At 40.0% G+C, this 70,478-nt stretch overlaps 1 protein-coding gene across 1 annotated transcript; it reads left to right on the top strand.

Annotated features, from left to right (window-relative positions):
* The first annotated feature begins 17,800 nt into the window (after positions 1 to 17,800).
* Positions 17,801 to 37,149, top strand: LOC136875656 (death-associated protein 1). The gene is made up of 3 exons (XM_067149204.2): positions 17,801 to 17,963; positions 18,059 to 18,182; positions 36,136 to 37,149. Exons 1-3 carry the CDS (start codon positions 17,918 to 17,920, stop codon positions 36,293 to 36,295), a joined length of 330 nt encoding a protein of 109 aa, XP_067005305.1. The 5' UTR covers positions 17,801 to 17,917; the 3' UTR covers positions 36,296 to 37,149.
* Positions 37,150 to 70,478: the final 33,329 nt, after the last annotated feature.

Here is a 70,478-nt window from a genome sequence, read left to right as displayed (position 1 = left end):
TAACTATTAACTACTTTATCACTAGGATAATACTGAACTCTTGGAACAGCCGACCAGTCTCTAGCGCGTTAAACAATGTGCCCTATGTGAATGCCTGGTGTAAAAATGGGGAAAAACCGAAAATAATCTTCAGTGTTGTCGATGGTGTAATTTGAACCTGGGGTCTCTCGAATGAAAGCCGACAGCTATGCTACGCGAATTGCACAGCAAACTGGCTCGTTCCATTGAATATTTTATCAGACTGCGAACTGTATTGAGGGGTACATAAGAAGTGACGTCTGTCAGAGAATATTCTTGTGTGTTGTAAATAGTGCTTTCTTTAGAACGAAGAGAAGATATATTTGTAGCAAAACATCTGCCGAATGATTAAAATTTATTAGCATACAATCTTTTTCCTCTACCAACCAATTATGGGCATAGAAAATAAGATAAATATGGTATTAATAATAATAATATTATTTGCTTTACGTCTCACTAACTACTTTTTCGGTCTTCGGAGACGCCGAGGTGCCGAAAATCTACCGACACGAGGCTGTCGTATTTCAGCACCTTCAAATACCACCGGACTGAGCCAGGATCGAACCTGCCAAGTTGGGGTTAGAAGGCCAGCGCCTTAACCGTCTGAGCCACTCAGCCCGGCAAATATGTTATTAAGGCCATGGGACATGACAGGGCTGTGATAGACGAGTGGCTTTGGCACTGGATGCTCATAACGCCGGCAGCAGTTCGATTCCCGACCAATGCATGTTGGTGTTTCTGAAATGAAATATCACATCCGTGTGGTTTGGATTCCACGCTAACCTGCAGTCCCGAGGTTATGTCATTTAAAATTACAAGCCAGTATTTTGAGGGGCATCATGCACCACCAACTTAATTTTTTCCTCCTTCCTCTTAGATCCATTCATCTATACATTTCCCCGAACTCCAGGTTAGAAATAAGATTATATCACACGGAAGTATTCCTTTTATCAATTATATTTAGATAAATATGTAATTTACTACATAACTTACGGTACATAACAATACCATGGTAACCTTAGGTCGCTCATGCCAAATGATCTTTTTATAAGTATTGCATAAATATATTCGAAGTTAACAGTATAAATCTGGTAATTGCGTCTTATTGGATTATAACAAGAAATAGTAATGTACATGTGAGTTCATCATGGCGCCCAATACCAGCAATGTTATATGCAGTTCTATGAAAGTGTCGCTCATTGAAAACAAAAATTATGTACGGGAAGTGTGGTGAATCGTTCCATTTAAATTGTGCGCATATTTCAAATGCTGTTTTAAGGCAGCGATGGCAAATCCAGGGGAAATCTTGTGGCATTGTAAACAAAGCAAAAACAACCCTAATTCTGGTAAATCCACTCCATAATATTTTCATGAGAATAAAGTCAAAGCGGACAATACAAGCCTATGTGAAGATGTGAAGAACATGCAGCAAATCCTGAAAGATGCTTGCAGCTCACTAGGGTTTCAGTCCAGAAAATTTGATGAACTGCTACAGCAAAACAGTGAACTTAGAAAGTTCATAGACCATTTAACCAGTGAAGTGAACAATAGCAAGGCTGAAAATAGTGCTCTCAAAGATCAAAACAATAATTAGAAGGAGCAAGCCAATGATCCTTAACAGTATTCTAAGAATTATAATTTAGAAATCGCTGGCATTCTAAGTACGAGAATGTGTTTGATATAGTAATACAAGTTGCAAGTGCAGTTGGACTGGAAATTCAACCCGACCGTGACATCGAATATTTCCACCGACTCCCAACGGTTACAGATAAGGACAGAAGGAAGAAGAGTTCTCTCATAACTGCGAAAATCTATTCGCGTAAAACAGAAAACATGATCATGGACAAAAAAAGAAAGCATGGGAAACTTCTCCGTGCAGATAATAAAGTCAGTGGAGACACGACTGTATACTTAAATGAACATCTAACAAAACATTCCACGAACTACAAATTCGCTTGGACCAAGAACTGGAAGATCTTCATGAGTAAAATTGACGATAGCCCCATACAGCAATGTTACAAAGGATTGCAAGAGGCTTGCGGTGAAAGTGCATTACCTTACTGTGCTGTAGCACGGTGGGTCAAGGCCTTCAAATACGGACGACAAAATGTGACGGACATGCCGCGGCCTGGTCATCCTGCAGTAAGTGATGACGATGTGCAGAACCTGAACGCGTTAGTGCTGGCGGATCACCGCAATTCGCGAATTGACCAGCGATACAGGGCGGCACCTTCGACTGAGCTGCATGTCCTGAAAAGGCGGCTGGGAATGCGGAAAATCGCCTCCAAATGGGTTCCACATGATTTTACCGAACATAAAAATGGCTGCGATATGATGCCGCTCGTACGCACTTGGAGCGCTATGAACGCGAAGGTGAGACCTTCTTACGGCGGATAATCACTGTTGACGAGACCTGGGCCAGAGCTTACATGAACCGCAGCTGAAACGCCAATCAGACGTGTGGCGTCATCACGGGTCACCGCGAAAAGTAACGGTTCGGCCCACCGGAACCAATGTGAAGGCCATGCTGATCATTGCCTACGACTGGGATGCTGTTATCTTAAAAGAATATCGTCCCCTATGACGCACCGTTAATGCGGAGGTTTACTGTGCATTTTTGCGAACGAACCTAATAGCTGCTCTAAGAATAAAACGAGGGCACTTCCTGAATAACCCACCCATCACTCTGCATGTCAATGCAAGGCCGCATGCAACAGGAGCTGTGAGTGAGTTGTTCAATCGCTGGCGCTGAGAAGTGCTTTACCACCCTCCTTATTCTCCAGATCTCAGCCCCTGTGACTACGATTTCATCCCTAAAATGAAAGCACCACTTCGAGGTGTCCGCTTCCGCGCAGTGGATGACATTCTCCAGGTCACCGACCGCTCCGTCCGCAATCTCCAGAGATCAGGCGCTCTCAGTGGCATCCAACGGCTTCGCTGGAAACGAGTGCTACACAACACTGGTAATTACTTCGAAGGCCTGTAAAACACCTAACGTTGTAGGTATGCTATGTATCTAAATAAAAAATTAGTTGTCACTATTAAAAATTAACCCAAGTATATTGAAGTTCAATCTCGAAGTTTGCAGCAAGCAATTACAAATAGTAACACTAGACAATAGGTTATGGATATGAAACCAGATCATGAGTTGGGCCTTACCTCACAAGATAATACCACTAGAAATATCAATACAGGCATTGCAAACACCCTCCAAGACTTGAACAAATTGATCAACTATACTGCAGGGATGAGAATAATGCACCTGAATATATGTGGCATGATAGCAAATTTTGAAAGCCTGCTAGTTATGTTAAATCAACTGGAAAATAAACCAGACATTATAATACTACCTGAAACCCAATTCATTAGGGATATACTGTCCCCTTCAAATTTGGCTTCCAATGAACATTTTATTGTATGTGGAAATGGGATGTTATAATTCTTTCATTTAGGGAGATATATTACAAATTTATGCCAACACAGTCGTGTCTTCTTACAGGGAACCGGTTTTTACAGGCAGGGAACACAGTATTGATTTTTCAATCGACAAGCCAGCTGAGTCATGTGACCTACTGGGAAATTTTCAAGGCCGCTGAAATTGGCAGCGCCTGTGGAATATTCTGGAGACACTAATATCTAGAATTATGAGAACATATCAGGTGGAAGTACGATGTCCAATTACGAGACGACATAGAGACACACCCACCCGGTGCAAATGCTTAAATACCTGTGTTTTGGGAAAAAACGCTCTCTTATCTCTTATCTTTCATCTTCTGGTAGTCGTCGAATGAAGCAGATTTTCGAGAACGAAGTTACGTACTGTTCTTAGATATTTCCACGTGGTTGTGTGTGAGAATACAGTCCAAATTTTTTGTGTCAGTTTCAGCTCTTATCCAATCAAGAGAGAAGAGGACCTCTACGTGTTCGATAATCTTCGCCAGGATGTTTCACCTATCGTCCGAAGGAGCTATCTACAGCATTATGGATATCGGCTTTCCTGTCAACATGAAGAACTAAGATGTAGGCATTATCTAACACGGGGGAGATAGCGACTGGGAGCAGATTGCCATGTAAGCAGATCACCATGTGAGCAGATTCAGTCACCGACGGAGAGATCCACTTTCATCAGAAATTTAAGTACCATTTTTAAAGTCTTTTCTGTTCATCTTTGTAGAAATAATACTTACTTATTCATTAAAGGTAGTATTTCTATTAGATTAGAAAATTTTGACAATATTTCCATTCTTCTTTCTATGAGTAATGGTAGTGTTGTTACGTTGTGAGTGTATGATTTGTTGGACTCTATTAATGTAGTCAGACAGTGTGTGTCTTATAATATGATTCTGAATGTCCCTCCGACAGCTAAGAGTGCGACTTAAAAATCATAGACCTCACCGATAAAGATGACTGGTTTTGAGAATATTTTCAAATGTTTGAACTCGTGTGGGACAAAATTACGTCGCATTTAACATGTTGAATTTCCGAGTAAATTTCATCTTACGTTTCATTGGATTTTATGTGAGTTAGTGTCATCAGATTCAGTGTCGAATTCAGATTTTTGGTGAAATTGATATCCTGCAATAATAATAATAATAATAATAATAATAATAATAATAATAATAATAATAATAATAATAATAATAATAATAATAATAATAATAATAATAATAATAATAACAATAATAATAATAATAATAATAATAATAATAATAATAATAATAATAATAATAATAATAATAATAATAATAATAATGTTGTTTGAGACATCAGTCCATAGACTGGTTTGATGCAGCTCTCCATGCCACCCTATCCTGTGCTAACCTTTTCATTTCTACGTAACTATTGCATCCTACGTCTGCTCTAATCTGCTTGTCATATTCATACCTTGGCCTACCCCTATCGTTCTTAACCCCTACACTTCCTTCAAAAACCAACTGAACAAGTCCTGGGTATCTTAAGATGTGTCCTATCATTCTAACTCTTCTTCTCGTCAAATTTAGCCAAATTGATCTCCTCTCACCAATTCGATTCAGTATCTCTTCATTCGTGATTCGATCTATCCATCTCACCTTCAGCATTCTTCTGTAACACCACATTTCAAAAGCTTCTATTCTCTTTCTCTCTGAGCTAGTTATCGTCCATGTTTCACTTCCATACAACGCCACGCTCCACAAGAAAGTCTTAAAAAACATCATTCTAATTCCTATATCCATGTTTGAAGTGAGCAATTTTTTTTAAGAAAACTCTTCCTTACTTGTGCTAGTCTGCATTTTATGTCCTCCTTACTTCTGCCATCGTTAGTTATTTTACTACCCAAGTAACAATATTCATCTACTTCCTTTAAAACTTCATTTCCTAATCTAATATTTCCCGCATCACCTGCCTTCGTTCGACTGCGCTCCATTACATTTGTTTTGGACTTATTTATTTTCATCTTGTACTCCTTACCCAAGACTTCATCCATACCATTCAGCAACTTCTCGAGATCTTCTGCAGTCTCAGATAAAATAACAATATCATCGGCAAATCTCAAGGTTTTGATTTCTTCTCCTTGGACTGTGATTCCCTTTCCAAATTTTTCTTTTATTTCCCTTACTGCCTGTTCTATGTAAACATTGAAAAGGAGAGGGGAAAAACTGCAGCCTTGCCTCACTCCTTTCTGGATTGCTGCTTCTTTTTCAAAGCCCTCGATTCTTATCACTGCAGACTGATTTTTATACAGATTGTAGATAATTTTTCGTTCTCGGTATCTGATCCCCATCATCTGCAGAATCATAAATAGCTTGGTCCAATCAACATTATCGAATGCCTTTTCTAGATCTACGAATGCCATGTACGTGGGCTTGTCCTTCTTGATTCGATCCTCTAAGATCAGACGTAAAGTCAGGATTGCTTCACGTGTTCCTACATTTCTTCTGAAGCCAAATTGATCTTTTTCCAACTCAGCTTCAACTTCTTTTTCCATTCTTCTGTAAATAATACGTGTTAAAATTTTGCAGGCATGAGATACTAAACTAATAGTGCGGTAGTTTTCACACCTGTCAGCACCGGCTTTCTTGGGAATAGGTATAGCAACATTCTTCTGAAAATCGGATGGGACTTCTCCTGTCTCATACATCTTGCACACTAAATGAAATAACCTTGCCATGCTGGTTTCTCCTAAGGCAGTCAGTAATTCAGAGGGAATGTCATCATTTCCAGGTGCCTTGTTCCTATTTAGGTCACTCACAGCTCTGTCAAACTCTGACCTCAAAATTGGGTCTCCCATTTCATCAGCATCAACAGCCTCTTCATGTTCCAGAACCAAATTATCTACATCCTTACCTTGATACAACTGTTGGATATGCTCCTGCCATCTTTCTGCTTTGTCTTCTTTCCCTAGAAGTGGTTTTCCATCTGAGCTCTTAATATTCATACACCTAGATTTCCTTTCTCCAAAGGTTTCCTTGATTTTCATGTATGCAGCATCTACCTTTCCCAGGACCATACAGCCTTCGACATCCTTGCACTTCTCCTTCAGCCATTCTTCCTTAGCTATCTTGCACTTTCTATCCACTTGATTCTTTAATCGCCTGTATTCTTTTCTGCCCTCTTCATTTCTAGCATTCTTGTATTTTCGTCGTTCATCAATCAGGTCTATTATCTCCTGAGTTATCCACTGATTCTTAGTTGATCTTTTCTTCCTTCCTAACATTTCTTCAGCAGCCCTACTGACTTCATTTTTCATGACTCTCCACTCTTCCTCTATAGTGTTTCCTTCAGCCTTTTCATTTAGTCCTTGTGCAACATGTTCCTTGAAACAATGCCTCACACTCTTTTCTTTCAACTTGTCTAGATCCCATCTTTTTGCATTCTTTCCTTTCTTCAATTTCTTCAACTTCAGATGGCATTTCATGACCAACAAGTTGTGGTCAGAGTCCACGTCTGCTCCTGGGAAAGTTTTGCAATCCAACACCTGGTTTCTGAATCTCTGCCTAATCATAATGATGTCTATTTGATACCTTCCAGTGTCTCCAGGTCTCGTCCACGTATACAGCCGTCGTTTGTGGTGTTTGAACCAAGTATTGGCAAGGACTAAATTATGATCAGTGCAGAATTCAACCAGCCGACTTCCTCTTTCGTTCCTTTGTCTCAATCCAAATTCTCCTACTGTACTACCTTCTCTTCCTTGGCCTACCACTGCATTCCAGTCTCCCATCACAATTAGATTCTCGGCACCTTTTACTTATTATATAAAATCTTCTATCTCCTCATATATTCTTTCGATTTCTTCATCATCCGCTGAACTAGTAGGCATATAGACCTGCACTATTGTGGTGGGCATTGGTTTGGTGTCTATCTTGACGACAATAATTCTTTCACTATGCTGGTCGTAGTAGCTTACCCGCTGCCCTATTTTCTTATTCATTATTAAACCAACTCCTGCGTTTCCTCTGTTTGATTTTGTGTTGATAATTCGGTAGTCGCCTGACCAAAAATCTTGTTCTTCCTGCCAACGTACTTCACTTATGCCAACTACATCTAACTTTAGCCTATCCATCTCCCTTTTCAGATTCTCTAACCTACCACAACGATTCAAACTTCTAACATTCCACGCTCCGACTCGCAGAATGTCAGTATCCATCTTCCTGATGATCGCCCCCTCTCGTGTAGTCCCCACCCGGAGACCCGAATGGGGGACTAGTTTACCTCCGGAATATTTTACCCGGGAGGAATCCATCGTCAGTACATCATTCATACAGAGAGAGCTGCATGTCCTCGGGAGTTAGTTACGGCTGTAGTTTCCCGTTGCTTTCAGCCGTGTAGCAGTACCAACACAGCTAAGCCATGTTGAGTATTATTACAAGGCCGTATCAGTCAATCATCTAGACTGCCGCCCTTGCAACTACCGAAAGGCTGCTACCCCCCTTTCGATGAACCATTCGTTAGTCTGGTCTCTCAACAGATACCCATCCGATATGGTTGCACCTGCGGCTCGGCTTTCTGCATCATTGGGTCACGCAAGCCTCCCAACCACGGCAAGGTCACATGGTTCGCAGAATTTCATAGTCAAATTCCAGAATCCGATTTTAATATATGTAAATAATAATCGTGTATCATTTAATAATAATAATAATAATAATAATAATAATAATAATAATAATAATAATAATAATAATAATAATAATAATAATAATAATAATAATAATAATAATAAACAATACAATTTGTAGATCGGGTTAAACTAAAAGTGAATGATCATGAGTTATAAATGTTACTTTTTATTATTGTGTAATGTTTAATGTGTGCTCTATTAAATGGAATATGAGCCTGGAATACGGCAGAATCCTGAGGGATTAATTATATAAGTAGTTTACTTGAGAAGTATGTGTCTGGTGAACCATGTTTCCTGCAAATTTTGGAGCACGAGTTAAATGATGTGAGTAAGATTTAAAAGTAATAATAATTTTTTCGTGACTCATGAACCACAGGTTCTATGGTGCTAATGTTTAACCCATACTTATGTGCGTGTTGTAGTCGACAATTCTTCTGAATATAGAACCGCTGATATTCTTTATGTTCAACGTTGTGAAAACTCTGTTATTTCTGAATAAGTGATTACCCATACTTAATCACATTTCTGTGAGGGTCGTGAGTGATATTTACCCGATACCGTCATCTTAGAATTCCAATGAGTAAGATAATAAAAATCAGAATTTCATAGTCAAATTCCAGAATCCGATTTTAATATACACTGACTGACAGAGCAAATGCAACACCAAGAAGGAGTGGTCAGAACTTTATGCCAATTGCAGGGTAGACTGACGTCACTGAGGTATGCTCATGATGTGAAATGCGCCGCTGTGCTGCGCACGTAGCGAACGATAAATGGGACACGGCGTTGGCGAATGGCCCACTTCGTACCGTGATTTCTCAGCCGACAGTCATTGTAGAACGTGTTGTCGTGTGCCACAGGACACGTGTATAGCTAAGAATGCCAGGCCGCCGTCAACGGAGGCATTTCCAGCAGACAGACGACTTTACGAGGGGTATGGTGATCGGGCTGAGAAGGGTAGGTTGGTCGCTTTGTCAAATCGCAGCCGATACCCATAGGGATGTGTCCACGGTGCAGCGCCTGTGGCGAAGATGGTTGGCGCAGGGACATGTGGCACGTGCGAGGGGTCCAGGCGCAGCCCGAGTGACGTCAGCACGCGAGGATCGGCGCATCCGCCGCCAAGCGGTGGCAGCCCCGCACGCCACGTCAACCGCCATTCTTCAGCATGTGCAAGACACCCTGGCTGTTCCAATATCGACCAGAACAATTTCCCGTCGATTGGTTGAAGGAGGCCTGCACTCCCGGCGGCCGCTCAGAAGACTACCATTGACTCCACAGCATAGACGTGCGCGCCTGGCATGGTGCCGGGCTAGAGCGACTTGGATGAGGGAATGGCGGAACGTCGTGTTCTCCGATGAGTCACGCTTCTGTTCTGTCAGTGATAGTCACCGCAGACGAGTGTGGCGTCGGCGTGGAGAAAGGTCAAATCCGGCAGTAACTGTGGAGCGCCCTACCGCTAGACAACGCGGCATCATGGTTTGGGGCGCTATTGCGTATGATTCCACGTCACCTCTAGTGCGTATTCAAGGCACGTTAAATGCCCACCGCTACGTGCAGCATGTGCTGCGGCCGGTGGCACTCCCGTACCTTCAGGGGCTGCCCAATGCTCTGTTTTAGCAGGATAATGCCCGCCCACACACTGCTCGCATCTCCCAACAGGCTCTACGAGGTGTACAGATGCTTCCGTGGCCAGGGTACTCTCCGGATCTCTCACCAATCGAACAAGTGTGGGATCTCATTGGACGCCGTTTGCAAACTCTGTCCCAGCCTCGTACGGACGACCAACTGTGGCAAATGGTCGACAGAGAATGGAGAACCATCCCTCAGGACACCATCCGCGCTCTTATTGACTCTGTACCTCGTCGTGTTTCTGCGTGCATCGCCGCTCGCTGTGGTCCTACATCCTACTGAGTCGATGCCGTGCGCATTGTGTAACCTGCATATCGGTTTGAAATAAACATCAATTATTCATCCGTACCGTCTCTGTTTTTCCCCCCAACTTTCATCCCTTTCGAACCACTCATCCTTGGTGTTGCATTGTCACTGTCAGTCAGTGTATGTAAATAATAATCGTGTATCATTTGTGTGATTGTGGAGTGAGTGTAGTAGTTAATTACAATTTTTCTGTGATATAATGAAATGTGGTTCTTACGTGGCCACGTGTTCACCATGTTGGGCCCATGTTATTTTCAGCGTTGTTTGTGATGATTTATTTTGAGATGGTTGAAACATTTAGTAAGTTTTATTTAAAATTTACGTAAAAGTAACATTCAGGTACCAGCCAAAATGAATAAGTGCGTAATATTTCAACCGTATGGGCAAGATACCCAAAATTTGTATTGTTAATTTCATTTTTGAGGCGTCAGATAACGTGAATTGATTAATATCGCATATTATTCAGAGCAGTGTTGAAGGAGTTTCGTGGAAATAACAATTCTTGTGAATGTATTTTAATGGTGATAAAGTCTTGAATAGACATGCTTCAGTTAATTTACATAATAAAATATTTCAAAAGCACAGTTCAGTGGAACTCGCGTTAGATAAACGTAATAATGTTAATGGAATTTATTCACGAGATTGACGACAATGTTATAATATTTCTGATAGTATTTGTGAAAGTTAATGACGCCCCTATTAATTAATTTCTTCATAAAATGAAAACTTTCTTTCTGTGAAAGTGGGCGCTATCGTGATAGCATAAGATAGTATACAACAGCTTAGAACACTCTAGGATGGCCTAGGATAATTTACGAGGCATGGAAAGCTTATTGGTATTTAATTTTCTTGAAATTTGTTTATAATCCTACCATTATTAAGAGGAGGTTCTCCCAGCATAATTTTATTCCTTTATTCAAGCCAGATGTGGGCTAATGTATACTTACTGTATATTTCAGTTAAATTCAAGCTTCGATATGAGTGGAGAATGAAGGTGTAACAAATCAGGCAAATTGTGAAGAAGGATTTTGAACAAAATTCATCAAGATTTATTTGCTAATTTCGTTAAATTTGTTTTTCTGGGTGCTAGTTTTAATAAATGTCAAACCTGTTTTTTTAATGTTTTTGATTGTCGTCAACCTTTGTATCTTACTTGCCCTTTAAAAACAAGCAAGGCCCGACAGCGAACTGTCCACGATTAGGACTTTTGCTCTCCGGCTGAGCCGACGGGGAATAAAGGGGGTAATACCCTTCTCTATTTTAGGATATAATGAGTATTTCATACCCTCCAAAAATTCTACACATGACAGCTTAAAGATATACACACATGTAACCCTCATTCAAAATGCTGCAATATCTACTGTGAAAACCCTGAAAGCTGCATATGGTAGCCTACTCAACTTAAAATATAATAAAGAAAGTTACTGGATACTTGATATGTACAGATCACCCTCCGCAAGCCCAAATAAATTCACAGAAGAACTAGGAAATACACTTCAGCAGCTACCTGCAGTCACACATTATATAATAATAGGAGATATTAACATTGCCATTTTAAGCCCAACTGGTCCGTACGCTCAAAAAACTAAAAATGAATGGGCTACATAAACACCGTAAGTGATAATTGTTTCATTTCATACGTCAATTCTGCAACCAGAATAACACCAAAATCTAGACCATGTATGGATCACATGCATGTTAAATCCCATAGAAATAACAATTTTGACTCATATGTTCTACATGACAGTATCACAGATCACAGTGCTTTCTCATATAAAACATACCCACTAATATCATATGCCAAAAATGGAAGGAGAAACACTGAACAATGACAGAATAAATGTTGAAGCTTTAAATAAAGCCTTAGAAAAGGAAACTTGGGAATTCGTCCTGAATACACATGATATCCACAAAGTGGCCGGTAGTTTTATTGGGATTTTAACTCAATATATCTCTGAACACTCTACTAACACAAGATATGTAAGATCATAATTCAGATAGATAACACCATGGATCACAACTGAAATCCTAACGTCCATTAGAATAAGGGAGAAATTACACCAGACTAATGTGAAACAAAAGGTGAGGTCCTCAAATAATGACGAGATCTTAAACAAACACTATTAATAAACATAAAACATACCGAAACTGGATAAACAGGCTCATTAAAGGAGCAACAGATAAGTACTATTCTAACAAAATTATGTCAAGCTCAAACAATTATAAAATCTTATGGAAAAGCACAAACGATATAACATGTAAGAAAGAGAACATAAATTCAGATATAGATAGCATAAAACTTACAGACTCACAATAAACAACATAACCGACTATCACTGCAGACAAATCTGTGGTTTATTTCAGTGGTATAGGTTTAGAACTTGCTGACAAAATAATAAGTACCAACAAAGAACCTAATGAAACATACTCATATGACATTCATACAATACCACAACCACAATCTATCCTTTTACTCTTATAACAGAAACAGAAATAATGAGTTATATAGCTGCACTAGAATATAACTTAGGCAATGGCTATTACAACATCTCTAGTAAAACACTTAAAACAATTAGTTCACATATTCTACAGCCTTTGCAATACATTTTTAATCTATCACTAATTAAAGGACAATTTCCAGACCCATTCAAAATTGCTATCATAGTCCCAATCCATACATCTGGTGATTAGAGAGAGTTAAACAATTATCGCCCAATTTCTCTCACAACCCACCTTTCAAAATTACTAGAGAAATGCATTAAAACCAGATTATTTCATTACCTGAATAGGTCAAACACATTGTCGCCAAATCAATTTGGTTTTAGACCAAATAATTAGCGCTCAATATGCACTATTCTCCTTAACTGATTATTTGTATAAAATCATTGATTGCTCCAAAAGGAGTATTTCTATATTTTTGCATTTAACAGAGGTATTTGATACCGTAAACCACAATATACTCCTTAGGAAACTTGAAAAAGTAGGCATTCGTGGAATTCCTCTAAATCTAATTAAAAACTTTCTTTCTAACAGAATAAAAAAGGTAAGGATCAAGGGTACCGTAAGCAAAAGTGTTCAAGTAAAAAAATCGGAGTACCCCAAGGGACAGTGTTAGGACCAATTATTTTTCTGTTATATGTCAATGATCTGTGTGAATCAAACTGTAATGCAAAAATTAACTCATATGTTGATGACACAGTAGTCACAGTTACGGGTGAAACTTGGGAGAACACCTTCAACAGAGCTCAAGAATCCCTATTCATAGTTCAGAAATGGCTAAACAACCACCTATTTAATTAAATGAAAATAAAATAACATTTCTCTTCTTCTCGCATAATAAAACAACGCAGCCCTCAGATAACCTAACACGAAGACTCCACACACTAATTTGCAACAATAATGAAAACTGCAACTGTTGAACTTTACAGAAATCAATAAATGTTCCACACCTAGGGATTATTACAGACAGTTGTCTGAAATGGAATTTTCATGCATCAAATTAGATCATTAAAATTCAGAAGCTTATTTATATATTTACAGGATTAGAAATCTTATTTCAACAGAAGTCTTGAAATCTGTATACTTTGCCTGGTTCAATCGCAACTGCAATATGGAATTAACAGTTGGGGTGGAATACTTGATTCACACTTGGCTCAGGTAAATACATGCCAAAACTACATACTGGAAATCATGTACAAAAAGCCACTGATGTTTCCAACATATGAACTGCTCCAGCAAAACATACGGCAGCTATTTGTGCAGTCAGTGACCCTATACATGCATAAAAATTTAAAGCTGTTCTGCAAAGAATACAAGTCACTAATTTGCACTACGCTGCAAGACAGAACTGGAATAAGTATTCTACGCCGGAAAACTTTACTTGGACAAATAAATCTAAGTTGTTTAGGGCCATGGATATACAATGGAGTGGCAACTAGAATACTCTGCAAAAATACTATTCACATGGCTCATTAACAATTATTACAAAGTAAATCAACTTAAAAATATCCATTATAATATTTAAATCAACTAGCACACTATTCCTCTCTATTAAAAAAACAACACTCTCCTTAACACATGCCTCTCATTTCCAGCTCCCTGCTTATTACACCAAATGCAGGAAAACAGTTCATAAAATTAGTATAATATCACAAATATGCTAATGGAGTAAATGCTATTCACTAGATGCCATGATGTACATAATCTAGATATTGTATTCATGAACCCCACATACAAGTTTACCTGATGTGGGATTCACACTGTATCTTTTACTACCTGTGTATGTACATGCATTGTATTGTCCGTGAATACAAAGGTTCAACATGTAAAAACTTCATCTGGATACAATCAATCAATGAATACATTACTGACTGACTGAATCAATCAATCAATCAATCAATGATCTGCATTTAGCTCTGTCGCCCAAGTGGCAGATTCCCTATCAGTTGTTTAACTAGCCATTTCTTATACGTTTTCAAAGAACTTGGACATTTATAGATCATTTCCCTTGATAAAGTATTCCAATCCCTTAATCCTCGTACTTCTTCTTCTTCTTCTTCTTTTATGACCACATAGGATCACTTTAGTCAGTCCGTCGTTCAGGTCTCTTTGAAGGGATTGTTCGGGCTTTGCGGTCCTCCCAGTACTTCTTCAGACGCTCCGATCTTCGTGCCCTTTCCTCAGTTGAAAATGTGCGTGTTGTTGGTTTGTTTTGTGTAAGGGTAAAGCGGAGGTTTGTATTCTTGAGTTTTGTATTCAATTTTATCTTATTTTTGGTGTCTTCTGTTGTAAGGCCTATTTCCTTCAGATCCTCTCTTACTTCTCTGATCCATTTACATCCTGTTGTGGTATTTTTTGAGACGAGATTGTGTTGTACTAGTTGTTTCAGAAGTCTCGAGTCCTGCATCCTCATGATATGTCCAAAGAATCCCAGTCTCCTCTTACGCATAGTATCTGTAATGGGTTCTAGCTCTTTGTACACGACTTTGTTAGGTATTAACCGCCACTGTCCATCTTTCTGATATTTTTTGTTGATACAGGTTCTTCCAATCCTCCTTTCAATTTTCTGAAGTCTGTCAGTCTTTGATTGTTTATTCAGGTAAAAGAGTGTTTCTGCTGCATATGTAGCTTCCGGTTTTATAACTGTGTTGTAGTGTTTTATTTTTGTATTTATTGATAGACATTTCTTTTTGTAGATATCCCATGTTAATTTTTGTGCTTTAGCTAATCTATTTGTTCTTACTTGGATTGAGATTTTTTCATTTAAGTCATGTGTTATTACTTCTCCAAGATATTTAAACTGAGTTACTATTTTGATTTTATTACCATTTATGGTGACTTCTTTTAGCTGTGTTCCCCAATTTGTCCTCTTGAATGCCAACTTTATCTTCATACTATGATATATCCTACTTTTAAACGCTCCACTCAAGCTAGTACGTCTACTAATGCCCCTCTACGCCATCTCCCCACTGACAGCTCGGAACATACCACTTAGTCGGGTATCTCGTCTCATTACCCCCAAGTCTTCCCAGCCCAAAATTTGCAACATTTTCGTAACACCAACCCTTTGTCGAAAGTCACTCAGAACAAATCGTGCTGCTTTACTTTGGATTTTTTCCAGTTCCCGTGTCAGGTAGTCCTGTTGTGGGTCCCATACACTGGGATCGTACTCTAATTATTTGGGTCTTAGCAGAGGCTTAAACGCCCTCTCCTTTACATTCTTATGACACCCCCTAAATACCCTCATAACCATGTGAACAAGTATGTAACCTTTCTTAGTCATCTCGTTGATATGATTACCCCATAGGAGGTCATTTTTTTATGTTAACACCTAGGTGCTTACAGTGATCCCCGTAAGGTACTATCACCTCATCAACATAATAATTAAATTTGAGAGGACTCACAACCTGACTTCACCTCGTTTACCATCATATCGTCCAGTAGCGGCGACTGGGAATTAGAAGTGCGCGGTGGGGGGAGGGAGAAAAAGTTATAGACAACAAAATGTACCGGTGGTCTGGGGAATATAGTGCAGGGTAGACATCACAATTGAAAGAAAATATCTACAAAATGATAAGTTTTGGTGCTCTCCGAGCGGATTTCGACAGTGAAGTAAAGGCTAACAGTTTAGCATCTTAACTGTGATAACAATAGTTTTGTGACATTTTGATTCAACTCTATAGGCCTACAATAAAACTTTTACCGAAGGAACAATCACAAATGTGCGCATCTAAGGTTCTGTGCCATCAGATAGTGGTCACGCTTCTACACCCTGCTGTGCGAGTCTCCACTACTTGCTGTGGCGCTGAAAAATCCGTTAGCTGCGTCGAATGGCATTTTTAATTAATTAATTAATTAATGTATTCAGGATCAGCAACAGTATAAAGCCGAATTACAAATATCCGAGCTATGTAAAATATATTTTAAACCAAAAGGAAAGATTTATAAATATTTACAAAGTGCATGAATATACACAGTAAAAGCTGTACAATTCTATATACCGTAACACATTTTTACATAAACGACATAAACAAAGGAAAATACATTTAAATACAAGACCAGAAACAGGAAAGAACAAGTAGAAAATTAAGTTATATGTGAAATATCATGACAGAAAGAAGGAAACGATACGAAGATGTCTAGGTTCTGCGTAATCCTACCAATTGTTTATTTTGGGTTCGATTCCTACTTTCGCCATCCTCGAAGTGGTTTTAACTGTGATTTCAGTACTTTATTCATGCCATTTATATATTATTATTTATATTATATATATAAGAAAATGTGAAGTTCCAATAGTATACTGCTTTCTTGGAGCCTCCACCTAATCATATACTGGAATTCTCTTAGTTCTATTTTTTAGAAATTTAGCCAAACTTTCAATCACTCTTTTGGCTAGTCCAATAGCCCACATTTTCCCACTTCTCCCCCAGGCAAATGCCGGGAAGATACTTAATTTAAGACACGACTGCTTTCTTCCCTCTTCCCCTTCTATCCGTTCCAATCTTCTCATTCCCTCACAAGGTCCCTGTTCAGCACAGCAGGTGAGACTGCCCACTTGTATATCCCAACCCAAACTCTCACGCTCCAGGACACTGCCCTTGAGGCGGTAGAGGTGGGATCCCTCGCTGAGTCCGAGGGGAAAAACCAACCCTGGAGTTTAAATGGATTAATAAAGAAGAGTTTTTTTATATTTAAAGAAATAATTATGTAACAGACACCAGGGTTTACTTACCATTACTTTTTAATGATTCCTTGTTTTAGGTGGCTAAAATGGAACAAAATGTAATTTTTCTCCACAAAACGCCCCCCTTTATCACCATTTCTGATATCGTCGTCCCCCCTGTTGTTGCTCACAGTCCTGCAAGTCATTTACTACTGATCCACAAATAACCTTAACTGTGATTTCAGTACTTTATTCATGCCATTTATATATTATTATTTATATTATATATATAAGAAAATGTGAAGTTCCAATAGTATACTGCTTTCTTGGAGCCTCCACCTAATCATATACTGGAATTCTCTTAGTTCTATTTTTTAGAAATTTAGCCAAACTTTCAATCACTCTTTTGGCTAGTCCAATAGCCCACATTTTCGTCAGTAATCTCTAATCATATTAAATATTATTGCACGTTAAGGAAATAATCTTAGTCCTTCGTGTTTTCAGCACTTGAAAGAGCGTTACTTTTTCTACTGGCCTTGACGGAACGGGTTAGATAAAGCGTAGCACCATTCGAAATGATCTTGGATGCCGTGAGGCGCATGCCACCTCGGCATGAGCTGTTGCCTGTTGCCACCCGTCGTGGCAAACATCGTTTGTTGACGTGTGTTCTGTAACGTATTTCGTCCTTTGTTACTAGCTGCTCGACAATGTCTTCTGAAGAAACTGGATTAAAGGCCGGCCATCCACCGGCTGGTAAGTAGTTGTATGATCTTTAAATGTGTTTACTTATTTTTTTTGTTTTGATGAGACTGGATCAAGTACGTACAACGCACATGTAAATATTACAGTGAAAGCTGGTGGCATGCGGATTACCCAGCATAAAGGTCTACATGAGAAAGAACCCAAATCTCCGAAAGATGCCAAGGAGACTGGGGAATTAGATGCGTCGTCTACTCTTAAAGTATCTACCAGGTGAGTTACTGTCAATTCACACAATTTGTTTATAGACAACCCAGGGCCGTGCGCTTGATAAGTTATAGGGTACAGGTATTACGAACGTGGTAATTATGTTTAAATAAATGGGAAATGCTAAAGAGAAACTGTTTATACCGTTCGTAGGGGTAACGTTATTGTATTTTTCATATAGAGACGTTGGGCTTGCTTTGACAAGTAGACTGAAACGTGGAGAACAGACGTCAGCCTAGCTCACAGTACCGTACATCTCTGGAGAATCGATTAATGTTAAAGAGTTGCTATAAATGAGACATTGGTACAAAATAGCCTACTTGTTAATCATACATACCATCGTTGCTTCGGAACGACCAAGAACTGGGTGCATCCGTGAATTTCTTCGTTATCCAAGGCCAGAAAATGGATGATAGCTTCAAAATGATCAATAACTGTGTGCGTCTTTGAAATACTTTGTTATCCAAGGCAAGAAAATGGGTGATATTACCAAATTTAGCATCTTTTCTTCCTGAAGATAGTCTCCATTTGGGGTATACAACTTAATTATTTAGATTTATGATAAGATTAACAGCTCCAAAACTTCAAGAACTTGTACACTATTCTTCCGGAATGGATGTGGTAAAATCTTGTGAAAACCATTCTTAATGCAGGTTGCTGTCTGTGCCAGGACTGTAACCCCCTGAGGGTAGGTGTGGGAGGTACAATGTAACTACATTGTCCCCTAAAAACTCATATGCTGTAGACCAATGATTTGACATGAAACAGAAGGGCTCTTCACTATGAACCCCTTACACGTTAGACCAATGGATTTTGTCACTATCCAGGATGTGCACAGACCAGTAATTTACATACCTTGAAATGGGTAGTTGGTTATGTGAACGAATTGTATCCATGCAATTTCATTATAATTTTTGTCCTGAATGGGAGACAGTAATTGCTTATAAGCAAATTAAGAGTGAAATTAGCAGTAAATTAATAAATACCATTATTACTAGAGATAGACGCGTAACTACAGCGACTATTTCACTGTTGACACGTCTCTCTTCTGTGGCATTCCTCTTCATCATACTGCCTTTTATTTCCTTCCTGAGGTCCTGGGCTAGCATCGATGAATGTAAGTGCTGTCTCTGTGAATTCTGAAAGCTTTTGTCCATCATGACTAGTGTGGGCATTTCTTGAGACGGGAAGATGGAGGTGAAAACAATATCGTAAATAACAAAAAAATGAGTTTGTTGACAGAAAAATAGCATGATCCCTGGACCAATATTATATTAAATAATGAGTTATGAGTAAAAGTCAACAACTCGCCCCATCAAGCAAAGCAAAGAAGTTAGGTGAGCAAAGACTTCACACACAGAAGTATTACATGAACAAATGACATACTGAAGCAGTAATGTAGTAGAATTCATAGTCGTAATGTAGCAAAGAATGTATGGATATAATCATATTTATTAATTTTCTGCTAATTTTACTTTTAAATTTGCTTATAAGCAATTATTGTCTTCCATTTAGGACAAAAATTAGAATGAAATTGGATGGATACGATTCATTCACGTACCCTGTGTAGTCAACATTTGGTAACTGTGTGGAAGTAACCTGAGTGACTAGGAAGAAGGGTAGGCATGACTGGTCTTGATTGAAGAGAAATTATGTACCTTTGCCTGGCTTTCAACCATAGGGGGAAAAGCTTCTATTGAGCCTTAATGAAAGATACATTACAGATACAAGATGGCTTAGACGATGTCACAGTGCACTACATAAGGTTGCCAACTTAGGAACTTAAGTCTGGCTAGTGACAAGACCACCGTCTCTACAAGACCACCGTCTCTACAAGACTAGGATAGTGACAAGACCGTTGGTGTAGATTGGTTAGGTGGCTAGTGACAAGACCATTGGGCTGGTGGCAAGCAAAGTGGCCAACAGGCCTCTGACATCTCCTTGGAGTCTTACAAAAATATGACAGAAAGTGACAGTCTCAATAAGTAAGGTTACGGGTGCACGTCATGACAATTTGAAGAGAATATTCCCATTCCCTAGTTCCAGATCACTTGAAACTGGGGAGAGAGTAATAGTTCATTGTAATCCAAATTGTATTTTGATACATGCATGATTCTTATTATTTATTATCCTCAAAGTATTGAAAGATGCATTCTGACAGTTCTTAAAGGACCGAGCTCGATAGCTGCAGTCGCTTAAGTGCATCCAGTATTCGGGAGATAGTTGGTTCGAACCCCACTGTCGGCAGCCCTGAAGGTGGTTTTCCGTGGTTTCCCATTTTCACACCAGGCAAATGCTGGGGCTGTACCTTAATTAAGGCCACGGCCGCTTCCTTCCCACTCCTAGCACCTTCCTGTCCCATCGTCGCCATAAGACCTGTCTGTGTCGATGCGACGTAAAACAACTTGTAAAATAAAAAGTTCTTAAAGGGAGGTTCGTTTACTACCTGCATGGTTGGGGAGAAGGGAGTAAGGGGCACATCTGCCATGGAAACGTAGATGGTCCCTCACTGATTGCCATGGAGATAAGCCTGTTGGCTGGCTCATGTTAATTGGAGTTGCCAAACCTCACACTTCTGAGTTGTGTAGAACAGAGCACAGTGGTCTGAACAAAGGAACAAGTGAGCCACAAGCAAGGGGAAGGAGAAAGGAATGCAGGAATGTTGCAACACCATGCAATGCTCCTCCTTCCAGCCCAGTCTGTCAAAACGCTTCTTTTAATATTACGGGTATAGTTTATCTAGTACTACATTAAACATTATAATTAAGCCTAGTAACTATTTACACCCAATCTCTAAATTTGTCATTTTAAATTTTTATTTATTTATTTTTGTCATAGATGCTAACAGTGTTAGTCTAGGGCAGGGTGTATTGTACCCTTTGTAAATTGAATTAATGCTTACACTCTCCTTTTATTCCTTTTACCATGTATTTTGTACTCTACCAAAAAAACTGCTGTCTTACCTGGTGCGTTCTCTTTTTTATTTTTGCCTTGAAAATATTACCCAGGTATTTGATCCTAAGCGAGTCTGTTCTACATACTGGTCAGGGGATGTGGCAAGAACCAAACAGAGATATGCGCAGGAACTAAAGGCCACAGGGGGGCCAGGATTGTTGATGGGCATTCACATGCTTAATATGTAGCAATCATGTTAACAAGGGTCGAGCCAGGGTGTGGGTGGGGGGTAGTGCGGACAGGCGGGGAAGCAAGTACCTTACCCTCTGTGCGTGTTTGGTTCATGCTAGATCTCCTGTTCTGTGTTTTCAACACGTGTGCATCTTCCATTATTTCTCCGCCTAACAAACAATTCTCTTAATTTTTCTCTCTTAGGCTCTAATTTTTATACATACCCATTAGCCACCACACCATATCTCTTCTCTATTCATTTCTTTATTGACAATTTTTAAAAATAATTTTGCAGTACTCCCATAATTTTCTTTCAGTCCTACCTTCTGAATAATAACATGTTTCTGAATATCTTTTGTTCTAATGCCATATAATCCCAAATACCACCCGCCACTGAATAAGACCCGCACCCTAAAGCTGAGAGGGCAAAATATGGGAAAAAATCAAATAACTTGCATACCTATTTGATTTTCTTCAAATATACCACAAATATAAATTCAAACAGCTTAGATGATGAATGAATTAGAAAACATCTGTATATTTTTAGACCAATATTATAACAAAAATCTAAACCTCAGTGATATAATTGAAGTGAAAAACCCATTATATGGAATATTACCAAAATTATTGCAATCACTAAATTTAAAACAAAACAGCATTCTGAATAATCTTAAATTATCATCTTCCAGGACCCCTACTGTTTTAAGAAACACAACTCCTACCCTGTCCGCCCCATAAACCCACCGCAACCAATAACACATACTTAACGCCCTGCCTATCCCCCCCCACTCCACCACACCCACTCTCCTAATCTCTCATTGATATAACACCAGAAGTGCAAGTGTCAGTCACTTCAAAGCTACCATAGCAACTGATTAACACTACAACAGTCGAAAAGATAAATGAAATTACATACAACATTTTTCTTTGAACTCACTTTTCCTTCAATTTCATTCCTTAATTCTTTTTTTGCTAGGGGCTTTACGTCGCACCGACACAGATAGGTCTTATGACGACGATGGGATAGGAAAGGCCTAGGAGTTGGAAGGAAGCGGCCGTGGCCTTAAGGTACAGCCCCAGCATTTGCCTGGTGTGAAAATGGGAAACCACGGAAAACCATCTTCAGGGCTGCCGATAGTGGGATTCGAACCTACCATCTCCCGGATGCAAGCTCACAGCCGCGCGCCTCTACGCGCACGGCCAACTCGCCCGGTCCTTAATTCTTAACTCTCGTCTTGTTACAGACATTAAACCACATTTCCCTTTCGACTCTGTAGATCAGGGCCTCTCAGGGTGCATGCACTGTGCACGGTGCAAAGGACGACTTTGCTTGGTTGACCAGGGTGCAGACCCCACTCCTTGATTTGGAGTAATAGTGATGTCTCTCTCTTTTCCTATGCCTGTATCGCTCGCTTTCCCTGTCCCCCTCTTCCTCACTTGCTTCGTAGTGCTCCAGATCTGAGCCGAGTAGCCCAGAGACGAAGCGTTGGTCCGAGCGGAGCCGTTGCACAGTGCACGGAGCGCTTGCGCCTTGATTTGCACGCGTGAGATTTTGGGCATTCGAGAGGCCCTGCTCTATGTAATAAGCCGCAGTCGCACCTTCTAGCTAATATAAATACAGCTACTTACCATCGAGCACTCTTCCTCACTCCTTCAACGTGCTTTAAGAAGACTGCAGACTTATCACAAGAGATTAACAACAAACTAGCATTTTAAATTTTATTTTCAACCCCACTTGGAGTGCTCAAAAGTACTTTTTTTTGTCATTATTCTAAATATTAAACTGTTTAAGCTCTAAATTTATTTCTTACGCCTTTTAACAGTTCATTTCAACACAGAATTAACTGTGTTCGTATAGAACACTATAATTACGGCTACTTACTATTAAGGCTTTTTCCTCACTCCTACAATGTAATTTAAGAAGCCAGCAGACTTATCACAAAAGATTAACAACAAACTAGCAACTTTAAAAATTATTTAATCTCCATTTGGAGTAATCAATAACACTTTTCTTCATTATTATTCTAAAGATTAAGCTCCAAGCTTATTTCTTACGCCCTCAACCAGGTTCAATTCAACACAGCAGTAATTGTGTTCTTATAGAACAATTAATATGCAATTTGTTACCACATTTTTAGACAAGGACATTCATAAAAATATATAAATTAGGACTGTTTGTAAAGTTTTATAAAGACTTTATTATAAGAATATTTTAATTACTGTCGCTAATTTTTACGCAAGTATCTACATCCTCCTCCTCACATTTATAATTTGTAATTTTTCTTAAAAAAGCTACAATTAAGAGCAATCAGGATCCTGATTTATTATCTTTCAGGTTTGAGATTAAGGCTGAAGATGCCCTTAAAGAAAGGGCAAAACATGTCCCTATAATTTACTAAATAGATTTTTATTAAAATTACTCTTTATGTATTGAATAGGTGGAATTTAATAAACATTAATTTTTCTTTGACTTTAATGTACAATTCAATATGGACCAAAATACAAGAATTATAACATATAACGTGTAAGTGTTATGTTTCGAGCTGTCAGTGGAGAGATGGCGTGGAATGACATCAGTAGACGAATAAGTTTTAGTGGTGTTTTTAAAAGTAGGAAAGATCACAATATGAAGATAAAGCTGGAATTCAAGAGGACAAATTGGGGCAAATATTTGTTTATAGGAAGGGGAGTTAGGGATTCGAGTAACTTACGAAGGGAGATGTTCAATAAATTTCCAATTTCTTTGAAATTATTCAATAAAAGGTTAGGAAAACAACAGATAGGGAATCTGCCACCTGGGCAACTGCTGCGGGTCAGTATATCTCCAAAAATATTATCACATAGGACGTTTTGTCCTGGCAACAAAGATATATTTCTGTGACAATATTGAATGCTAGTGTTATTTATCACATGCTGAATCCTAGCAAGAAGAGAAGTTTCTCAAGCTTCAGGGGTGACATTGCAGAACTACTTTTGGAACAGGTTGTTCTGCCTGATTACTAGACCAGGGGTAGGTCAAGTGCTGCAAGCACACGCCTAAGATTGCAAGCTAAACATTAGGGGCATTTTCCTGTGAAGATAGAACCCGCTGCAAACAAGAAGAGCCTATCCAGAAGGTGCAAGGTTCGCTATGACAGTCATGCCAGAAAAATCTCGAGGAATAAATAGGGGTGAATCCCGCTATGAATGTGATAAGTGCAAGGTGGCGTTGCATATTGATGACTGGTTTAAGCTCTACCACGCTGTGTTGAACTATTGTCATGCGTAATTCTATACATTGTTGAGATATTTTGTTACGAGTGTAATGATAGTTTTCAATGAAAATTTAATTGCAATGCATGGCCAGTTTCTTCTCTGAAAAATTGCATCTGAATGGGTTGTCATGTTCTCATTTCCTTCATGTTCCAAAATATTGTTATAAAAAGTATGAACAATATGGGTAATTTGGACCCCAGCTTTAGCCCAATATTTGAGTATATCTCTTCCATTGCTAAGTCTTCATTTGACAATTATATAATGGGGATAATTCCACCTAATCAATACTACTTATTACAAGTACAATGTATTTACATTGAAAATTATATAATTGGGAGATTCATCAATATGGACATGAAAATAATAAACTATAAAGTCTTCTTTTAGTTTAGTCATGCATCTAACCTCTGAATGCTGTTCTTTTATGCCATTAATAAGTTTGACACCCTTATTTTAGCTATCTTTGCAATGACTGCCCTTCTGCGTACAGAATCAGAATTTTCCTGTACATCTATAGCTGTAATATACAATTTACCACCATTTCCCTTTAGTTAAAATAGTCACCCATTCGGATTTCCGGGTCGGGACTACACAAGAGGGGGCAATCATCAGAAAGATGGATACTGACATTCTGCGAGTCAGAATGTGGAATGTTTCAAGTTTGAATCATTGTGGTAGGTTAGAGAATCTGAAAAGGGAGATGGATAGACTAAAGTTAGATGTAGTTAGTATAAGTGAAGTACGTTGGCAGGATGAGCGGGATTTTTGGTCACGTGACTACAGAATTATCAACACAAAATCAGAGTAAATTATGGAATAGGTTTAATAATAAGAAAATAGGGCAGCGAGTAAAACTATGGCCATCATAGTGAAAGGACTATTGTTGTCAAGATAGACACCAAACCAATGCACACCACAATAGTGCAGGTCTATATGCATACTAGTTCAGCATATAAAGAAATCAAAAGAATATATGAAGAGATAGAGAAGATTTAATACAATATGTAAAATGTGACAAGAGTCTAATGGTGATGGGAGACTGGAATGCAGTGGTAGGCCAAGGAAAAGAAGGCAATACAGTAGGAAAATTCAGATTGGGACAAAGGAATGAAAGAGGAAGTTGGCTCGCTGAATTGTGCACCGATCATAATTTAGTCCTTGCTAATACTTAGCTCAAACCCCACAAACGATGGCTGTATATGTGGACAAAACCTGGAGACACAGGAAGTTATCAAATAGACTTCGTTATGATTAGGCAAGGATTCAAAAACCAGGTGCTGGATTGCAAAACTTTGCCAGGAGCAGATGTAGACTCTGACCACAACTGACTTGCTGGTCATGAAATGCCATCTGAAGGTGGAGGAATGGAAGGACGTGGGATCTAAACAAATTGAAAGAAAAGAGTGTGAGGAATGCTTTCAAGGAACATGTTGCACAAGGACTAAATGAAAAGGCTGAAGGAAACACAATAGAGGAAGAACGGACAGTCGTGAAGAACGAGGTCACTAGGGTTGCTGAAGAAATGTTAGTTTAGTAATGTTTTATTTTACCTGACAAGATTAAGGTCTTTAGGCCTCCTCTTCCATCTAACCAGGAACTGAAATATACATATATTACATTGTATTACTTACAATAACTAGATCTAATACAAATTAAATTAATAATAATACAAGGATGGTGAGGAAAAAAGGAAAGATCAACTAAGAATCAGCTCAGGAGATACTAGAACTGATTGATGTACAACAAAAGTACAAAAATGCAAAAAATAGAAGAGGGCAGAAAGGAATACAGGTGATTAAAGAATGAAGTGGATAGGAAGTGCAGGACAGCTAAGGAATAATGGCTGAAGAAGAAGTGCAAGGATGTTGGAGGTTGTATGGTCCTAGAAAAGGTAGATGCTGCATACAGGAAAATCAAGGAAACTTTTGGGGAAAGAAAAACCAGGTGTATGAATATTAAGAACTTGGATGGAAAACCACTTGTAGGGAAAGAAGAAAAGGCAGAAAGATGGCAGAACATATCCAACAATTGTATCAAGGTAAAGATGTAGAAGATATGGTTCTGAAACAAGAAGAGGCTGCTGATGAAATAGGGGATCCAATTTTGATGGTCAGAATTTGATAGAGCTGTGAGAGACCTAAATAGGAACAAGGCACCTGGAATTGAATTACTGACTGCCTTCAGAGAAACCAGCATGGTGAGGTTATTCCATTTAGTGCGTAAGATGTATGAACAGGAGACGTGCCATCTGATTTTTTGGCAGAATGTTGTTATGCCAATTCCCAAGAAAGGCAGTGCTGACAAGTGTGAAAACTACCGCACCATTAGTTTGGTATCTCACGCCTGCAAAATTATAACATGTATTATTTATAGAAGAATGGAAAGCCAAGTTGAAACTGAGTTGGGAGAAGATCACTTTGCCTTCAGAAGAAATGTAGGAACACGTGAAGCAATCCTGACTTTACGTCTGATCTTAGAGGATCAAATTAAGGAGGACAGGTGCACATACATGGCATTCATAGATCTTGAAAAGGCATTTGATAATGTTGATTGGACCAAGCTATTTGGGATTCTGAAGGTGATCGGGATCAAGTACCGAGAACGAAGAATATCTACAATCTGTATAAAAATCAGTCTGCAGTGATAATTTACTTTGAAAAAGAAGCAGCAATCCAGAAAGGAGTGAGGCAAGGTTGCAGTTTGTTGCCTCTCCTTTTCATTGTTTGTATAGAACAGTCGGTAAAATAAATCAAAGAGGAATTTGGGAAGGAAATCACAATCCAAGGAGAGGAAATCAAAACGCAGAGATTTGCTGATGATATTGTTATTTTATCTGAGACTGCAGACGAGCTGGAGAAATTGCTGAATGTTATGGACAGAGTCTTGGGTAAGGAGTACAAGATGAAAATAAATAAGTCCAAAACAAAAGTATTGGAGTGCAGTCGAACAAAGTCAGGTGATGCAGGAAATATTAGATTAGGAAATGCAGTATTAAAGGAAGTAGATTGGGTAGTAAAATAACTAACGATGGCAAAGTAAGGAGAAATAAAATGCAGACAAGCACAAGCAAAGAAGGCCTCTCATAAGAAATTTACTCGCTTCGAACGTTGATGCAGGAATTAGAAAGATGTTTTTGAAGACTTTCGTCTGGAGCAAGGCCTCTCAAACGCCCAAAATCTCACGTGTGCAGATTGAGGCGCAAGAGCTCTGTGCACTGTGCATTGGTGCCGCTCGGCTTGGCTCGGACCAACACTTCGTCTCTGGGCTGCTCGTCTAAGCTCGGCTCTACTCGCCTCAACTCAGCTCAGATTTCGAGCGCTACTGAACAAGCGGGGCAGAGGGAGACAGGGGGAGCGAGCGAGACAGGCTTGAGGAAAGAGAGAGTTAGCGCTATTGCTCCAAATCGAGGAGTTGGGGGTCTGCACGCTAGTCCAGCAAGCAAAGTCGTCTTTTGCACCGTGCACAGTGCGTGCACGCTGAGAGGGCCTGGTCTGGAGCATGGCATTGTATGGAAGTGAAACAAGGAATAGGACAGAAGCTTTCAAAATTTGGTGTTACAGAAGAATGCTGAATGCGAGATGGATAGATCGAATCACGAATGAAGAGATACTGAACCGAATTGGTGAGAGATCGATTTGGCTAAATTTGACCAAAAGAAGAGATAGAATGATAGGGCACATCTTAAGACATCCAGGACTTGTGCAGTTGGTTTTTGAGGGAAGTGTAGGTGGTAGAACGGTAGGGCTAGACCAAGGTATGAATATGACAGGCAGATTAGAGCAGATGTAGGATGCAGTACAATAGGGAACATGCATGATCCGGGGTTTTAATTAAAAATATGCTAATCTGATTCAAAATTGCATGCAGAATTAAAAAATGTGATCAGAATGTACAAATAATAACTCCAAACATGATAAAAATCTACGAAAATGTCACGTCACGCAAGTACGCGATCTCATTGGCCTGACGTCATCGTACAGGTTGACTGAATTAGCAGACGAAATAACAGATAGTGTGCTGTGAGAAGCAGGATACACATCGCGTATTTCTACTTTACGTTAGTGTCTAGTATGGTTAAATTCGAGGTCTATACATTGGATAATAATCTGAGTGATATATTTTAGACTTAAAATGAATCCTGCGCAGACAGTGAGGCAGAAAACTTATAAATGGTGTAGAGTTCCGATGTGCAATAGCACATCGCATACCATACCAAACAAATTGTTTATAAACGTTCCAAAGACGCTAAAACTAGGGAGAAATGGATTTTGGCGAGCCGGAGAAATGCTGGTGATATATCGGAAAAGTCTACAGTTTATTTTTTTGAAGATTTTAACGTAAGATGAATTTGTTTGAATTTTCAAATCACTTTTCCATGTCAGCTGTTCTAGTGGCAAAACTTTAAATTTTAATGTATGATGCTTTATTTAAATGCTTCAATTACATCTTGGAATATGAAAGTAATAAACAGTGCATTAAATAATGCTGATTATTAAAGTATTCTCCAAACCTAACCTATGTTTTGGGTGATCCATGTCAAGATAATAAATCAAAGGGGTTATGAACCATTTTGACAGCTCTAATTCTACCAATATATCTTGGCATGGGACAGTTATGTATGTCTTTATTGAAGAGCTTAATTGGTAAAGAAATTTAGGCTATATCTAAATACTCTATAATGTAACAAAGAATAGGCGTGTAGGCCTACATCATGAAAGGAAACAACGTGAATTTAACAAATGTATAACTCTACACAAAACCAATGCTTGTCTGTTGGGGTCTTATAAGTTAACAATGCTCAATTATAATAATTATCATAATATTAATGAAATAAATAACATAATTGCACACAGGTGAAAATAGTGATGTAGGTGTTTAAAATATTGTCCAACTTAGCGTAAGTTTTAGGTTATACAAGCCAAGTCAATAAACCGAAGGGTAAAAATACCGCGCGAATTAGCCGTGCGTTTAGGAGCGCGCAGCTGTGAGCTCGAATCCGGGAGATAGTGGGTTTTGAACCCCACTGCCGGCAGCCCTGAAGATGGTTTTCCGTGGTTTCCCATTTTCACACCAGGCAAATGCTGAGGCTGTACCTAAGGCCACGGCCACTTTGTTCCCATTCCTAGGCCTTTCCTGTCCCATCGTCGCCATAAGACATATATGTGACGGTGTGACGTAAAGCAAAAAGAAAAAAAAGAGTAAAAGTCAGAGCACCCAAAGACATTCCTGTATTGAGCGACTAAAATGTCACCAGGACACTTTTCTTTCCTGATATGTTCAGCTTGTTAAAAGCCAAATGTAATTAATGTTATTGGCTTCACGCCCCGCTAACTACTTCTACGATTTTCGGAGACGCCGATGTGCAGGAATTTAGTCCTGCAGGAGTTATTTTACGTGCCAGTAAATCTACCGACACGAGGCTGACGTATTTGAGCACCTTCAACTACCACCGGACTGAACCAGGATCGAACCTGCCAAGTTGGGGTCAGAAGGCCAGCACTTCAACAGTCTGAACCACTCAGCCCGACTTGTGAAAACTAGATGAAGTCATATTTATCTTTATCAACTTTTTCCCTCCACAAAGATATTTAATTCTCTTTCATGGGCCCCGGAAGTGGGTAGGCCAGTTGTCCCAACCATAAATATATATTTCTTTGGGAATGATAGATTATAGCCCTATAGTACTATGATATTTCTTTCTTTCCTTCTTTCTTTCTTTGTTAATCAGTTTATCCTTCAGGGTTGGTTTTCTCTCGGACTCAACGAGGGATTTCACCTCTACCACTTCAAGGGCAGTGTCCTGGAACGTGAGACTTTGAGTATGGTGATGAAACTGGTGAGGAGGGCCATTACCTCGCCCAGGCGGCCTCACCTGTTATGCTCAACAGGGGCCTTGTTGGAGGATGGGAGGATCGGAAGGGATAGACAAAGAAGAGGGAAGGAAACGGCCGTGGCCTTAGGTGCCTGGAGGAGAAGTAGGAAAATACGAAAAACCACTTCGAGGATGGCTGAGGTGAGATTCGAAACCCTTCTACTCAGTTGACCTCCCGAGGCTGAGTAGACCCCGTTCCAGCCCTCGTACTATTTGTTTTCAACTTTCATGGCAGAGCCGGGAATCGAAACCGGGCCTCCGGGAGTGGCACACATTAACCACTACACCACAGAAGCGGACTAGTACTATAATGCAACCTATATGTTTATGTTAGTGCTGAAATCCGATTTCTTACTTTACTAGTGCTGAAAGCCCGAAAATGTAATGTTATTCTTTAATAGGGGAATCAGTCTAGAAGGAAATGTTGAAAGTGATGTGATATCTATCCAGGTTCGTTGTTATCCTAATACTATGGGTTACAGTACATTGCACGTATATAAAAGACGCCACTTACAAACTTGCTTGTTATCCGCGAATTTCTGCGGCCACAAAAGTCACTATTTTTCAAGAATGATGACATTTACACATGATAGATTGTCTGACTGTGCTGTTTTGAGCCTTTCTTCTGTCATTTCGAAGTTATTCGCTATCACGAATAATAAACAATCGGCTTTTAGCAACGGCTGATGCACAACGGCTGGTAGAGCTCCATGCGGTACTGGATCGTGACGTCACCGCGCGCCGCTTACGTCAGAGGCCGTTTCACTCGCCTTGCGGAAAGGCACTATTAAATATTTTTTTAATGGTAGAAAACAAGGCAACATACCACAATGTAATACGTTTACGTACTATTTTATTGGTGTACTTTTCAAAAAAAAATATTTTTGAAAATGATGCATGTTCCCAATTATGTAGAAATGAAAAGGTTAGCTCGGGATAGGGTGGTGTGAACAGCTGCATCAAACCAGTCTATAGACTGATTACTCAAACAACAAGAACGACAACAAGGATCACCCGGAACTTAAAACTGGAGGGAGAGTAATGGTGTCAGCCTGAGTGGCTCAGACGGTTGAGGCACTGGCCTTCTGACCCCAACTTGACAGGTTCAATCCTGGCTCAGTCCGGTGGTATATGAAAGTGGGTTTGAACCCCACTGTTGGCAGTCGTGAAGCTGGTTTTCAGTTTTTCCCATTTTTCACACCAGGCAAATGCTGGGACTGCACCTCAATTAAGGCCACGGTCATTTCCTTCCCAGTCCTAGTCTTTTCCTATCCTATCTTATTGTTGCCATAAGACATCTCTGAATCTTTGTAGTGTAAAACAAATAGCAAAGAAAAAGAATAGTTATTTCACTGGGCGAGTTGACTGTGTGGCTAGGGGCGCACAGCTGTGTGCTTGCATCCGGGAGATAGTGGATTCGAATCCCCCTGTCGGCAGTCTTGAAGATGGTTTTTCCGTGGTTTCCCATTTTCGCACCAGTAAAATGCTGGAGCTGTAACCTCGTTTAAGGCTACGGTCACTTCATTCCCCAGACTTAGTCTTGTCCTATCCTATTTAATTGTTGCCATAAGACATCTCTGAATCGGTGCAGTGTAAAACAAATAGCAAAAAAAAAAAAAAGATGAAATGTAGATTAGCAGACTGCCAGCTACCCAAAGAGTGTTCCTGTTTGGACTCTTCAAACAAACCAGGAGATCCTTTAGGTTATGAAGATATCGAATGTAGTGGCATTGAGGATCCCAGTTTTTTTATATCAAGTTCATCATCTTCACCAGTGCCCTGTGGAACCAACACAAAGGTAAATGGTAGCCACAGTGAACAAGCTAAAATACAGAAAATCAGACTTCACGAGCGCACGCTCAAAACTGCAATCTTGTTGTTGCTGCACACGTGCATGGCGTCTGGAGGGATAGTTCATTTACGCTGAGGAATGGTGGGTATCTAAGCTACCTCAGGTGTACATTACATTGCTGGCTACGTTTCATGGCATTGTTACAGCATAGTTGCCACTGTTAAAAAATTTGTGGATTGCAGTCTACTAGAAATGATGGTTCAGGAAACATACAGGTATGCCATATAATTTAAACAAAATCATAATGAAGAAAGAAAGTCCAGAACAGTTTAAAATGGAAGGAAACTAATATTGAAGAAATGAAATGGTTTCTATGAATTATGTGTATTGGTTTTGTTTTTCAACCAACTATGAACTCATACTGGTCCAAGAAAGACTTAAATGATGTGTGACTTATTAGACAGGTAATGTTACGGTATTGTTTCCTTCTCTCGAGATTCTGGCACTTCTCAGACAACGAAGCTAATCATCAACCAGGGAATCATCTCTATTGAATACCACCACTCCTTGATAAATTAAACATTTTGAGAATGCCTTGACAGTGGGGAAAGAAATGGTTATAGATGAAAGCATGGTTCTTTGGAGAGGCTATTTAATTTTCAGAATGTACATTCCTAACAAAACTCACAAATATGGAGTTAAGGTGTATAAACTGTGTATAAAAGAAGGCTATACTGTTAGAACAAAGATCTATGCAGGAAAATCCAGTGTGAGTGAAAGCAAAGCGGGTCATGCTCATTCTGTTGTAATGGAGTTTCTAAGTGGGTTTCTAAATGAAGGTCGAATCCTCTATGCTGATAATTTCTATACCAGTGTACCTCTGTCAGAAGAACTTCTGAGGAGTGAAACATTTGTGTGTGGATCCTTCATAGCGATAGACGCGGACTACCATTGATAGCAAAACAGAAAATGAAGAAAGGAGAGGTGGTAGGTAACACACCATGACGTCTGTGAAAAAAAAATGCCACTACTGCAGTTTCAAAGGGAGGTCGCAAGAAACCTGATTGGACCACAGTTGGAAACTGTCGTCAGTCCTGGGTGGAGACGTGGCCACTGTCAGAAAGGGAAGGACCAGCTAGAGAAGTTCGAAGACGATGCTTAATTTGCTATAGAGCTCAGCGAGAATATGTCGTATTGAAAGACTGGCATGAAAACAAAGCAGATGACAACTTACCACAAAGAACGCCCAAACGAACTATTCATGTGCATTGGATGTTTTAATAAAGTTCATAAATGCTGAAATTGAACTTATTGTGTTCAAAATATAAATTTCCGTTGTATATATAGACAGTTGGGTCCAAATAGAGAACAGTATTATTATTTAAAAAATATTATTTTACAATTTTATATGCAGTGCCTTTGTTATAAGGCAAATAAATGTGTTCACTTATTGTTTGTCTAATTATGCATTCATACACAAATCTACCTTTACCAACATGTTAAAAGGGATGTTAATGCACTACTTTATGCTATTCACAATCGTAAGGGTTGGATGTTTCCACCTAATCAATACTACTTTGTGCTATGCTAGGCACGTGTGACTTGCTGCTAAACCGAATGCTGGTGGTTCCCCCTGCTGATGAATGTGAAAAACTTGATATGACTTTCTGGTGCCAGTCTCATTATTTCGAAGTAATACACTTTTGCCATCCACCGGCAGCCCGCAGTATGAGTCACACGTGTCTCGTGACGCACACCAGCCAGGTACAGTATGAGATATTGGTGACTTGTGACTACTCACAGTTAATGTCAACAGTGCAACAATAGCAGTGAACGTATAATATGGCAAGGACATTTGTCGATGCATTTTTACAATGTACAGGATCATTGCTTTGATATATTGTTAAATCATCTGCATGTTGTATTTTCCTTGATCTGGTATCTGGCATGTTGAGGATGTAAAGATTGAACAAAATGGGGGCAGGAACTGATCCTTGAGTTTGGCCATTATTTAGAGTTTCCACCTACTAGCTTTTCCTTTCAGGAATAAGCTTACTTCAAAGCGCCTTTCAGAGAGCATGCTGCTCAGTAAGAGTGCTAGCTTCTGACAAGGGGTAATATCAACAATCTTCAGCAAAATGTCCTCCTCTCAACACTATCGTAAGCTGCTGTGAGACCCACAAAAGCTGTTGCTGATTTAAGATCACTCATAAATCCATATTCTGCCATTGTTGTCGGTGTTTACACCAAATAGCAACTCTGTTTTTTTTTGTTTTTTTTTTTCCTTCTCTGAACCCTCCATGCTTCACTTGGGTGATTTGGTTAATGGCCTCTTGGATGCATCAAAATTAAATTAACTGCTTTCATTAAATTCTCTTGAGCCATTTTCTCATGATGTGTGTACATACATATATACATACATCCATACATAGATGATGGAAAATTAAATAGTGCATTTCTTTTTTTGCTTTACGTCGCACCGACACAGATAGGTCTTATGGCGACGATGGGATAGGAAAGGCCTAGGAATTGGAAGGAAGCGGCTGTGGCATTAACCTCTTAACATACCAATTATTTACAAAATTGTGATCTTTTTTTACCTAATTTTTTAATTGTTAAAATGGGCTATTTATTGAAAACTAATGACGGTGGTAACAATAAAAATACATTTTTTGAACTTAACAATGAAATATAAGCCACCGAAAAGTTCCTGCTTTAAAATCCCGAGTATACTCGTGATATTTTTTACGGGTTCTAAAATAAATAACACAGCACTAAACAGATGGCAAGTAATACAACATTACACTCAATACTGTTCATATGTTTGTGGCTGTGCGAAATGCCCTAAAACAAGGATCAACACACAATGCTACATCGCTGGAAAGCCGCGAAAACTGCCTGAGTTACAGACATCCACTACGATTGAGTCAGAGACATCTGTTGGCAAAAATAGGACCCTAAAGTAATAATTTCATAAACATCTGGCAGAAATATTGAGAAACAACAAGAAACGAGTATATTCAGGCTTTTAATTTAGGTACTGACCAATGAGCGACATTCCCGAGTATACTCGGGATTTTATTTTATATAAATATATAAAACCCCGAGTATACTCGGGCTTTCATGTTAAGAGGTTAATTAAGGTACAGCCCCGGCATTTGCCTGGTGTGAAAATGGGAAACCACGGAAAACCATATTCAGGGCTGCCGACAGTGGGGCTCAAACCCACTATCTCCCGATTACTGGATACTGGCCGCACTTAAGCGACTGCAGCTATCGAGCTCAGTCATTTCCTTGTTATTGTGGACACTGCCGATATAGGAATTGAGGAATGAGGCTCCACCATCTAGGCCATAACTAATTTTATTCACGCTGAGTGAAATTTTAGTTTAGGAGAAGGCCTAAAATTTAATTCCCAGATATTTGTTATTAGCGGTCCTTTCGATAAATACTACAAAACCTAAGTTATAGAGAATTAAATTTCCGATCATTTATATCTTACTCATTCTTTTTAAATTCTGAGCAGTTTACAGACACAGCTCTTACATACCATTAATGAAAATAAACCTTTATTGTCTGTATTTGTGAATCTGTTATGAGTTGTTGCATGAAATGTATTGAGCAAGGCAGTGTATACAATCTTTATCTTAATGGTTACATGACATGTTAGGGGAAAATGACTTTTGCACCCCCTCCTGTATTATGCTGAATGGTGATTGATTTATTCTGTGTTAGACATTAATTTAAATTCAGCTCCACTTTTTTAAAGTAGATGGTATATTTTTCATTGTTCTCTCTCAAATTTATTTCTGATATGCTGCTAACCTGAAACTTGAATGTAAAGGGAGGCTAGATGCTGGTTTTTTTTTTTTCCTTTCTGTTTTTGTTCTTAGGTGATACCTTTATTTTTGCAGTCCTCCGAAGACTGTGTCAATCTCAGGAGCTCCTGTTCGAGGAAATGCTGATTTTCCTACCGAAGCAGTACAGAGTTTTCATGACAAAATAATTCCAGCACATGATAATCGCAATCCTAACAGTTCCAGGCCCCACGTTATTCAGCAGCCACGTAAATAGAGGAGAGAAACGTATACTTTCCTCCAGTGAAGTTTGATGTCTTCTGTGATGATGGTATTTCATAAATGAGTATTCTGGGAATGTTCTTGCAGTGTATGTGACTGATTGCACTTACAGCAATTTTTGTGATAAAGCAACCCTGTGAATTTGTTGAATCATATATATATTAAGAAAAAAAAACAGTTTATAATGTTTGTTGATGGAGTGTTTTATACAACAACAGAGTAACTCCATTTTACAAAGTTTGTTAAAATCTTTTAATGGTAGAATATGTGAACACATCCATTTCACTGCCTTTTTCATCACTTCTTGTACAACATCTGTTGTAATGGTAAAGACTGTCTTAAATTTTTTCTTCAGAAATACTTTAGGAAGCAACATCATTTTCAAGAATTCTATATTATGTGGTAGAATATATTCTAAGCAGTTACTTGATATCATGGTTGATAATGACGCATACCAGGGAGGGAGGACATGATTAGTGTTAAAAGAAAGACTGACAAGTCATTTTCACTTTGTATACTACATGGATATTGAATCAAGAATTCTGTGAATAGCGCTGTCTTGTGCTTCGAGTTAACTTGGGTAACAATGTTTGTGAAGTATGCAGGAGCAAGAATTTGTATTACTTTTTTCTTTTGTTTTTGAGAAATAATTGTATGTTTTAGTGTAGTGTGGGAATTTCTATCGGTGGTGGCATTTAAAAAAATTAAGGGTGAATTATATAATAATAATTTTGTGATACAATTATTTGTACCATCAATTTAAACTAGGCTCTATGTAATGTTTATACATAATTCGTTAAGACTGTCATGTCTGTGAATATGGTATAATAAAAAAATGTTATTGATGTATGTGTTGCTTCAGCTAGCATTGTTCCTCTTTCCTTTGCCTATGTGTATGTTGAGAAGTCTTTAGCGAAGGATATCTCTCTGTAATAATCGTAGTCATACTCTCAACATATGGATATTTGAATTTTTTTTCTCTGTATTGTGAATGAATATTGAGAAGAATAAGAATGGAGATAGAAATTGAAAAAAAAAAATTGTTTGGAGAACTTCTTATTCTTACAGTAGTTTTGTTAGATATGGTAGGACAAACCAAAGAAAAAGTAAAATGGTTGATTAAGTATTAATTCTCTCCACAGAATGTAACTTACATCATTACCTGCTTTGAAAGTCCCCCAACGATGTTGCATTTCAAGCCTGTTATTTCTAGGTGTAACTGTAATTGAACATGAGAAATCTACTGAAAATGGGAACATATATGGAAATCAAACAAGAGATTCCACTAATGAAACACATTGAAAGCTGGTTAAGTGAGGTAGATGAGGTCTTGCAGTTGGTTAAAAATGTTCCTGAAGTATCGAACCCAGGACGTCTGGGTTTTTCTAGTAATAGTAAATAATAATAAATAAGAATTGTAAATGTAACATATCACTATTTTAAACTGACATTAGGTATAACAGCTTCTAATTTAAGTTAATTATCAAAACTTCTTTGCCTTGCTAGGTGATGTTTGATCATATAAACGTTTTGTGATATTTACAAGGAAAGCCAATTCTGAAAACCACAAAGGATTAGAAGCCTATGGAAATGCTTTTCCTTTCTTTTCCACAAACAGCTTACTGTAATATCTTCAGTCAAAATGTGAAACGTAGTGCATCGAAGAGGAAGTGCGACATCTTCAAGAGTTACCGTGGACCGCCGCACAGATAGCACTGCCATCCACAGTGATGACTGGGCGCCAGGATAAGAGAGGCATTATCGGGACTACTATTTTAAAATCTACTAAGAAACTCAAGCATGCAACTTATGTTTGAAAATGATTTCTTCTGCTGGACACTTTGGAATATTTCCTGGATGATTTCACTGCCTTCGAAGTAACCAGCTCCCTTGTTATCTCCTTCGTGCGGAAGAAGAATCAGCATTTCAAGTAGTGAAATACGAGTTTTGGTAGCAAACACAGCACATTATCTTCACAGCACCCCAACTGCGATGACTTCACTTTAATAACATCTAATTTATCCAAGGACTCGAAGAAAATATCACCTCATAAACTATCCATACATGATAGCTATTCCGCAACAACATTTTCCACCCGCAACAACATATTATAAACACTTTCCGACGCATGCGTGAGAGATGTGGTGCTTTTCATTGAGCCGTAATCTTTAATTAGTGTTAGGGAAGCAGGCATATTATCAGTCAGTTTGCCGAAAAGGAAAGGAGGCGACATAAATCACACTGAATCACTTTTGAAATATTCCGCACTATGTATCCAGCTAAATGATACACCAAGTACTCTGCTAAAATTCCGCCCATTTATCTCGGGTAAACTGTTTTCCCAGTCTGGTATTTGAATGTCATTTTCGATGTTCACAATTTTTTCCCTAATTTCATCTACAGCTTGTCTTCACTGCACGATTTTTACTTTCAATTTCTCTTGCAAGAATACGCATTTGATTAACAAGAGGCGTCAGTGGGGATTGAGCTCTCACAGTTTCCACCAGACGATAAGGCAAGTTTAGTCGGTACGTAAATAGACTGCAACGTGTGTAAATGTAGAAAGTCAATAGTGGACGGATGATCATAACAACTTAATGATTGCAGGATACCAAAATGCCGTTCTAGGAGATCTTGATTAAATTTTCCTGTCAAATCGTAGCTATAATTGTGTTCCCACAAATATTCAGACGCCTCTAAGATACTTTCCTCGGTAACTCTTTAAGACTCCAGTTTCCTTTGTGAAGCGAATGAATTTTGAGTATCTCTGAGTACATTCTGCCATTTAATTAAAGTTTCATGTGCCTGTGATCCTTTACACAGTGCTTGAATGGGAATAGCCGAATTTAATGCGTCAATCAGACAGTTTAAATTGCTTGTGAAAATTTCCGTTTGTTTACTCTCTTCTAAACCCTGTGTTTTAATGCCCCGATAGAATGCTATACCATTAGCGACTGCTCTACTGAATAGTTGAAATGCCAGTCTTACATTCATTCGCTGAAATGAATAGGCAGAGGTCAGTTTGTAGCAAACTTTCAAACCGGAAATTTCAGGAGACGAGTCACATTCGTAAACTTTCCTGTAGAATGAATAATCAACAATATTGCCATTATAATTCACCTGTCCTTTGTCATGAAAATGATTTCTTACACATTTAAATATATGTGGCGCGTCTGAAAATGCCCATAATTTTCTGTTGGAGTCAGTTGGATTGGAAATATAACACTTCAGATTCTTTGTTACCAGATATTCCTAAGCATTTCCACGATTTTTTATTCGACTGGCTACCATCCGATGTGAAACCAATGATTTGGACACCTACTTGCTCTAATTGTGTGATGACTTGAATGAGACTAATTATATCACCAGGGGTGGCGTTCTGGCTAGCATATATCGCTGTGTGTTGTATCCAGTTATATAGAAAAGGAACAAACATAAAAGCTAGATGATGATTTGCCAACTGACCCTTGCTTTTATCTTCAGTAAATTTCCCCAAATCAACAAAACCATTCACTTGCAGCGATTCCGAGTTAAAGCGAATTTCTTCTCGTAACTTTACTTCGTCAAATATAAACATCCCTAGGCGTTCATGTTCCTTCTTTCCATTTAAAAAATCTGCTGTGACAGCGGTAGCATGCTCATTTATGCCGTACAAACAGTTTAGGCCCATCGCCAAATTTCTCAAGTGGGATTCAGAAGTCAAAGGCAGCAAGTTATGATTTAAACAGTGCCGATAACCCCTGGGAGGCTATTTTAAAAAAGAAGTGCATCAAGAAGAAATTCATCACTATATCTCTTTACTTTTTGCTTGACTTTTCTTTAACATTGTATCGACTATAATTTTCTGTTTTTTTGCTGAGAGAACCAAATTGTTTAGACTGAGTGAAATTTCTCTGATTTTATATCAGAAATGTATTTTTCAAGCAAATGTATCTTAGCTTTAGCGACATTGAGTTGATTCTGCGTTCTAATGAAATTACTTTTCTGATTCTTCAATCTCCTCTTTAATAGTGCAATTATTTTCCTAGCATCTGCGACATTATAGCTATCTTCAACTGCTGAGCATACAGGTTGATCACTGTCAATGATATATACGAACTGTTAGAGAAATCTCTTTGTGTGGATTGCCTATTCATGGGGGAGTTGTGTTTCTTAACTGCCTTAGAAATATACTTGGGTAGATTAAGAAATATGTGAGGAAATGCTTCTGGTTTTATTTTCCAGCGTTGTCTTGGTATCTCTACTCTTTCACCATTCACCGTAAATGAGTCTACTTTTAGTAGAAAGTCATTGCAAAAATTGTCACACACGAAACAGTTATGAGTTAATTTTCAGTCTTTTCTATGGATAGCCTTCTTCCATTTCAGTAAAACACCACTCTCTTTAGGGGGCCTAAAGAAATGCTACCTGAAGACGATTGTTCATATCTAGATCTGCAGCTGGGTACAAAATACGAGGGCATGATGTGGTAGTTTCCTCCGAAATATCTCTGACAGTGACAATAATGAGCAATAAAAATTACTACAACTGAAGGCGAATATAACGCGAGCTAATGGCCAAGGGTCTCTGTTGACATCACAATCGCCTGTGCTGCCACCAAGCGGGTGTCCCACCAACCTCTTGAGCTCTCTTATGGGCGAATGGAGATCATGTCGCACATCCTCTTTGATACGCTATGTATGAATTATAACAAAATTATTTGTCCCAGTGTTGGGTGACAATTGTAATAGCTCCTAAATCCTAGTGCCTTCATTGGCCCCACATTCAGAAACCAATGGTAATGTTTACTACTAAACATTAATGATTATTAATTTTGAAAATAATTTACTGTGATGACCAAATGTCATCTACAGGCCTGTGGACTCCACAACTCATTTACACTTTAATAGATTATAGGATTTAACTATTGGCATCCTTGATCACACCTGCAACGTGGATCATTTACAAATGATAATCTACTTGGGTGCCAGTGCAACGAAGTTACATAATTAATATGAAACAAAATAATTCTTCAAGGGGGATCATGAACTGATGATATCCAGACTACTTGATCTTACCTGTGTACCCGCTGAAATATCACCACGAAGTCACACATCTCCCAGTAACGAAGAAACAGTGATTTTGATCAACACATATACTCAAAAGAAACGCACAATTAAATTACACAATGATAAATCTTGCATTCCATAACGTTCCGCAGGAGCTAATCCTTGCAGGTTCGCAAACTGATATGACGACCCTCTGAATAAATTGAGAAATGATGTTTCATTAGCACAACTCCCGTACCGTGAAGTGTCTTATTGCACTCTTGAACTTGTAAACTGAATGTCAACTCATAATTTGGTCTAAACTTCTAGATTTGATCTTCCCCACCAACTGAAGTGCAGTACATGTGACTATAATATATGCAAACAATGTGCAATAGACATTGTGATTCATGAGATAAGAGAACTCCCTAACATCGGAGATATATGAATAGGGATCGGAAGTTCATGCCCTAAAAACTGTATAAATATGTATGCATTCATCTCCTAAAAAGTACCTAAATATTCAACAAAATATGAATAATCAATTTGAGGTTATTTCCATAAAATAAAAATAATATTATTTGTAACTTGGAAGTGCCAGGCTCATCAGTGAATTCTTCACTATTGCTGTTAACAACTAGTGAGTGATGGATGGTTTCCATGGTCAATCTTAGTCTGTTGTCCTTCAGCAAAGCTTTATAGCATGCAAAAACCCCCTTCTATATCGCACGAAGTGGCAGGCATTCACAAATGCAGCTAACTGTTCTGTAGATATAGAAAATTATTGTTCTGTTGGTGTGTGGGTACGGGGCCTTCCAGAACATCTACAATTTCGAACAGTACATTATATCCAGGATTTTTGAGTGAATATTTGTTACTTTGTTTCACCGTTTCTCCTACAACCTCTGGAACTGTTTTTAAAGTGGACACGGTTTTGTCAAATTTTACAAATGACCGCTGTAAAGGAATCCCTACTACTTCCAGTGATGTAATAGCATTAGGAATACAATGAAAATGAGCTGTTATAAACACAAGGTTACTTTCTAATTGTTTGCTTGACAGTGTTTGCTGAGCCAGCTCAATAGATGCTGCTTCATCAGGATCTAATGCTTTTACAACTTCTGTAATTTTCGGTAAACATTCAGAATAATAGAGGCGCAGCTTCAAGCCATGATCCCCAGTATGTTAAAATAGGTTGTGGTGGTAAGGGAGTACCAGGTGCTATTGTTCTGAATATCTGAACCTATGGTGAAGCTTTTACAGATATTTTCTTAACAGACGACACTAACTTCTCCACTAATAGATAGCATGAAAAAATAGTCTGCTCTGTGATAGAGTCCATGTGCAAGACATGTTAAATGAATTAAATTAGGGCCAATACCTTTTAATGTTGTCCCCGATTTAATCATGTAACTAGCTGCGTCCGTGATCATGAGGAGTACATTGTTGTATCTAATACCTTCAGGCCACAACAATTTCATTCAATCAATGACATAGTGAGTTACTGTTGTGTTGTTAGTAAACTCTAGTTGTCCTACATTAAGAAGATATAGGGTATTTGGCTGTTCTTTAGTAAGGGCTCCAACTACTACTGTATATTCATTACAAAACTACCTTCAGAATCAGTTGATTCGTCAACACTAACCCATACGTATTATTGATTTCTTAAAGACTTCTGAATATTGGACATTACAATACCTTCTCATAACACTGGTTGACATAAGTTTTGCGTAAAGTGCTTTCATCTGAAATATGTTCATTGGTGTATTTGTGAAGGAAAAGTGTTGGATTGTTTAACTTAAACACAGGAATATCTACTGCTAGAAAGGACTGAGGGAAACTGTGTTAGCCTACTCCCGCAACACTCCACAAGCTGTTTTTTGCCTAGCAGAATTCATATTACGTTTCCTAACGACTATGTTTGGATGTGTTTATGTGCTACAATACGAGATACTGTTTTTCACTACCTACTTCCTTCTCGCATGCTTTACAATATATTATTTTAGAATCTGTAGAAATAAATTCAGAAGAAAACTCATGTTGATAACCCTTCAACCTACCTGCTCTACTTAATTTAGTTTTTGTCATGATGTACACTATGTGAATATTAAACAATAATGTACACACACACTTAACACTTGGTCACATTCCACAACTCGCACGTAATGCATTCAGCACTGTTCACGGGGCTAAACAAAATATCCAATCAGCCGCTACTGAATAGATAGATCTAATTTAACATTAATCTATTCTTAATTTTCATCAATTGCTTTTAATTTTATACAAGAGTTTTCAACAAATTATTTATAGATCTTCAAGACTGATTTATACTTACTGAAGTACACCAACAGATTATCAGAATATTTAAGTGATGTGTTACATCAACACAGTGACTTATTTCAGTGTATATTGAATATTAGATCAGAACTATTTTCAAGTATTATGCTATCTAGTTTTATTATATATGTATGGCCAATTAGTTTCTTAAGTGTTGAGCCGTGTATATTATTCCTCCCCCCCCCCCCTCCTTACAAAACTTGCTATGTGTATTTTAATGTGTTTTCCACTCATTTTTATGTACTACTGTGTTATTTCGCCCCTTTGAGTTATGCCCTCGGGCAAATTGTAATGAAGCATTCCCAAATTATGGCCCCAGGGTAAAGGAGTTCATCCGCCCTGGGAGCGATCTGACCTGCACTTGTCTCCCTTTGCTTTCCCCTCCCTTGCCCCATGCGGAAGTGCAGCCTATGTGTGTCGCCTTGCGTCATCGCTATTCTCAGCGAGGCCGTGCTGGCTCGCTGGGAGTAGGCATTTATTTCTTGCTCTGTCACCTGAGCACTTCACGGCCCTGTCTTCAAACCTAGGACCTCATGGGGAATGGGAGTTAAGCATCTAAGTCTTGATTAGACTCACGGATGATGGGAGGACATTCCTTCGCTTGTAAGCCACTTGATGGGCACTAAATGATGTTTTAAGGCATTATAAGTGCCAACCGGCTTGAAATCTAACATGTTTGAATCAAAATTTGTAAAGTTATGTATGAACCTTTTGGTCCGTTTACTGATGCTCAAAACAAGTTATTGGGAGTTTGTGCCCTTGGTAGATGTAAATATAGATGTTGATTAATGTATTCAACTTCCTTAGAAGCCTTAGGCGCCTAGAGGCGTCTTTTAATGAAAGTTGTGCGGTACTTGAAATCTCCTAGCGTATTGTATGATAAGGGTATTTTACACTCCCCCTTGAGTAATTTGAAATGGGGGATAATCGCTAAGCTGTATCTAGAATTATCTATTGTGTTTTAGTTCTCTGGTGTTAAATTCTAAACAGAGCTGGTCCCCTGTGATTTAGTATAGGGCATGTGTCAACGTAACCTTAGAGATATTGATATTTAATCTTCCTTACTCTCTTCGGTGTTCATCTATCTTGTTAAATAAACTTTGTTAAGCTGATTTGGTACGGGTATCAAGTGTTTTCACCCTCTGAGTGGTTTCCTATCCACTGTAGTCCATATCCTATGGGGCCGCACCTTCTTATAATTTTGCCAGTGATAATTTACAGTAACAAAAAACTGGTAGCAGAGCGTTTGTTGTATCTGGACTTGTTTCCGATTAACCAAAGAGTTTGAGCCCGTAACATTCTTTCAGTTCCCGGGATTTCTTTAGTCTGTCGTGTGGCTTATATTAATTGTACGATGTCCATTCGAGACATACCTTAACCGGGATCCCTGCGGAAGGACGAGCTTTTATATGAACTTGGAATGCGTAACTTGGAGTCTAAAGGCACTGCCAAGGCCGATGAAATTCTGTTACGGAATAACTTACATAGACCGATTACAGTGCCTCATTATACCGAAGGTGAGGTCGCTAGTGCGCTGGCCCTCATCCAGGCTAACATTTCCAATATTGCATCTGTGATCGGTTTTCTGGAGAATGATGTGGCTTCCCCTCATCAACTTACAAGACTACAGGGTAGATTAAATAATTATGTTCAACGAGCGGAAGATATCTTTTCATTGGCATTGAAAGAAGAGGTATCGAATCAGATTCTGGAATTAAAGGACACATCATCTAACCTTTTAGAGGAAGCTGAGGCTTGGTTAGCTGGGCTTTCCATTAAAACAAAGCCCGTTCTTACCCCACCTGCCCAGGTAGAAGGCGAGTTGAACCAACAGACTCGTAGTTGTGAGCCTGACGATGAGAGAACTTCACTTCCATCGCATTTTTTCATTTAGATGCTCCTGATTGTCGCCCGTTGAACCAACAGTCAACTTTGCCTTCTCTGAGCTCGCCCTTTTCGAATATGCCTCACCCTTTGAATATGACGTTGAAAGGTGCCCCTCGTTACTCCACAAATTCGGCAAGCGATGTGGTTTCCTTTCTTCGGTTTCTGGTTGAATTTTTGGATCATGCCTTAGTCCTTGGGTTTACACATGTTGAAATTCTACAGATTATTTATCCATAAATGGTTGGGGTTCTGTGAAACAAAATCCTTAATGCTATTTCGAGCCAATCCTCAAAAATTCATCAGTTTCGTGCTCATCTTATTCCTCCTGTGGTTCTTAATTCGCTAGTCCAGAAATTTTACTTTAGAGTGCAGCATGTGGACGAGAGCTTATCAGAGATTATTTCAGATATCAAGTTCTATGCCAGAGTTTTTGCACTGAATTCTACCGAGGAGCAGATTGTGGCTACGATTGTGGAGGGCATTTCTCCAGCATACCGTTCATGTTTATGCTTAGCGGCCCAGCCTCGCAATTTTGACGAGTTGGAAGCGATGGTTTTGTCCGCAGAGGGTTTTCGCCATGCTGATCTCGTGTTGAGAGTACTTCTTCCTTGGCCTGTGGTATTTCTGGCTCTCCGGTTGTTAGTGAACCTGCCCCATTAAAAAGGTGTTTTGGTTGCGGGGCTCCTGATCATCTTCAAAATAAGTGCCCTGTTTGTTCTCTTTGTGCACAGCTGTTGGGTGCCAGTTCGGGCACCAGGGTTCAGTCTAGGGATTCTGATGTCGTATGTTTCAGGTGTAGAGTTCCCGGTCATGTGGCGAGGCAGTGTTCGCGAAAGCCAGATGTTAGCTGACCATGAACCTACTACGCTGGCGTAGCAGGGGGAGAGGTGATACTCCCAGGTGGCAAATATGGGACCCTAACCGGCCTGCTGGCGGACTTAAGGGAAATAAAATACCTCTCGCGGACCAAACACACAACCCCCTGTGGGTGGGGATGCAGACGAAGAATACACCCAAGGCGACTAACAGGCATGATTATATTAGAACCACGAAACTCCTCGTGATTAGTACCACCACGTGGAGAACACCATGGGTCGCTTTTTCTTGTGTGTAGCACCACTATATTAGGTACCAAATAGGTTTGTGATTAGTAGCAAATGAGAGCGCGACGCCTTTTACATTACCTGTGATTAGTAGCACTATCTGAGCGACACCATAGGATGACGGAACCCATGGTTCTCGCTTGCCTATGATTAGTACCCACTATATGAGGAACACCACAGGAGAGTACGAGTCCCTGTGGTTAGTACACTTAGGTGATCAACACCATAGGTTTGCGTTGCCTGTCAATGGCGCCGCAATGTGCAAAACACCGTAGGTCTGTAATATGTGCGAATTTCAATACCTGTGAGTAGTACCATAATATGTGGAATACCGCGAGTCTACGCTACCCTTGACTAGTAACGCATCATGATAAATACCATGGTTCTACTTTTCTAGCAATAAGTACCATTATGAGGGCCCGGTGACTTGGAGTTTGGACTCCTTTCGACTACAAGTATCATTTATTCAGTATCATGCTATAAAAGCAATCCCTTGGTCAGTAATACTGTTGTTTTACGCCAGCTTCTGGGCATGTGAGCCACTATGGGTAGGTTCCACTGTTCGTTTTAACTTCATATCCATCCATTCATTCTTCGTCCTCACGTTTTGTATTGTGGGCAGTGGAGGATTTTGGGGTTCTTAATTTGTCATTTCATTTCGTAACATTAGGCGCCGACGACCTAGATGTTAGGCCCCTTTAAACAACAAGCATCAATGTTAGCTGACTAGACGGGGAAGCGGGAAGCGCTTGCCTCTCTGATTTATCGCCGGTAGATCTACATTATTCTAACATATTTTGCGGGGAACGTTCTTCTGGCTGCCCCATTCAGTGTTTAAGCATATCTACTGAGGTCAAGGGTTTAATCCCCTTTGTCAAATTAGAGATAAATAATGAACCGGTGTCAGCTCTTTTGGATTCGGGAAGCGTTGTCTCGTTTATTGGCGAGAAGTGGTTCACTCTCTATAGTTCCGTTTGTAAATTTTCCGATGTCCTGCCTGTTTCTCTTTCATTTGTTGCTGCGAATTCTTCGAGAGTTGAGGTTTCCAGTGTAGTGAAGTGCATAATTCGACTGTCTAATTTTTCCTGGAAAATTCCCCTTTATGCAGCAAAAAATTTGCCGTAACCTATAATTCTTGGCTCTAATATTTTTGCGTATACTGGATTGCTTTTGGATATGCAGGAGGGCTCTTTCTGGTTTAAATTTTGTAATACTACGAAGATTCCTTCACTTATGTCTGATTTTGTTTCTTCATCTGTGGTGTCGCCTCCTCAGGATCAAATGGTACCTGACCTTAGCCATTTGCTTGTGGATCAGGCTGAATGCATTAGGAAAATGAGCGATGCCTTCCCGGAGGTTTTTACCTAGAAACTGGGGATGACGAACGTTTTGGAGGACAAGATCGAGGTCACGGATTCGGTTCCGGTTAGGTCGCCGCCCTATCGCTTGTCTCATCCGAAAATGCAAGCGTAAAAAAAGATAATTAATAAAATGTTGGATGAGGGCAGTATTCGATCCTCTACGTCTGCCTACTCCTCCCCCATTTTCCTGGTTCCGAAGCCTCAAGGTGGTTACCGCCCTGTGCTGGACTGTAGGGTGTTGAACAAAAAAGTGGTATCGCAGTCAGTTCCCCTCCCTGATCTGCATTCTTGCTTTTCATGGTTGAAGAAGGCTAGATGTTTTACTGTTTTAGATGTAAATCCGGCGTGCTATCAGAATCCGTTTGCTGAAGAGTCCCGTCATATGACAGCCTTCGCTACGGACGGGAATCTTAAAGAATTTTGCTGTCTGCCCTTCGGTATTTCGACTGGCGCTGCTGTACTTGCTAGGCTGCTTGATCAACTGTTTTCTGATATAAAGTTTCATTACCTCTTTCATTACCTTGATGACGTGGTGATTTATTCCGAAACTTTCAAAGATCTCCACCATTTGAGGGAAGTGTTATCACGCCTTCGCAAGGCCGGCATCGCGGTCAAACATTCTAAAGTATTTTTTCCCAGCCCCAGATATTTTTGTAGCATATAGTGTCATCCAATGGCGTCTCATTTGTTCAGTCTCGCACCCAGGCCATTCGTCAATTCAAACCCCTGCAGGACGTTAAAGATGTTGCCCGTTTTGTCGTGATGGTCAATCTTCTCCGGAAATTTATTCCAAATTTCGCCAGTCGAATCGGGCCTCTTATAGCACTTCGTCGTAAAGGGGTTTTGAATGGGGTCCCTCTCAACAAGCTGCCCCTGATGTTTTAAAGTTGGCCATATCTAACGCTCCGGTGTTGGCTATGCCTGACTTCCAAGCCTTTCATCGTTCAGACAAATGCGTCTGCGGTTGCGGCCGTCCTTTTACAGGGCTCGGAATAGGGGAGACGCCCTATTGCGTATGCCTCTAGGACCTTGTCTTCTCTCGAAACCAAGTATTCTGTATACGAGCTTGAAGGATTGGCGGTTTTGTTCGCCTTGGAAAGGTTTCGTATTTACCTAGAGCATGTAAGGTTCGAACTCGAGACTGACAACCAGGCTTTGATCTGGGTCTTGGGGAAGCCTAGGAAAACCGGCCGTCTAGCCTGTTGGGCCATTAGGATCTCGGCGTTTCAGTTCAACGTACGTCATATTCGTGGTTGGGACAACGTAGTCGCCGACTCTCAGCCGGATGTCTTAGGATCAGCCTATTCAGGAGGGCGAGTCTTCAACTTCTGAGGTTCCCTTGTTATTACCCCTAGCGAGGGCAATCTTGTCTGATACTCCATTATTGTATCACGACGTTGCTAAGTTCCAAGCGGAGGACCCTAATTTGGGCCCTATTATCCAAGATCTGAAGGAAGGGAAATTTTTTTATCCTTATGTGTTAAGAAATGGCGTGCTGTGTTGTCCCGCCGGCCACGATCATAAAATAAAGGTGATTATACCTTCCGTCCTGGTGCCTATGATCTTTAAATACTTTCACGAAACTCTTCTGGGTGGTCATCTAGAAGTGTTTAAGACGAGGGAGAAGATTAGGGAAAATTCTATTTGGAAAGGGCTTGACGCTGAAGTTCGCGAATTTGTTAAGGCATGTAAAATGTGTAGGCTCAGTAAGCCGCCTCCTAACATCCGGGTCGGCTTGTCCTCTCCCATGGAGCGCCTCTAGATCGACTACGTCGCCCGTTTGCCCAAATCTAGGACAGATGATTTTACCCGTTTTTTCCTGGTTGGTTCCGATGAGGTTAGCCACTTCTGAGACTACTATTAAATGTTTGAAGACCATTTTTTCGTCCTTCGGTCCTTGGCAGTACTTAGTCTCCGATAACGCCAAGGCTTTTACATCGAACCTGTTGAAGAATTTTTGTTTCAGCTTGTCCATTTCTCATGTTACCACATCTCCCTATTACCCTCAACCTTATTACGCTGAGAGAGTTAATGGAAACTTGCGGTCTGCTCTCATTGCCTTTCACCAGGACGATGTTTTGAGGTGGGACACGTCGTTGCCTTGGCTTGCATTTGCTTTTAATTCTGCGGTACATGACGCTCATAAATTCTCTAATGTTTTCTTTCGTCCCTCATTCTCCGCTTACCAATTTGTGGAACATAAATGAGTTGTTGCCAGAAATTTTTCCCCCTTATAACAGGCTCGTTTGGAGGAAGGCTAAGCAAAACCTCAAGCTCTCGTACGAGAAGAAAGAAGAGCACTATGATAAGGGACGCCGTCCTACCGATCGTGCCGTCGGGGATATGGTATTTGTTAAGAATTTTGTCCCTTCTGGGAAGCTCGCTCCTCGGTTTCGCGGGCCCTGCAAGATTGATTTCTTAACACCAGTCACCTTGCTGGTGAAAGATCCGGAGGCGGGGAGAATGGTCCGAGTACATCTATCCCAGGTTAAAGCTGCGTAGCATTACCTGGGTTTTTGTGGCATTTCTGCTTGCTATGAGTAGCATTTTCTGTGCTATCCATTTCCTTATGTTTTTTTCCTTCGGTTCTTTGACGCGTTCTGCCTTTAGGGAGAGATATTTTCCTTAGATTCATTTATGATTTTGATGGTATGTTTAATTATCATGTGAGTCCTCCCGGAGTCCTGTTTCTTCCTCATTACTCCCATACCCCGGTCTGGTCATTCGGGCCATCTCTTGCCCGTTATCTCCCCCGTATGCTGGGCATTCTCCCCCATACGCTGGGCATCATTTGGACACCATTGCTGGCTGTTGATTTATTTTTCAGAGTGCTGGAGTGACTATCTTCGCCCGTTGCTGCATGAGAAGGGCCCCACGTGTGGGCTGTCTTGGCGTGCCTCGTCTCCAGCTGCCTAGCCTTCGGCTTTTCCTAGTGGGACTGTGTCTTGCCAGCCTACTGCTGACCGGGTGTGTGCGGTCGCTGTTTCATTTCTCTCATGTGGCATGCCTATGCTGCAAGAACTGCCCAAATGACTGGGGAGGCATTGTCCGCCGTGTTTGTTTTGGCTTGTGCGGCCGGCTTGTTCTTGGCGATCTGTTGAGACATTACTTTCTGAAACTACTACTACTACTACCTGTCGACATCCCGGGATATTTTGACAAGAACTTTTGTCACTTTGTACAGCAACATTTGTGTCTATTATCTTTATTAATTGTAAGTCAAGTTTTTGATTATATTATCAGTCAGCAATAAGTGAATGGAGTATACTGCAAGAATATCTTATTGGTGAAAATATATTTGTAACCCTGGTTGGTGCCCCCCCCCCCCCGTTTGATAAAACTTGCTATGTGTATTTTAATGGTTTTCCCACTCATTTTTATGTACTACTGTGTTATTCCACCCCTTTGAGTTATGCCCTCGGGAAAATTGTAACGAAGCATTCCCAAATTATGGCCCCAGGGTAAATGAGTTCATCCGCCCTGGGAGCGATCTGACCTGCACTTGTATCCCTTTGGTCTTCCCTCCCTTGCCCCGTGCCCCTATAGCGCAGCCTATGTGTGTCGCTTTGCGTCACGTGGCCGTGCTGGCTCGCTGGGAGTAGGCATTCGTTTCTTGCTGTCATCTGAGCACTTCACGGCCCCGTCTTCGAACCTAGGACCTCATGGGGTATGGGAAGTAAGCTTCTAAGTCTTGATTAGACTCACGGATGATGGGAGGACATTCCTTCGCTTGTAAGCCACTTGATGGCCACTAAATGATGTTTTAAGGCATTATAAGTGCCAACCTGCTTAAAATCTAACATCTAAAATCTGTTTACTGCAGCTTGAAAGAAGTTATTGGGAGTTCGTGCCCTTGGTAGATGTAAATATAGATGTTGATTAATGTATTCAACTTCCTTAGAAGCCTTAGAGGCCTAGAGGAGTCTTTTAATTCAAGTTGTACGGTACTTGAAATCTTCTGGCGCATTTCATGTTAAGGGTATATTACGCTCCCCCTTGCGTAATTTGAAATGGCGGATAGTCGCTAAGCTGCATCTAGAATTATCTATTGTGCTTTAGTCCTCTGGTGTTAAATTCTGAACAGAGCTGGTACCTACCCTGTGATTTAGTATAGGGCATGTGTCAACGTACCCTTAGGGCCATTTTCTCCAAATCGAGTTAAACCTGGTATAAATTAAACCCGTTTAACTTTAGGACCTAGTTTAAACTTGGGTCCATTTTCTCCACCCAACGAGCTAGAATAACATAGAGAGGCGGAAGCGTTGCCTGGGTGAAGCTAATAGAACGAACGTCCGCCATGTTTCCTGTTGTCACACAAGCAAGGGGACATGGCCTTTAAATGACGAAAACTGTAGAAAATACGCATTTTAGAATCACTGGGGGAGAATTAAAGACCGTTGCCGAAAGTTGAAGCATTAAAGCGAATACCGCCACTTCATCATATTGCGGCACGAGGCCAACATCACGATCAGTTGATTGTAGGGTAGTTCGAAATCATCGCACAGTGACATACGAATAGGCCTCGAAATCGGAACAAGAGCGTTACCCTGCTTGGCTGTTGTGGTTAAGCGTAAATTAGAATAAAGACTATGGACATAAATATTTATGATAGGAAGCCTTAAAATCATAGGGACCTACAATAGGTTACAACCTCATTCTGTTCATATTTTTAAAATTATTGCATCCTCATGAGTACTGTGTTCCTTTCTTAATCTGTTTACCCTGTTTATCCTTGGTTTTTCCTACGGACTCAGCGACGGATCCCACCTCTACCACCTCAAGGACAGTGTTCTGGAGCGTGAGACATTGGGTCGGGGGATACAACTGTAAGGGAGTGCTGCACCTGCTATGCTGAACAGGGGCCTTGTGGGGGGGAGAAGGAAGCGGCCGTGGCCTTAAGTTAGGTACCATCCCGGCATTTGCCTGGAGGAGAAGTGAGAAACCACGGAAAATCACTTCGAGGATGGCTGAGGTGGGAGTCGAACCCACTTCTACTCAGTTGACCTATACAGGCTGATAGAATCCCGTTCCAGCCCCCGTACCCCTTTTCAAATTTCGTGGTGGAGCCGGGGATCGAACCCGGGCTTCCAGGGGTGGCAGCTGCTCACGCTAACCAGTAGGCCTACACCACAGTGGCGGCCCATGAATACTTTACCACAATAATCGTTTAGTGTAATTATTTATTATAATATAGGGGGGATATCATGTTTTTTCCATTACCATATCATACTGGGATTACTAGCTGAAAGGTAAGCTTGAAAGTTGTCCATTATGAAGTGTGGCAACAGGCATCTACAATAAAGGCTGTATACGTTTCAAAAATAGCAGTAAAATACTGTATTTACCATACTTGGTGTATGTTTGAACGAAATAAGTGCTTTTTTTTTTTTTTTTTTTTTTTGTGGTTACGTTTTCTTGGTGGTGGGCCCTCCATTTCCTTTATTTGTAAATGTGAATGTAAATTAAATAGGGCTGGAAATGTACAGAGCATAAGCAACTGAATTGAGTGGGATACCATTTATCTGTTTTCGCCCTCACAACGCATTGTTCCGTTAATTCCTTGTTCTTTAAACGAAATCTGAAACAAAATTCGATAAACAATTACCGTGGCTATCCGTATTTTCGCTAAGTAAACAATAAAAAGGATTTAATTACAAACATAAATTACAAAAAGGAATCTCGGCTATAATTCAGTAATACTTACTTAAAGTACGATATATCCTTGGTTTTATTATTCCGATTAGTACAACCATACGCTGAGTTTACGGCTGGCATTCTTGAAAGCGAGAATCTATATTTTCACTTCTTCAAACTTAGGGAATTAAGTTGGCATGCACGATCTCCCTGTCACCTCAACATATGCTCTCGCGCCAGTTCACTTTGTTTTGACAACCGTTAACATGGCTGCCCCTTATCAACTTGCTTCAAGCAGGGAGCGCTGATGACAGGCATACAGCCCCTCTATGTTATTCTAGCTTGTCTCCACCAATTTCTGACACTCGTTTAGTTTAAACCAGAGCCATCTACAGTTAAAGCCGGAAGGTACGCTTGGCAACGCTGTATCTATCTGTCAAGCGGAGGCCGAGAGAAAAGGGGGCGTGTCCGACTTTGAATTGACTTCAATGATATTCAGCGCACTTAGACCAACCTGATGGTTATGAAAAATATACACACCGTGAAAAATGACACTAAGAAACACACACATCAAGAAATGCACTCAGTAAAGTTAGAAATACACATTTTACATGCATAAAAACAAAACCCTTTAAAGAACAGTACTCACAAGCTCAATATTTATGGAGTGTTGACAGCTTCCTTCGTTTACTGATTTTATCATCACTGCTGGCATAACTCTTGTTCTTAATCTGCTTTCTATAATTATTCAACATGACGTTGCAAAATGTGGACAATAAACAGTCTATTAGACTATTATTGTCATGCCCACAGTTACCCTGTTCAAACCAGAACTGTTGATTTTCATCTCTCCCTAAAGCAGCTCTGGATAGAGAGAAGAGAACTTCTTTGTGATTTCCACAATCCAGGTAGTCTTCCTTGTAGTCTTCAGACACCAAAAAGGTAAACATTCCTGTCACTGTTACACAGACACACACAACACAATCTGATGGCACCACTAACCCACCTCTCTGAAGTTCTTCAAAATAGGGGCCATCTGTTTCATTGCACTGCAGGAGACCTAAACATGTGTCACAGCTTATCCTTTTGGATATTGCCCTTACTGCATACCCAGAAATGTATATTACACCTGACATCTCAAAATGCCCATCAGAAATGTCACATGATAAAAGTGAGTCGAACTTTTTAATCACTGCCATATTGAGCCTAATATCATCTGTCTTGGTGGAATCAGACATTTCTAACTGGCTACAGTCAAACTGCACTTTTCCATACCTAGATGAGTGCAAGCCCAGAACACTCTTAATCCTAATTTTCTTCTCACTTTCTATAACTTGAAGTGCAGTAACATTGTAGGTACAACCACTAAGCTGTCTGTACTGACCAAACCGTCTTTCCAGATTGTCACTCTGAAACTTCCCTAACAGCAAATAATTTGGTTTCACAGTTTCAAATGAAAATTGGATAATTTTTAACAGGACAGTTGTGGTATGTACCAAAGCTCTTGAAGTGTCAGTTGTTAAATGACCATGAACCAAATTTAAATCATCCCAACTGCTTACCCACTCACAGAAATGTTGAAGAAATTGAATGCGGTCATCATCTAGTTCAGTAAAAGGCATTTGATTGTGGTCCCTCTTGCAAATTCCTTTAGTTACACTTTTGACGTTTACAATACGCCACCACTTACTAATAATTTCTAAAAAAATTGCAGTGGCATTAGAATCTAGTTGACTGGTTTTTAAAGCAGCTATGGTGGTGTCATGGAACATTATCAACAAGTAACACTTCCTGCCTATCAAGATTTTTGGGATACAACGTTTTATAATTAAGTTTAAAAGCTGTAGCAATCAGGTTGGATGCATGACTGTGGTACACATAAAGGTTCCTTAAATCATTAAAGCACGCCTTACGGATAATCTGATCTACTTCAAAATCAGGGAAAATAAAAGTTTTGTCTCTGTCTTTCTGATTCAGCCAGTTATTCCTGATGTTCTTAAATATATGTACAGGATCAAACATGAGAAATATCTGTAAATTCTTGTGTTGGGGATTTGGTACACAATATGGACTTTCACTTCCTAACAATGAACACATACTGCTAAACATATTCTTATTTATCCTATTGTTGTCACATATTATGCACATAGCAATTAGTCCTGTATTCTGAACAAGTGTCAGGTTAAATAAAATATCTCTGGACTGTGTTTTCACTGGGGTGAGAGAGATGACTTCCTTAAAGGATCCAAATGCAGAATGCACCATGAAAGCTTGTATTGCTTCTTGTAAAGGGCTATTCTTGGCTTGACCAATGAGTACTCCGTTCTTGTACTCAAGAGAGGGATTCACATAAATTTCATCAAGACTTAAAACTACATATTTTTCAATGTCTGATAAATTCCTTGTCACTCGGTAAAGAAAGTTTCTGTTTTCCTTTTCCGAATTAGGTGACACTTGTAAATTTGCTGCTAATTTTTCAAGGTACTTAGGGTGTGGTATTATCAGTGTACCACTCTCACGCAAAGAACAATAAGCAGCATGAGACTGACAGTTCAACATAAAGGCAAGAATCAATGTACTTTTTGAGTAACTCTTTTTCCTTTTAGTACAAAGTTCGAATTGTTCCCTTAAGAAAACAAGGTTAGATGAGAAGTCTGTCCTTTCACTGCTAACCTCGCAAAACTCTATGAGCTTGTCAAGCATTTTAAGTACATTAATTTGTACACATTCAACACTAACACTACCAGCAGTGGCTCCTGTATAATTTAATAAATATTCATTTAGCTGAGACCACTTGGAGATTTTACCATCAGCTAAACATTTAATTTCTTTGACTGACACTTGTTAACTATTAACATATACAGTCACATGCATATCCTGGTGAATTTTTAGTAAATTACATTTGGCAAATCATCCAGATTTAATCTGTATATGCAAAGAAATTCATAACAGATACCTGATCTGCCATACTGACATGTCAATTTTGGTATGAAGAAGGGATCTTAAATGATTAAAGTCAGCTATTAAGTCATCTTGAAGCTTTGATTCCTCCAAATCTTTTTCCCCTTGTTTTCCCTACTCTTAATTTCCAGTCTCCTATCTTCAGGAACTTTTCTTTTTTCACTCTTTGATGACAAACATTTGGGCAAATTTGGGAAAATAGTTGGACATGCATTAGGAAGAAGTTCATTAGGTTTAGGTGGTTGTACATTTATATTGCCTTTACTATCACAAAACTTTCCCCTTTTGAAAAACTATCATCTGTGCAATGTTTTATACACACGACTGAATCCTTCCCAGGTTCCCAATTATCCCGCTTAACTTGACGAATCCATTTTTGTTTTAATTCCTCATCAGAAGGAAACCTAAATGAGGTAACATAACCATCCTTTTCGATGTCATAGTTGCTACGACACATAGTAACACAACATTTTCTGGGCATCTGCAAATACACGAAACGTGTTATTAATAACCCACATTCGGGCATGCCTTCACGTATTTCGATAATAGGTTCTACGTATGTCACTCAGTCACCTACTGGTACCTTGTTACATATACTCGAACATATCCATGAAAAATACAAATAAACACAATACGAAGTTCACTACACATCAACATACACAGATAGCTCCCGCGCTTTCGCCTCCGCCTCCGCTGGACGTTGCCAAACTTACATGACTCCGGCTTGTAAAATGTAGACGGCTCTGGTTAAACGGGCGAGCTGTCGTTGGCGCTAACGTTGGCTTCACTGAAGGAGGAGTCGAAGGCATGGTCGAATGGAATTGGCCAATCAGAGCCAAGTAATTACCGACATTTTTGTAATAATATCAGGTGTTTGTGGCGAATTAATGTTGTCGTACGTAGTGAATAAAGAAGAAATTCTGCAGGATATTAGCTTTACTGACAAATAAATTGTTTACATTTGTGCGAAGTGTTGTATCATATAATTTTACCCATTGCTGTCTACAATTTCTTGGAACGCACTTTTGTTTCTTATTTTTCTCTGTCATGCTTTACCATAAATAAGTACCGTGGGCCTAATACGTGTCTTTTGATGTCTGTATTGTCTTACGGAACACACGGGAACGTTGAAATATTAAAATCCTGGTCTTTCAGCAATAGGCCTACGGTATTCCTTTTCTCAGAAAATCAACATTTATGTGAATTTCAAGTAAACAAATTCCAAGCATGCTCGGGATCTATCTCCTATTAAAATCCATCGCCCTCGGCCGGGATCAATCTCACATACCTTGGATCCAGCAGACAGACCACTGAGGATATATTATTTGGAGATGTATTACTTGATTCCATATTCGTTTATAACATAACCAAGTTCGCGATATGTCGTACTGTATGCATAATACTCTTCTCCCTGTAGCATTAATATTTCTATTGCTGGTATGCTGGCAATAGTTACGACGAAACATTCTTAACTTAATTTATTCTATTGCAAGTTTACTAGCAAGCATGAAACACTGTATTTTTTTTGATCCTATAAATATATAATCTTGCGATTAGAAATTGTATACCACCGCCTCTCCTACCGTACCGGTCGACATTCTGATGGTAAAAAATATTTTCGACAAATTGGTTTCGAACCGTCTAGTCACAGAATCGGACGATGCTGACCTAATGCTTTAGCGACAACAGCCACCAGACATGGCATGGAGGGCGGACGTATTACACGACTTATGTAGGAATATTTTTATGCTTCACATTACAGTATTCATACCACCAACAGTATTTTACAGTATATAATAATATAAGGCCGCCTCTGTGGTGTAGTGGTTAGCGTGATTAGCTGCCACCCCCGGAGGTCCGGGTTCGATTCCCGGCTCTGCCACGAAATTTGAAAAGTGGTACGAGGGCTGGAACGGGGTCCTCTCAGCCTCGGGAGGTCAGCCATCCTGGAAGTGGTTTTCCGTGGTTTCCCACTTCTCCTCCAGGCGAATGCCGGGATGGTACCTAACTTAAGGCCACGGCCGCTTCCTTCCCTCTTCCTTGCCTATCCCATCCAGTCTTCCCATCCCTCCCCAAGGCCCCTGTTCAGCATAGCAGGTGAGGCCGCCTGGGCGAGGTACTGGTCATACTCCCCAGTTGTATCCCCCAACCAAGTGTCTGAAGCTCCAGGACACTGCCCTTGAGGCGGTAGAGGTGGGATCCCTCGCTAAGTCCGAGGGAAAAACCGAACCTGGAGGGTAAACAGATGATGATGATGATAATAATATAAGGAGACTGCAATTTAAGGTCTGTGGTCCCCGTTGTTAATAAGAAAAATGCCTGCTGCATCATATCTTAAAGCAACCAGAATCATTGCTTCTAGCGAAATAGAATTATTTCGTGCAGTTGACGTTTTAAATGAATCCTTCTTCGATACTAGGCAATCCTTGCTGTTCGCTTATGAATTATAAATCCATCAAAAAAACTCCGGTACATCCGATTTTCCAAGATTGTAGACTTTTGTTGGAATGCGGCTTCTTAACCTCACTTGCATATCAAAATTATTTCCTATTTAACCAAAGACTTCAATAAATTCTCCAATTTTTCTAATGCTAATACCAGGTTATAATTTTAGTACGTTTTCTATTAAAGTGCTGCAGTACTGATAGTCAAAGCTAACCCGTCTACTAGTAAAATCACAGATACGTTAATAAAATGTCAAGAAGGTTGAATATAAACAGCTGTTTAAACCTACAATATAGATGGTTTAACTTTGAACCAAGTTTAAACTTGATACAAAGTTTAAACCAATATGGGGAAAATGAATATTAGTTTAATCTCTACTTAAACCAGATTAAATAAACGTAGTTTAAACTCATTTGGGGAAAACGGCCCTAGAGTGAAACCATGAGTAAGAGGAGAGTGGCATGATGGGAGTGAGTGTAAAAATGGAGGAGCTCGAGTAGACACGCGTGTTTTGGCTTAATGTATTTGTTAGTTTTAAGTGTTCTATAGTGTACAATAAACATGTGGTTTCATTCAGTGCAATTTGAATTATTTCGTAAGCTACCAGAGAGGTGTTGTTTGGATTAAATGCAACATTTTTTGGTCCTCCGGGCCGGATTCGCAGTGTGTAAACCGTAGGCCTAATGTTCAAACTGATACGGTACCTTAGCGTAGCGTGTTTCACTTCACCGCATCGGCATCATTGTTTCATTAAATATTCCTCCTCGTGGGAGTACATTCATGTCAGTGTGACTACGATTTTCATTGTGCATTTTTAAACCGAGATATGCTGTAACAGCACGCTTTAACCAATAGGTCAGTCCATGCGTAGAACATCAAGGAAATAATTATGTTGCCGTAGTGCGCGATGCGAACAAGTAAGGAAGTTATAATGTCAGAATCATTTTCAATGTGAAATAATATGCATCAAAGCAGTTCATGACAGTGTTGAGGTGCAAGAAGAAAAACGAGTGGATTTCGGCGGGAAGCGCCATGTTGTAGAGCAAATTATAAGCCGCGCCATTATACAACAGGGCTACCACCACACTTTCAGCCAGTGGAGCCAACAGTGATAGTACACCGCCAGAACAAGGAGCAGTGCAGCCAACGGGAATTCAACTCACGAGTCAGCCACCAGGAGCAGCATCATCGCGTCCTCGAAGGGTGAGTGCAGTCTGGTTCAATTGTCATTCCTTGCTTGTCCTTCCCATAATGGAAGAAAATCTAAAGCGCACATTGACGAAGAAAAGGGCTGTTGTGAAATCTCGAGTTACTCGCTTAGGAAACTTTATCAGTAACTTTCAAGGAGAAAATTTAAATGATATCAAAGTGAGGCAGGATCTTTTACAAAGAAGTATCGAAGAATACAACGATGTTCAGAGTCAACTCGAAATAAATGACGACGACATTAGTCACGATTCTGATAGGGAAACATTTGAAGAGATTTGTTTAGACATTCAGTCAAAAATTCAAACTCTTTTGTTAACTAACACTGCCTTGCCTTCCTCTCCTATAGACAGTTCAACCACAACCAATGGCCACTTACTCAAATTACCTACTATTTCTTTGCCTGAATTTAAGGGTTCTATCGCAGAATTCATGCACTTTCATGACACCGTTGAGTCGCTAATCATCAGTAACGACTCCTTGACTGACATACAACGCTATTATTACTTGCTGTCATGTTATCAGATGAAGCTCATAAATTAATTGAAAACCTTCCAGTAACGCAAGAAAACTTCAAATTAGCATGGGACTTAATATGTAATCATTATCATAACCCAAGGCTCATCTTAGATCTTCACGTCAAAGAGCTTCTGTCACTTCCAGTTGTTAAGGGTGAATCGCCCAAAGACCTAGGAACGCTTATAAATCAGCTGTGTAGCAATCTCAATGCGATAGGAGCCTTGAAAATTAAGACCCCCTTGCATGAGGTCATCCTATCAGATTTAGTACTCCAACGGGTAAGCCTAATTCTTCGTAAACTGTGGGAGAATTCGACCTCAGGTGACAAATGCCCAAGTTTACAAGACTTAATCCTCTTTCTTGAAAGTAACTGCCAGACACTAGAAATCGTCTTCTCTCATAAGACCGGAGCAGAGAAGCAAGAAATAGGCACCGTCAGCGGATCTTCCAAGCCTTCCACCAGTTCATACACCTCCATTCCCTCATCATGTGAACTTTGTGGTGCTTCTCATTTTCTCTGTCGGTGCTCTAAATTTAAGGATATGTCTGTTAATGACCGTATCAAGTTAATTAGAGACCACAGGCTCTGTCTCAATTGTTTGAAAGGTGACCACATTGCAAGCAGTTGCACTTCAGGCAGTTGTAGAATGTGTAACCAAAGGCATCACACCCTGCTACATTATCAGCAAGACAACCAGAGGTCATCAAATCCTACAGGCTATCCCCTACAACAGCAGTCATATTGCTCTTTGAAAAGAGCATTTCAACACACAAAGTTCTCCTATCAACTGCTGTGGTTCATATTAGGGATAGTAGTGGTAGAGTTCATGAATGTTGAGCCTTACTGGACAGTGGTTCTCAGATGAATTTCATGTCGCACGGCCTTGCGAACCGACTAGGACTCAAACTAAGTCACCCTTCTATGCCAATCAGTGGCATCAGCAATATGAAAACAGTGGAATCTTCACATATTTGTCAAGTTTCCATCTCTTCCAGAGTTAGTGATTATGGGAAATCCATTGTTTGCTCTGTGTTAGGATAAATAACTGGTCAACTTCCTACTACTAGAATTAACTGTGATGACTGGAACTTGCCTGCGGACATAGTATTAGCAGACTCACGGTTTAACCAAGCACACGATATTGATCTTCTCCTGGGAGCAAGTGTGCTCTATGATATCTTACTACCCGGGCAGCGCACAAGGGAAGGCTATCCCACTCTTCGAAACACTACTCTTGGCTGGGTACTTGCTGGCTGTATACCCAACCACTCTGTACAACATGGAAGTGCTACAACTAAGGCTTTATTTATAAAGGGTGACATGCTGCACACACAGGTTGAGTGCTTCTGGGCACAGGAAGAAGTGAGGACCAATCCACTCACAAGGGAAGAAAGGGAATGTGAAGAACATTTTCAGAGGCACACCACTCAAGAAGAAACGGGACGTTTCGTGGTTAAACTGCTCCTTCATTCCAATCGGAGCAACCTTGGAGACTCGCTGGACACTGCTAAGAAACATTTCCATTACTTTGAGAGAAGACTGGAAAGACAGCTTGCAATGAAGGAGGAATATACTAACTTCATGCAAGAATATCACCAACTAGAACACATGGAGGAAATCGAAGCCCCTATTCAAAGTCAAGGAACCTACTACTTGCCTCATCATTCTGTTGTAAAGAAAGGTAGCACTACGACGAAGGTTAGGGTAGTCTTTGATGCGTCGTCTAAAACTACAACGTCAGTATCTCTTAATGACATCATGATGGTCGGAACCACACTGCAACAAGATCTGTTCTCCATTGTTCTTCGGTTTCGTACCCACAAGTACGTCATAACTGCAGATATCGAGAAAATGTATTGCCAGATCAACGTCCATCCTGAAGACCGCGATTTACAGAGAATTGTATGGCGCAGTTCACCCCATCAACCGCTGAAGACCTATAGGCTTACAACGGTGACCTATGGAACAGCAGCAGCTCCATTCTTAGCAACCAGGTGTCTGATTCAATTGGCAACGAAGATTTCCATGAGCCTGTGGAGTTGTGACACGTGATTTCTATGTTGATGACCTGCTGACTGGAACCAACTCCATCCAAGATGCCCATCAGTTACAGGCGGAACTGACTTCCCTTCTAAACACAGCAGGATTTAGACTTAGGAAATGGCGTGCTAATCACCCTGACATATTGGCATCCATTCCTTTAGAACTGCAAGAAAATCAGGTCCGTTGTAATTTAAATTTTGGAGATGTAGTGAAAACACTTGGTATTCTCTGGCACCCTGTTGAAGATAGATTCAAGTTCGGAGTTACATCAACTAAGGATGCTGCTCCACAGTGGACTAAACACACCATTCTGGCTACTGTAGCAGCAATATTTGATCCTCTGGGACTACTTGGTCCAGTTATTGTACGATGCAAACTCTTCATCCAAACACTTTGACAACAACAAGTATACTGGGATGAGTCCCTCCCCAATCAAATTGAAATTTCATGGATAAACACCCATAAACACCTATCTGCACTGAGTAACATCGTCATACCAAGGAGAGTCACATGTAACGGAGCAATGGTGCGCCTGGAGCTACATGGTTTCTCGGACGCATCGGAGAAAGCGTATGGCGCCTGTATTTTCCTGCGGTGCATTAGTATCAATGGTGGTGCTACCGTCTCCCTGTTGACTGCTAAGTCGAGAATGGCACCTCTAAAGCAAATCTCATTACCTCGGCTGGAGCTATGTGCTGCTGTACTATTGAGCCAATTGATAGATAAGGTGTTTGTAGCTATCAGCATGAGAATTGATGCTTGATATTACTGGACGGACTCTACGATAGTTCTAGCTTGGATAGCAGGTTCACCCAATTCTTGGAAGACTTTTGTGGCTAACAGGGTGTCAGAAATACAGGACTTGTCAAGAGTAGAGGACTGGAAACACATTCCCTCACAAGACAATCCCGCAGACTGTATTTCAAGAGGACTTGAACCACAGGAACTTGAGACAATGCTGCTATGGTGGGCAGGACCTAGTTGGTTTCAGAATCATCCATCAACTTGGCCAGTCTTAAAGGAAACCATCTCTAACATACCAGAAGAGCGAGCGCCAACTATGTGCCTCGTGACAGTTAACCATGACCTGGACGACTACCTTAGACGCTTTTCCAGTTGGTCTAGACTGCAACGAGTGACAGCGTATTTGCTTAGATTTCTTCAAAATCTTCAAAGTAATGTTACTGAGAGGCGTCATGGGCCATTGACCACAGCTGAGTTACGTGATTCCTTGAAGGTTATCGTTGGCATGTCGCAACGTTCCACCTTTGCGCAAGAACTACATAACCTGCAACAGGGGAAGACGATCCCATCTGAAAGCAAACTTATGGCACTCCATCCTTTTCTTGACCACGCCAATTTGATTAGGGTGGGCGGTAGACTTGAAAACTCTTCAGCCCCGTACGACCAGAAACATCTCTTCATATTGCATCCTAAACACCATATCACCAAACTCATCATCCTGCATGAACATCATAGGCTTTTACATGCAGGAAGTCAGTTGGTGTTAGCTTCTCTACGTCAGAGATTCTGGTTCACTAATGGAAAATCTATCGTTAGGTCATTCACAACTGTCTCACTTGTTTCAATTTAAAGGCAACCACGACAAACCAACTCATGGGTCGGCTACCCCCAGCAAGGGTTAACTCCAGTAAACCATTTTCCAACTGTGGAGTTGACTATGGAGGTCCCTTGTATGTCAAGGAACAGGACACGAACCAAATGTTACATTGCCCTCTTCGTGTGTATGGCCACGAAAGCAGTTCATCTCGAGCTTGTTAGCAGTCTATCTACTGAGGCATTCATTGCAGCTCTACAGAAGTTCATCTCACGATGTGGACGATGCAGCAAGATCTTCAGTGATAACGGAACCTGCTTCGTTGGATCAATGAGAAAGCTGAAGGAGCTGCAGCACCTGATGAGGTCCTGTAGTCATCAGTCTGCTGTTAAGGAGATGCGTCCAACGAAGGTATTGACTGGCACTTCATTCCACCTCATGCTCCCTATTTTGAAGGTCTTTGGGAAGCAGGAGTCAAGTCAGTGAAGAATCACCTCAAGAGGGTCGCCGGAGACACACTTCTCACCTTTGAAGAAATGTACACCCTTTTAACTCAGATTGAAGCGTGCTTAAACTCCTGACCAATAACTCCCTTACCCAACAATCCTGATGAATTTTCCTTCCTTACTCCTGGACATTTTTTGATTGGTGAATCACTCTCATCCTTCCCTGAACCAGACTGTCTTACTACTTCAGTTTCATATGTATCCAGATGGCAGCTAGTTCAGCGGTGTCGACAGCAAATATGGAAGCGATGGTCATGTTACTATCTCTCTCAATTACAGCAGCGAACCAAATGGCACAACACCAAGACCAACGTCCAGACAGGAACACTTGTCCTTATCAAGGAGGACAATCTTCCACCCCTTATGTGGCAGACTGGCATCATAGAGGAGGTTCATCCTGGAGCTGACGGTCATGTTCGTGTGGTATCTGTGCGCATTTCACCTGTCAGTCATTAATCATTGCCCCAGAGGAGTGCGACAGGCCTTGGCAGCCGGCACAATTTCTATCGTCGCCGCAAGTTGGGGGCTTTATTCATCCCATCCCTGACCTGGTTATTGACTTGAAAACAAGTAGGTTTTCAGTTCATTAAAAGTTGTGAAGGAAAAGTGCCAATAAGAGGCGAGTAGATATTCTATTGTGGAAAAAGCAAACAAGATTGAAGAAAGTGTGGATGTATGCAGCATGTCCAGCAACAAAACATACCCGAATTCAAGGTGGAAAACATGAACGCCTTGAAGACTATTTATTGCAGTGGTTCTAGCAGCACAAAACAGAAAATACTCCTATTAATGGGCCTGTGCTTAGTGAAAAAGCAAACAGACCCTGCATAGAAGATTTTCATGCACCATTGAGCTATCGCATAAATTTAGGATTAGACATGGTATTAGCAGAAACCCCGTGATGAAAATAAGTGTTCACATTAATTACCGCACATGTGTGGAAACAAAGTTCTTTGAAAGAGTTAGCCCCAAAAGATGTATTTTACGTTGAAGAGACCGGACTTCAATTTAATGCCTGATTAAACAGTGGCATAAAAAAGTGTGAATTTTCATGGCAGAAAGTGCAGTAAGGAATGTGCGATGGTGGTGTTATGTGCAAATGTGACGGAACAGAAAAACTGCTTCCTTTAACTATAAGAATATTTGTATCGCCGCAATGTTTTTATGGGATAATTCCTACAAAATACGTGAGTTACAGGAACTTGTGGATCATAGGTGTCTGAAGACTGGCTGAGAGGAACCGACACACAAATAACTGCAAAAGGTAGGAAGATCCTCCTGACACATACCTGAGTAATGTGGCAAGAATTTTTTTCCTGCAAATTGCACCAGTGAACTGCAACCACTGGATATTGGGATCGTATGCAATTTTAAGTTGCTCTATGTAGTTATAAGAAAGAAGGATACAGTGAAGATCCACATTTTACAGGTAAGACTTTTAGCTCCCCCCTCCCCCGGTAACCAATGATATGGCATACACACACCCTCTACCTTTGCCTAGTTTTTTCTTTCTTCTTAACGTTGGTAACTGTAGTCACGTCCTAGTTCGTGAACAATGGGCAACGACTGAGTGGCCTAGTAGTGGTGCTGAGAGTCGGGATACCAGTTGCTATGGAATGGGAGTGGGCATCTAGGACATATTCTGAATCATGGCCCTCTTTGTGCTCAGACGGCTAGGACTATACAATCCACCGATGGTCCCCAACCCGTTAGAGGAGAGATCCTCACTTGGACTATGTGCGAGTATGGTAGCATCCTGCTTCATAAATTTACCGAGCTCAGAACATTTTAAGTAAGCCTTGGACCTATGGGAGCAATGCAGTCCCCCTCTCATTTGACAGGTGGGGGACTCCTTGGAAACAACTTGGTGAACAAAATGGAATTCGATGGGGAGCTTTCATTATTAATGGGGCTTATGGAAGAAAGAAAGTAGAACTGGCTGAGTCAGCAAAGAGGATGCTTCTCGATGTGCTACGAGTAAGTGATATTCGGTGAAGGGGAAATAACGAGGAAGAGATTATAAAGTGTACTTGATGGGTGTTAAAAAGGGAAGGGCAGAGTATGAGGTAGGACTGTGTATCAGGAATACTATTGCACGCAATATAGTTTCTGTTAGGCACGTAAATGAGTGAATGATGTGGGCAGATTTGGCAGTTGGAGGAATTAGGACAAGATTTGTCTCTGTATTCACCATGTGAGGATGCAGATGAGGATGAAGTTGACAAGTTTTATGAAGTATTGAGTGACATTGTAGTCAGGGTGAACAGTAAAGGTAGGATAGTGCTAATGGGCGATTTCAATGCGAGAGTTGGAAATAAAACTGAAGGATACGAAAGGGTGATTGGTAAATGTGGGGAAGATATGGAAGCTAATGTAAATGGGAAGCATTTGCTGGAATTCTGTGCTAGTATGGGTTTAGCAGTTACGAATACATTCTTCAAGCATAAGGCTAATCACCGCTACACAACAGACTATATCTTAACCAACTTTGAATTCAAGAAATCTCTTAGGATTGTACGGGTTTTCCAGGGAATTTTCAATGATACAGTCCACTACTGATCTGTAGTGAACTAAGTATCTCTATGTCTAGGGGAGAGAAAGTGAAATCTTACAAATGAATAAGGGCAGAAAATCTCCAGGACGAGGAAATTAGAAGTACATGGATATGATTAGTGAGAAGTTTTGAACAGTGGACAGTAAGCATGTTCAGGATATAGAAAAAGAATGGGTGGCATACAGGGATGCTGTAGTAGAAACAGCAAGGGAATGCCTAAGAACGACTGTGTGTAAAGACGGGAAAAGCGAACATCTTGGTGGAATGACGAAGTGAGAGCAGCTTGTAAACGTAAAAAGAAAGCTTATCAGAAATGGCTCCAAACAAGGGCCGATGCAGACAGGGAGTTGTACGTAAATGAAACAGAGCGAAACAAATAGTTGTTGAATCCAAAAAGAAGTCTTGGGAAGATTTTGGTAATAACCTGGAAAGGCTAGGTCAAGCAGCAGGGAAACCATTCTGGACAGTAATAAAGAATCTTAGGAAGGGAGGGAAAAAGGAAATGAACAGTGTTTTGAGTAATTCAGGTGAACTCATAACAGATCCCAGGGAATCACTGGAGAGGTGGAGGGAATATTTTGAACATCTTCTCAATGTAAAAGGAAATCATCATGGTGGTGTTGCAAACAGTCAAGGTCATGGGGAGGAGGAAAATGATGTTGGTGAAATTATGCTTGAGGAAGTGGAAAGGATAGTAAATAAACTCCATTGTCATAAGGCAGCAGGAATAGATGAAATTAGACCTGAAATGGTGAAGTATAGTGGGGAGGCAGGGATGAAATGGCTTCATAGAGTAGTAAAATTAGCGTGGAGTGTTGGTAAGGTACCTTCAGATTGGACAAAAGCAGTAATTGCACCTATCTATAAGCAAGGGAACAGGAAGGATTGCAACAACTATCGAGGTATTTCATTGATTAGTATACCAGGCAAAGTATTCACAGGCATCTTGGAAGGGAGGGTGCGATCAGTCGTTGAGAGGAAGTTGGATGAAAACCAGTGTGGTTTCAGACCACAGAGAGGCTGTCAGGATCAGATTTTCAGTATGCGCCAGGTAATTGAAAAATGCTACGAGAGGAATAGGCAGTTGTGTTTATGTTTCGTAGATCTAGAGAAAGCATATGACAGGGTACCGAGGGAAAAGATGTTCGCTATACTGGGGGACTATTGAATTAAAGGTAGATTATTAAAATCAATCAAAGGCATTTATGTTGACAATTGGGCTTCAGTGAGAATTGATGGTAGAATGAGTTCTTGGTTCAGGGTACTTACAGGAGTTAGACAAGGCTGTAATCTTTCACCTTTGCTGTTCGTAGTTTACATGGATCATATGCTGAAAGGTATAAAATGGCAGGGAGGGATTCAGTTAGGTGGAAATGTAGTAAGCAGCCTGGCCTATGCTGACGACTTGGTCTTAATGGCAGACTGTGCCGAAAGCCTGCAGTCTAACATCTTGGAACTTGAAAATAGGTGCAAGGAGTATGGTATGAAAATTCGCCTCACGAAGCCTAAATCGATGTCAGTAGGTAAGAAATTCAACAGAAGTGAATATCAGATTGGTGATACAAAGCTGGAACAGGTAGAAAATTTTAAGTATTTAGGTTGTGTTTTCTTCCAGGATGGTAATATTGTGAGTGTAATAAAGCTAATGCAGTGAGCTCGCAGTTGTGATCAACAGTGTTCTGTAAGAAGGAAGTCAGCTCCCGGACGAAACTTATCTTTACACCGGTGTGTTTTCAGACCAACTTTGCTTTATGGGAGCGAAAGCTGGGTGGACTCAGGATATCTTATTCATAAGTTAGAAGCAACACACATGAAAGTAGCGAGAATGATTGCTGGTACAAACAGGTGGGAACAATGACAGGAGGGTACTCAGAACTAGAAGATAAATGCGAAGTTAGGAATTAACTCAATGGACGAAGCTGTATGCATAAACCGGCTTCCGTGGTGGGGTCATGCGAGACGAATGAAGGAGGATAGGTTATGTAGAAGGACTCTGTTACTGAGGGTAAGAGGAGTAAGGGGAGACGAAGACGACAATGGTTAGACTCAGTTTCTAACGATTTAAAGATAAGAGTTATAGAACTAAACAAGGCCACAGCACTAGTTGCAAATAGAGAATTGTGGTGATGTTTAGTAAATATTGTAAATTCACATAGGCTTGCAGACTGAATGCTGAAAGGCATAATGGTCTATAATGATAATGAATGAAAGTAATGCTTAATCTCTTCCGTAGGGAATGCATTAAATCACAACTTTTTGGCAATGAGCTGGGCGATGATATCAATGGCTACCAAGAATGTGGCAGTTTGGGAGAACAAGCATTGTTAAAAGAATACACAAATCGATCACTACTGATCTGCATTTAGGGCAGTCACCTAGGTGGCAGATTCTCTATCTGTTGTTTTCCTAGCCTTTTCTTAAATGATTGCAAAGAAATTGGAAATTTATTGAACATCTCTCTTGGTAAGTTATTCCAATCCCTAACTCCCCTTCCTATAAACAAATATTTGCCCCAATTTGTCCTCTTGAATTCCAACTTTATCTTCATATTGTGATCTTTCCTACTTTTAAAGACACCACTCAAACTTATTCGTCTACTGATGTCCTCCCACGCCATCTCTGCACTGACAGCTCGTAACATACCACTTATTACAAGTGATAAATATAACTTTTGATCCGTATTGATGATATTTGATTGAAATAATAACAATAAGTTAATATATTAATTTGTCCACCTAATAAATACAATGAATATTGTCTTTGTTGAATTACACTGACATGTTAATTAAAATGGTACATGTTTCCCCTTACATATAGGCATCAGCCACGGGTTTAACCTTGAAATAAAATTAGGCACCTAATTTATATACAAATAAGATAAAATTAATTTATAAAAAGCCTTGAAGAGACGTGAAAGAAAATTAACATTTAGTAAAAGACTAGTACAATGTTGGTTTTAAAGACAATGCTATGAGTGAGAAGTTTATAATTGAGGAAATTATTTACAATAGTGACATTGAAAGACTATTAATAGGA

Source organism: Anabrus simplex, chromosome 6 (assembly GCF_040414725.1).
Source record: "Anabrus simplex isolate iqAnaSimp1 chromosome 6, ASM4041472v1, whole genome shotgun sequence".
NCBI classification, from domain to species: domain Eukaryota; kingdom Metazoa; phylum Arthropoda; class Insecta; order Orthoptera; family Tettigoniidae; genus Anabrus; species Anabrus simplex.
The sequence above is the reverse complement of the archived record's forward strand: the minus strand, read 5'-3'. Positions and strand labels throughout refer to the sequence as shown.

What these genes read in the sequence shown, in the direction of transcription:
- LOC136875656 (XM_067149204.2), top strand. Translation starts at nt 17,918, where the DNA reads ATGTCTTCTGAAGAAACTGGATTAAAGGCCGGCCATCCACCGGCTG. An exon ending in GGCCGGCCATCCACCGGCTG is followed by an intron (nt 17,964 to 18,058) that starts GTAAGTAGTTGT and finishes TAAATATTACAG; the next exon opens with TGAAAGCTGGTGGCATGCGG. An exon ending in ACTCTTAAAGTATCTACCAG is followed by an intron (nt 18,183 to 36,135) that starts GTGAGTTACTGT and finishes TTATTTTTGCAG; the next exon opens with TCCTCCGAAGACTGTGTCAA.